The 71,864-nt window shown below is 36.7% G+C and overlaps 5 protein-coding genes, 1 non-coding gene and 3 pseudogenes across 7 annotated transcripts in view; 7 read left to right on the plus strand and 2 right to left on the minus strand.

Annotated features, from left to right (window-relative positions):
- Positions 1-3,086: 3,086 nt before the first annotated feature.
- Positions 3,087-4,995, minus strand: LOC145579532 (putative xyloglucan endotransglucosylase/hydrolase protein 8). Its single transcript, XM_081636772.1, has 4 exons — positions 4,755-4,995; positions 4,480-4,580; positions 4,133-4,335; positions 3,087-3,648 (listed from the first exon to the last, which is right to left on the minus strand). The coding sequence occupies exons 1-4, from the start codon at positions 4,948-4,950 to the stop codon at positions 3,246-3,248; spliced, it is 903 nt and encodes a 300-aa protein (XP_081492898.1). The 5' UTR covers positions 4,951-4,995; the 3' UTR covers positions 3,087-3,245.
- A 4,484-nt stretch (positions 4,996-9,479) lies between these two features.
- Positions 9,480-9,559, plus strand: TRNAL-UAG (transfer RNA leucine (anticodon UAG)). Its single transcript has one exon. It is a non-coding gene; the product is annotated as a tRNA-Leu (tRNA).
- Positions 9,560-10,813: 1,254 nt separating this feature from the next.
- Positions 10,814-14,176, plus strand: LOC145579533 (pentatricopeptide repeat-containing protein At4g21170 pseudogene; annotated as a pseudogene).
- Positions 14,177-20,291: 6,115 nt separating this feature from the next.
- LOC145579534 (putative dolichyl-diphosphooligosaccharide--protein glycosyltransferase subunit 3B pseudogene) lies at positions 20,292-21,518 on the minus strand (annotated as a pseudogene).
- Positions 21,519-24,569: 3,051 nt separating this feature from the next.
- Positions 24,570-30,611, plus strand: LOC145579536 (nuclear transport factor 2B-like). The gene is made up of 2 exons (XM_081636773.1): positions 24,570-24,890; positions 30,364-30,611. Exons 1-2 carry the CDS (start codon positions 24,591-24,593, stop codon positions 30,436-30,438), a joined length of 375 nt encoding a protein of 124 aa, XP_081492899.1. The 5' UTR covers positions 24,570-24,590; the 3' UTR covers positions 30,439-30,611.
- A 976-nt stretch (positions 30,612-31,587) lies between these two features.
- On the plus strand, positions 31,588-32,836 carry LOC145579537 (syntaxin-125-like). Its single transcript, XM_081636774.1, has 2 exons — positions 31,588-32,066; positions 32,349-32,836. The coding sequence occupies exons 1-2, from the start codon at positions 31,588-31,590 to the stop codon at positions 32,782-32,784; spliced, it is 915 nt and encodes a 304-aa protein (XP_081492900.1). The 3' UTR covers positions 32,785-32,836.
- A 17,048-nt stretch (positions 32,837-49,884) lies between these two features.
- Positions 49,885-52,252, plus strand: LOC145578359 (protein FAR-RED IMPAIRED RESPONSE 1-like; annotated as a pseudogene).
- Positions 52,253-65,898: 13,646 nt separating this feature from the next.
- On the plus strand, positions 65,899-69,513 carry LOC145579538 (CRIB domain-containing protein RIC10-like). 2 transcript variants are annotated; one of them, XM_081636775.1, is made up of 5 exons: positions 65,899-66,163; positions 66,579-66,706; positions 66,891-66,988; positions 67,125-67,215; positions 68,883-69,513. In XM_081636775.1, exons 2-5 carry the CDS (start codon positions 66,646-66,648, stop codon positions 69,107-69,109), a joined length of 477 nt encoding a protein of 158 aa, XP_081492901.1. In that variant the 5' UTR covers positions 65,899-66,163; positions 66,579-66,645; the 3' UTR covers positions 69,110-69,513. The 2 variants fall into 2 exon arrangements, with proteins under 2 accessions (XP_081492901.1, XP_081492902.1); XM_081636776.1 differs by having other exon boundaries at positions 68,892-69,513.
- Positions 69,514-71,692: 2,179 nt separating this feature from the next.
- The window catches only part of LOC145577529 (uncharacterized protein PHLOEM PROTEIN 2-LIKE A4-like), a 2,467-nt gene continuing 2,295 nt past the window's right edge, over positions 71,693-71,864 (plus strand). Inside the window, exon 1 of the mRNA XM_081635014.1 lies at positions 71,693-71,864. This exon is cut by the window's right edge and continues 180 nt beyond it. Coding sequence (XP_081491140.1) covers positions 71,811-71,864 — 54 coding nt within the window. The 5' untranslated portion in view covers positions 71,693-71,810.

Raw genomic sequence — 71,864 nt, forward strand, 5'->3', positions numbered from 1 at the left:
CTGTAGGAGCTTATTTTAGTTTGCTTGGAGAGTTGGACTTGTATTAGGACCGATCACTCTAAATGAAATTTTTTGAAGATATCAGAAAATGGTTATGAGTGTCCAAAGATATCATAATGTGGATAATGTAAGGAGGACTGCTACTATCCCCTTTTGGCCGATTTTAATATGTCCTGGTGTACTAACCTGATTGGATTATCAAGCACACGACCTGGACATTTATGCTGTTACGAACTAGTGTATGAGCATCCAATATTATCATACTAGTGGCAGTAATGATGATAGTAGCAACTTACATGAAGCATGCATAGGAGGAATTAGTTCTTTCTCGGGTTTTACTTATTTGTTTCATACTCATGTTTCAGGGACTTCAAGCAATTTGAACCCAATAAGAAACTTGAGCCCAGATTCTGCTTTAATTTCCTTAAGTATTACATGCGGAGTTTACTCCTTTTTTTGCTCCCAATGAGTTTTCCTTTCCCATGGCTTTCTTTGCTGCTGCACAAAGTGTAAGAGATTCACTTATAATCAAGTGGAGCGCTACTTATGACCATTACCAGAAGATGAACATGAAGCAAGCTTATTATTTTGTCCATGGAATTTATCCAAGTTCTCTTACTGGTCTTTTCTGGTTGATCATGAAATATTGAAATAAAAAATCTCATGTTGTCTATGGAAATATAAAAATTAAGTAATTGTTCTCTTTTTGTAGGGCAGAGCATTGTTGAACGCTATTGGGAATTTGGAACTTTCCATGCCTATACAGATGCTTTGAAAAAGCTTGGACACAATTTGGAAGCTATAGCTAGTCAGGTTTGTTTATGCTTTAGATTAGCCATGTTTGAGGTACATGCTCATGCCATTTGTTTGCAGGATATAGATATTTAGTGTCCAGTAATGTTTTGTTAATGGAGGATCATTTTTATGATGGGAAATCAACTGATGATCATCAGCTCATCGTTAAGGTTCACTACCAAGTCCTCCACTTGCCAAATAATGATTGTGTGTGTAAATGTCTTGCTGCTAGAACAATATCATACTCTCTCGTGACTTTACAATGTCACTTGACTTCTATCATAGAGTAGAGTAGATGAAGTTTTAACTTAGTTATTTGGCTATTTATGGAGGTGGAAAAGATTACTATACCTTGTTAATATTTGATAGAACTATCAAACTAGAGCCCGCTATTGTACTTCTCTAATATATTGTTACTTGGATTGTTGTTACATTCTAGACGATGCTCGTGCTGCTGGTGATGCTGGCTAACAGATGATGCTCGTGCCGTTGCATGCGGGACAATATTGTTATTTCTGTCAACTTGACGCCATTGCTTTCCTGATCACTTGACGCCACTGTTGATGTTGTTGCTGCTGCCTTCTATTACTTCTTTGATCATCATATCTCAAAGTCTGTTGCTGCTTACCATGGTGCAGCTGTGCTATAGTTATATTGTGTTAAGCTGCTGAAAGACCCAACGTGTCCAATTGTATTTTTATTTTAATGAAAGTTTATAAATACATTCTTTTATTAATGGAAACATTCAAAGTTTACAATATATCTAAATCTTTGCTTTATGTGATTATTTAAGGTGCAATTTTCATTTTTCTGCTAGTGCAAATAAAAGTTCTTTTCTTTTTTTTGGTTGAACAATAGATTGGCAGCAGGTTCGACAAATAAAAACACAGTGAATACAAATTTAATTAATTGTAAAAAAAACTATTTATTAGCAGGGGTTAATGGAGAAAACCGCTGCAAATCAATCAATTGTTTTGCTGCGAATAACCAACTGCAGCAAATCAATTGATTGATTTGCTGCCCTGGCGTTTGCTGCCGCTCCAAAAACGCAGCAAATTAATCATTTTAACCGTTGCAAATAAATGTTTTTCTACTAGTGTAACCGGTCTCTAATGTTGGGTCTCTTTAACCATTTTTGTAGTAGTGTGCATAGCCAATACATGTTTTCATGGTCAAAATCACAAAACTTGCTTAATCAATACTAAACATCTTGAAAAGTGTTGGTTTTTAGCCTTGTTATAGTTATTGAGTGCGCAATTGTACTGAAGTAAATTTAAGATGTAGAGATTGAGATATAGAAATAAGAAGATAAATATTAAAGGAAAATACAATTCCAATATTTTTAATGTGAAAAAGATATTTAATATATAAAGACAAAAAAAACCAACAAATTACAAGCACTTGAACTAATCCCAATATGAAAGTAGGAGATCGAGTACAAGAAACTTGGGTGAATACTAAGTACAAAGGTAATAATGGAATCGTAGTAAAAAAAAGGTGGATAATATACAAGGAGGGGGTATTACTTCTTGTGTGGGAAGACTTGTGTATAGGTATGGCTTTTTGCGCATCTATTCCTTGATTGAATGCCCATCACCAATTTTTATAGTTAAAGATGGAGCTAGTTTAGAAGAAATTCCTGTAATATTCCAGAACTTCCTTCATAATTTTTGCACCCCTAATGTTTTGAAATTTTCACAAACCATATTTCTAGTTGCTTTTAATGTCAAGATTTCTCTACAATGTTAAACTAGATAATTCTAGCAAAATTATGAGCAAGTACTAACCTTGTTTGATTTTTCCAAAAGTTTCTAAAATATGCACAAAGACTCCACTAAAACAATGGCCAATTAAATTTGGGCCATACCAAACAAGCCTTAAACCAAAGAGATTAAGCTAAATAGTCAACAAATAAATGTCCCTCCTCTTGACTAATCATCATCGTCAACACCTTTGCCATTGCAATGCATAAATCAAAAAAAATTACAAGATGGTCTATCATTTAATTGAATATGGATATAACATGTCCAATGAAGTTGATTTGTCCAATAATTTTCGTATACTAGGAATTATAGACAACTTGTTAAGTTGATCACACTTCTTATGGACACTTCCACTTGATGTAGGGTATAAATAATTAGTTCATTTAAATGAAAATTAGCTATGCCACAAAAGATTAGATATTTTGGCTTTTTGAATATCATAAAAAACATCTACATTACACTCTACTCCAATTATATCAATGTGTTGTCAAAAAAAAAAAAAATATATCAATGTGCAAGCCAAATTCATGAAGTAATTTTGTTATAAATAATAAATAAAGAATAATAAATTACACAATTGATAGCCCAATAAAAAGCTCAAAATTGATACATAAGAAGATTGAAGAATTACTATAAGCCAAGACAATAAATTTGCTAGAAAAAATTTGCTTGTACTTTCATGTAAAATTATTTCCAAGGATTCAAAGAGCACTCTTCCATTGGAGTAGTATATCTCTCAGTATCCTCGCAATAATCATAAGTAACAAGGTTCCTCTTCACCCAAGCATAGTCCTCTTTTTGAGAATCACTTAATTCCCAAGAAGGGGCTTGATCCCACCAATGCTTTGTTGTGGTCGATACACAAGCAGGGTAAGGGTCTTCCCATTGGCACCCATCGACGCTGAAGTCCTTGTAGGCGGACACGAAAGGTGCCTTCTTCCAATCGGTTTTCTCAAGACCACCTCGTGTAGCCCAATCATCCGCGTTCCATATGCTTGAGAACAAGTACATTGGCTTCTCATCGGGGAAGAAGTTGTTGGGTTTGCCATTATTCTTGTATACTCTTATTGGTACTCGATCAACGAAAAATCTGTTCACATTATGAATATATTTTATAGATTGATCATAAATTTATTCATATCCATAAAAAATACGAAGTAATAGATGGTAACGCAAATAGAACAAGCTAAGCATTATTCAAATATTTTCATAGGATTTTATTTGGTTTACACATTCCTTTCCAACGACATTGTTTATCACTACCTATCAAACACACCGCGATTATTTATATTTAAGCATAACACGTGATAAGTACCCGAGATTGAATCTCAAATCGGTGACAATCAATTTAATAGCCTTGTTCATAAGTGACGTACAAGATAGCTAACAACTAAGCTAACCCTTCAACATCAATCTGTTTAAACTAGTTAATACTATTAATAAGACCATTGGAAATAACAATGTGTGATCAAGTATCAAATTGTCGGAGTTTTACATAACCTTGATTATACTTTAACAATTAATTAAAACAAGTAAAAAAATAAAAAAAATAAAAAAAATAAAATAAAACTTACACAATTTGGTGGGAGTTCCAAAGAACTGAATAGGTGTGATAATCTTCAGTAGGATCAAACCATAAAACATGCCTCATTTCTCTTCCTCCTGTTCCATTTTTATACACATTTGTTTGAATTATATATGGTTCTCCTGTTCTATTCCCTAAGAACTCAAAATCTAGCTCATCTCTTGTTGGTGATGCATCAACATCTGTGCACATCTGCAATAAAACACAAATTATTATCTCATTTCGGATTTAGCTGTCGCATTACTAGTTCAAATTACACCATCTACGTGTGTGTAAATAGTGGTTCCTAATAGAGCGGAATAATAAAAGTCTAAAATGGTAATGAAAAGAACTTACATAGTAAGCGGTGACAACACCAGCAGAATCACCACCCACCAATTTAAGCTTCATACTAAACCACCCAAATCTGTACTTCTGTTTTGTTTGAAACCCACATCCTGAAACCAAAAAGTCATGATAACTTGAGTTCAAAGAAAGCTAATGACTGTCTTTCCGTATCTAAAAATTCTTCCCGTTAAAACTGTGATTGTCTAACAGAAAAGTGTCGGAACACGAAAAACTTTTAATGACAGAGTTAGAGTGAGATATAAGTAAGAACAAATTATAATTACCACTTGTTTTGTCTAAGGAGAGATACCAGATCTGCCCATCTTCAGAAGTCTTGAAATTACTCTCAGAAAACATGATGTCAAAGTTATCATCAAATGATCCTTTTGTCAATGAAACAGCTGAAGATGATGAAAGAAGGGTAGCCATTAAAGCTGCAAAGAACAGAGGAATTGCCATTTGAAATACTCTGTTCTCCATTTTTGATGGGATTTTGAGTTTTCTCTCTCTTCCCTTCACTTCAGCTCTGAGGAAGAGCAGAGTAATCAATGCTCTGTTTTTAAATTGACTCTGCTTTGTATAGTGAAGTTAGGGTGTGAAACAGTTTTTTTTTTTTTTTTTTTTTTTTTTTAATAAAATAAAAAAATAACTAATCGGGTTTACTTTTTTTTTTTAACAAAAATATTATAATGATGTTGTCATTTATTTAATTATTTTTTCCCAATTGCACAATTTGTTTTGGGGGTGGGGTAATTATATTACTTATGCCACTAATCAAGCAATTTTAATTCGTTCATGGTAATGGCATGATACTTTAAGCTAAAGGAGTATGTATTACGGTGTACTTTTTGTGTGTGAAAATGTGTGTTTATTGAAAAATTGTCATGTGGAAGAAAAGAAAAGGGTCGGTATGTGCCTTTCGCTTTAAGTTGTTTAATTTTCATATAGAAATTTACGCATTATATAATTAGATTTGATGTATTAATCAGGATGAAAGCCGGTCTTTGATTTCAAGATTAACTAGTCAAAGCAAAATAGAAAGACAACACAAGATAAATTTGAAGTAGCTAACTGTTTTTTTGGGTTTAATAAATGTACAAGAAGTACAAGCTCTACAGCTGATTAAAACAATTTGTGTTTTTTTTTTTTGGCATGTCGCCAAACAATCAATATACATAATTAAGAGATGCTCGTAATTATTACGTAGTATATGAGATTAAATTACATCTGCATTATTTTTTAAAAAAAAACATAATAATTCATCCTATAGAAGTTTAAATCGTCAGAATTCACATGCATATATTCCAAGACTTCCAACCCATTACAGAATAAACGAATTACCACTCAATTTAATAAAAATCTTATTTATAAATTATTGACATTGGTAGAAAATTAAACTCACTGCCCAATAATGAATAATATGCTTGTAATAGCAAGTAGAGACAGAGTATAAGTGACATAGAATATATGGATGGATTATTGAGAATTGAAAACTGAGAAAATCCAGGCTGCCCATGAAAGGCACCATATCTTGTCGTAAAAATACCATATAAAATGGGCCCAATTGTTTGTATCAACACTATGTAACAACGTGATCTAGGAAGTAGACTTTCATTGGCCTAATAATAATAATAAATTATTATTATTATTATTATTATTATTATTATTATTATTATTATTAATTTTATTATTTAAACTAAACTTTCCCACCATCACCTTGCCAACTGGAATGAATGTGTCGGTTTTGATCTGTGATCTTGTTCTATGTTAAAAAATTTGGTTATTGCTACATGGTACAAGTCTAATAGTCTGTTACTCTATCCATTTTATAATTAGTGTAATTGTGTAATTAATAATACTCCTTAATTGAGTTTTGACACTATTTTTTTGACTAATTATCAATGAAATTAAATTATATTTATGAGGAGTTTTTATTTATTTATTTTTTTATTAACTGTGATTTCTTCTTATAATTACTGATAATCGAAAATAATGATAGTCAAAGTTTTGCGTTAAGATTTATAAGTAATTCCAATCGTCGCAATAATAAATGAACGGGGTGAAGCTAATAATGATTGAAGCTTAACCTATAATAGATTTTATATTCTATTACAAAGTTCCTCACATAATATTCCTTTGTGTTTGAAATGTGAAAAGCATGAATCTTCTCATATCCAACAGTAAAACTTCCATTTTGATCTGATGAGATGTATTTGGACCTTTAACATTCTTGTCACACTAGCTTTGATACTATGTTAATAGATCAACAAATTAAATCAACCAAAAAATTTAATTGATTGCTTAAACCTTCAAAAACAACGTAATTTAGTCATAATTTTTCTAATTTTTTTGCATATTTGGAGTTAAATTATATTGTCTAAAACCTATACTATAAGTTTAACATTACATTTCACAAGAACATTTGCCTAACGCCTAATGAAATATAAACTCAGGAGAACACAAAAGTGAAACTCTGATTAGATCATACGATTATATATGTATGTTCTTAATCTCATTTAAGTAGTTAACATAGAAAATATAGAATTTTGATTAATGTTGAGTTCATCCACTTTGAGAAAGGATAAAGTTCTTAATCTTCAAATAAAACAATGTACGGAGTCCTAATTACATGTGTTAAAGAGATTTAATCAAAAATTAAGGAATCCAATTAAGTTTGTAACCCAAAAGATTTTGTCTTCTGGCTGTCTCAAGGAAAAATGCAAGTTACCAATACGAGACAGGTGGAAATAATAACTTTGGATAACAAATGACCAACATGCTCATCGGTTACATGCATATATAATAAGTGTCAGATAATATCTTAACATAAATATCCTAAATATATTATTCTCCTAATAAGATCAATACGGAAAATATATCACACATATATTTTCCGATATTGTCTCTAACACCCTTCCGCAATCGTAACGGCTGTAACACGAACGTTGCGATTGGAAATTCTTCAAATTGTTGAAGTCGAGATGCACACTCTTGTGATGTCGCCTTCAATTTTATTATTATTTTTTTAAAAAAAAAAAAAAGAAAACAAGCTTTTGCAGCCACGGCCCTTTGCTGGTGTCCGTAGTCTTCTGCCACGGCCCTTTGCTGGTGTCCGTGATCTTTTGCCACGGCCCTTTGCTGGTGTCCATGGTTTTTTTTTTGGCACGACCCTTTGCTGGTGTCCGTAGTCTTCTGCTACGGCCCTTTGCTGGTGTCCGTGATCTTCTTCCATGGCCCTTTGCTGGTGTCCGTAGTCTTCTGTCACGACCCTTTGCTGGTGTCCGTAGTCTTCTACACGCTACGACCCTTTGCTGGTGTCCGTGGTTTTCCTACAAAACTTTTTTTTTTTTTTTTAAAAAAATAAAAAAAAAATACGCCAAACGTGGCTTTTCTTCATCTCCATGGAGATGTATTATGGAGAAAACAACTCACATACTCCATTAACCAAAAAAAAAAAAAAATCAAATTAAAGAACAGAAATTTCAAAGACTATTAATATAACGGAAGCAAATTATATGAATCCCACCGGTGGGTTTAACTTTCTAACCCACCGGCAGGGGGGAAATTTTTGTGAACGGTCCCAAGATTTAACTTGCTCTTGATACCATGACAAATTAATTATGAGAGAATAGCTTAGCTTCATTATTATTCATCAATAGGTAGAGTATTTATACAAAACCTACGAACATAAGATAGGAAACAATATTCCTAAAAGATATACTACCATAATCATAACCCTAAAGATATATTCTCTAGATAATATCTTAACATAAATATCCTAAATATATTATTCTCCTAATAAGATCAATACGGAAAATATATCACACATATATTTTCCGATATTGTCTCTAACAATAAGGACCAATAAAGATAGAGCGCTATGAAGTTGCTTTTATTTAATCCAATATATAATTACATGGTTTCTTTAATTGCTTTAATTTGCCAAACATAAGCTATAAGTCTTGCTAGTTCGATTCCATGTGATTAGCAAAGCCTATGCTAAGTTCTAATCATGATTATTGTTCCATTATTGTTTGGCATGTTGCTTATAGTTACATTGTCATTTTTTGTGAGAAACAAAATAATACTTGCTTTAATTGGCTTTCAAAAAAAAAAAAAAAAAAAATAACAATACTCCCTTTAACTGTATGTAAACATCATTTTTAGCTTTTCGTAATCTCAAAAGGCGATTAACCTTTAGTCATAACGTATTGAACAAAGTAAAATTATTGAAATAAAAGTTTATATTATTTCGATTTATACGCTACATACGGAATATTAGTAACAACATAGTGAGTACAATCTTCACCTTCTAGGGTGGTTAGATGTATTCCCCAGCCTCACAAGCTTTTAATTTGCTTAGGCTTAGGCTAGGCAAATTGGCAATACACCTAATATCAAGAACTCCTTAATGAACAATACTCCAATTAATACATACATGCATGATCAATCAAAACTCTAAACAATAAACACCCCATTTATTATCGTTACAGTTTCTATGATAAAGTGATAACACATCATAACTTTATAAACCAAAGGAACAATCTACACACCCATACCAACATACATGATACAAAGTATTACCCTAAATCCGATTGCTAAAGTACAACGAAGTAATTTGCCAAAATATTATTTTATTTAAAGAGAGAGAAGTCAAAGGATTTAAGAAATAACAAGTTCAATCAAATATAATGCAAGTAACATGTGATATGCCTTTCATTGACATTTCAACTCCCATGATCCCATGTGTCGGTGCTGAATGTGTTAATTAGAATAATGAGAATAATATAAGTGATTAAGCTAAGTTTAGTTATGCTTTAATTTGATGATGATAATTATGATCCACTAGTGCACTGTATGAAAGATTAGTGCAGTGCAGTATAGACGTATAGTACTATACTAGTAAATGTGACCAAAATTAAATATTGGTCCACAAGAATATGAAGTTTTGACTTACAGAATACAAATAATTTATATTTATACATTTAGCGAGAAAAAATGAACATTAAGACGGTTTGGCCGAGTGGTCTAAGGCGCCAGATTTAGGCTCTGGTCCGAAAGGGCGTGGGTTCAAATCCCACAGCCGTCATGTTTTTTATTTTTTCAATCATTTTATAAAATTGGCAACCTTGCTCTTTTTTCTTTAGGCACAATTAGCTTTTAAAAAATAAGTAAAAAACAAAGGTTTAACAGATAACTAGGTAAGAACTAACAATTATTTATTTATTTTATTTATTTTTAATTTTTATTTTTAATTTTTTATATATTCTTTCTTTGAATGTATGATGAAAAAAAGGCATGGACTTTTCTCTATACTTTGATTTGGCTCAAATTTTATTTTTAGACATGTTCTTTTCAGCTTAATTTCTATTCAATTCAGCTTTAATCAGTAAATCAGAACAGGCCATGACTTGCCGTATTTTTCCCTAAACAAGACAAAATATGATAGCAGCTTAGCAAGGGACTCAAATTAATCTAAAGTCAGTGTTGACTAAATTAGACAATATTAATATATCAATTGAATGCACATAGTCATATTTTCCCATTAACTTGTAACATGACCTTTCATGACAAATCACCACCATCTATATATATAAAAACCACAAGGGCGGAGATAAGAATCGATCTCAGAATCTCCTAAGATCGTAGGATTGGGAGAGAGCTCTAACCACTTGAGCTATCTATATATATACTATGAAGTATATACAAAGTATTTAAGATTGCAGGGAATAATTAACTCACCTTGGTTATCATTAATCAATTAAGTAAAATTGTTAAAGACTTGATCAGTCATTGTTTTGCATTGATTCTTTTGGGTTGGGAGTGGCTAAGTTCTAGTTTGCGCTTTGATTAAGGATAGCAAGTAGTGTTGGAAAAAAAAAAAAATCACTTTAATTTCTTGATTCATGCTATAAAACTTTTAGTACAACGATTTATTTTGAGAGTTTCTCTTTGTGTTACATAAGAACTATACTATGCAATGTTATTGTAGCGACTAATTACAATACACTCAAAATAAAGGGGCATTATAATATTTCTCCACTGTCTTGATTTATACTTGTATACTACACTGATACTTGTATACTACATTGATACTTGCACTCTTGTAAAAACCACACTAAATACAAAACATACAAAAAAAAAAAAAAAAAAAAAAAAAAAAAAGAAGAAGATTGCAGTTCCACTCTTGAAAGTGTACAAATAAATGATTTTCGCTATTCAAATGAATGAACAATTGAGAATTTTTTGAGTGTAAGATAGACACCGTGACTAAAGGATAAACCTAATTTGTTAATGGAAAATATGACTTTACCTTTATTAAACACAATTTTAGTATCTCTAATCCCAAGCTTCACTCACATGAATGAAGAACACAAATGTCCCTCACTAAAACACTTCATTGTTACCATTACATCAAGACATTCTCTGCAAAATCATCATCAATCTCTTCACCAACTTCATCTACTTGGAGAATCCTAGCCCAAGAACGCCAACTTATCTCACAAATCTCCTCCATTCTTCTTCAAAGAAATAATTGGCAATCTCTTCTCAAAACCCTTTATCTCTCTTCTAAGTTAACCCCACCAATCTTCCTTCAAATCCTTCATAAAACCCAAGAAAACCCCCAAATTTCCCTCAATTTCTTCAATTGGGCAAAAACTAATCTTGTTGGGCTTCAACCAAACCTCAAAATCTATTGCAAAATCTTCCAGATTTTAATCGGGTCGGGTCAAACCCACCCAGTTAAACCCATTCTTGATTCGTTCATTGGGGTGAACCCACCAACCCAAGTTGTGTGTTCTATGATTCAAGCTTGTAAAGGTACAAACTTGCAACCTCTTGCTTTTAGTTCAATTATAGAGTGTTATGCTCAAAAGGGTTTCTATTTTGATGGTTTAAAAGTGTATAGAGAAATTATATCATATGGTTATTTGCCTAAAATTAGTTGTATGAATGTTGTTCTTGATGTTTTAGACCATGCTAGTGAGTATAAATTAGCTTATTGTTTGTATGGTTCAATGATTCGAAATGGGATTGTGTCAAATGCGAGTACTTGGACTGTTATTGCTAGGATTCTTTGTAAGAATGGGAAATTTGAGAATGTTGTTAGGCTATTGGATTCGGGTGTTTGTAATTTGGCTGTTTTCGATTTAGTGATTGATGGTTATAGCAGAATTGGTAACTTTGGAGCTGCAATTGGTCAAGTAGATGAGATGTGTGAAAGGAATCTTGAGCCGGGTTTTTGCACCTATGGCTCTATTCTTGATGGAGCTTGTAAATTTAGGGATACAAATGTTATAGACACGGTTATGTGCGCTTTGAGAGAGAGGGCATTGCTTCCTGAGTATCTGTCGTCGAAGTATGATGATGTTATTAGGAAATTTTGTGAAGTGGAAAACTCATATGCTGCTGAATTTTTGTTCAATAAAGCACGGGATGAGGGAGTTGGATTGGTAAATGCAACATTCGAGTGTATGCTTAGAGCATTTTGCAAAGGAGGGAGAGTAGATGAATTACTAGGGTTGTATCAGATAATTTCAAAGGAGAAAGTTGTGATGCATATGAGTTGTTATGAAGAATTGGTTGAAAGTCTTTGCCAGGGAACTCCATCAGACAAGTTGAACCAATTGTTGATACGTTTAATCGTGAAAGGGTTTAGCCCTTCTGTATCAGGAATTTCCAAGTTTATGATGAAGCTGGGCGGGGAAGACAATTGGAAAGATGCAGAAGCCCTACTGATTATAATGTTACAAGCAGATATATTACCTGATTCTGTTTGTTGTCGCTTATTAGTAAAGCATTACTGCTCCTCTGGTCAGGTTGATTCGGCACTGTTGTTGCATAATAAGCTGGAAAAATCTGAGATATTATGGGATGTCACAACTTATAATATACTTCTTCGTAAACTGCTTACAGAAGAGAGGGTTGACGAAGCCCTCAAAATATTTGAATGCATGAGAAGTAATAATGTGGTGAATAGAGCAAGCTTTTTAGTTATGATTAGTGGATTGTCTCAAGTAAAGGAAATGAGAAAAGCCATGCAAGTTCATGATGACATGTTGAAAATGGGTCTCAAGCCAAGCTTAAAAACTTACAAAAGCTTGATATCTGTTTTTAGATAATGATTTGAACTTGCCACATCTTGGTTGAATTTCGTCTATCTTGCCAAAAATCTATTCCTAACTATGATATGCCATGAGATAATGAGATATTCACATGAATTTTTTTTGTGTAGCGTTGGTACATGAGTCGGACCATTGTCTCTGTGAATTCCATCTTCTGAGTGTCCTGACTGCGATAATTACTTAACAACTAGGAGTTGCTTGAAAGTGTTTAATACAAGTATTTCAATCACTAGTCTCGCAAGCAGAATTCCAAAAGTTTGTATCAATTGATGATGTGATATGCAAAGCTAAGAGTTTGATTGATGATGGAGCCTCTGAATATAAGCTCAATATTATTGAATGCTTAGATCGAGGGGATATACAGCATCCGGGAATCCTTGTGACCGAATTTTTTAACTTTTGGAAGGCAATGTATGACTAAAGTGCTACACATGCTGGCAGTGGGATGAGGTTAATCCTAGCCAGTAAAGAAATGGGGATGGGATAAGTATTTCATGCCACAGCCTGTAATTATGGTCAAGAAACATCAAAGATTGGCAATTATTTTTCAATCAATCATATACCTGAGTGATGAACTTCAGCATAAACAGAATTACTGAACTCTTGGACGCATAATGTGTTTCTTGGCTGGCTTCCTCTGCCTTCTCTGCATTATACTAACATGTCTCAGGTTTAGGCGATAGTCAGAAAGTTGCTAGCATTGTGACCAAAGTGATATCTCAGTCTGAATATGCTTCTCATGTGATTGCTTAATCAACAACCAGCAGAAGTCAAAGAACAAGAGAATGGAGGAGAATGAAGAATTACTTTCCTCTGCATTTCACATTCAAGGTCGCGACAAGGATTTTTTTTTATCTATCCCAGTAGTTCTGCCTTAACCTCTGGTGGATTATTCTCTGTATTATATTCCAAGTTATGAATAAGATGATAAATGCTACAGTGAAGAATGGGATCTTTTATGGCCATTTCATTCAGACGACTTCATGTGATGGTTCTAAAATGAGTGTGCATGTTGGACTTGTTGGAATTCTGAGTGGCAAATACTACTTGTACAACACTACAAATGCTTTGCAGCTGAACCAAATATGGACATTTTCAGGCTAGTATTGAACACAAAGTATTGGGGTTTGGAAGCTTAAGATTTAAGAATTAAGGAGTATGACATTGGTTATGGTCCTTGAAGCAAATGATTTGTCTGTGTGATTTGGTTTCAGATTTATTTCATTAATTCGTGGAAGATGTTAAGCAAGCAATGGGATGTCAAATTTTATTCATGCACCCAAGTGATGCTGACACCGTGTTGTTGAGTCTGCGTGAGCAAATACTTGAATTCAATTTGCACTTTTGCAGTGGCCTTCACTTCAGTCTGTATAGCATTCCTAAAATTAAGATCTGTTGTGGTCTTTTTTTTTTTTTTTTGGCCTTTACCACTTCTATCTGTATAAATGTAATGGATGTTGAGAAGAAACTATGAAGTTTCCTGGAGTTCTCTGCTATATCAATTTGGTTTTCTGAACCAAGAAGTCTATTCTTTACATTCAAAACCTCAAAATAATTAAATGGCTGTGATGATTTTGAAACTACATCGAATTAATCAAATTGTTTAGTTATGGTTTCTTAAATACTTGCAGTTATGTGTTATCTCATAATAATTCAATTCAAACTATTTGGATGGAAGGAAGTTTGTGGTCTTAACAAATTCGAGAATGCAAAAAAAAAATGCTGCAGTGATTTGATTCTATGCAGCTGCCCATGACCAATTATACGTGATTTTTTCACACGTGCAGTCTTTTACAAGGTCATGCCAAGCAATAGTTTCAGCTGCCCCAACATCAACTCATAATGAACGCCATTGCTTGGTTTTACTCATGACTGTTAAGCCTCCGTCCTCTTCGATCTAAGGTTTAAGTTTACCGTTGTTTACGGTAGACAATGACCTGCAAAAACGCTTTTATATGGACTATGGAGCATCATTCTATTCTGGCAAAGAAATATGTCTTTGTAGTTTCGGTTCCTGATAGAGTAGTAAATTTTCAGGACTTGTAGACATGTTTCCAGTGGCGTCCTAATCACAAAGTTTGGTTGTTGATTATTTGCAACTATTTGGTCTTATTTCAAGCAGCAAAGGATGTGCAACCTAATCACCTAAATAACCGGCCTAACCAACAAAATAAATTTTACTGTAAATGGGGCTTTGGCAGTCTGCTGTTATTTTCCCGGATTAGGCACACTTTTGTTTTCCTTAATGTGGCCTGTCCATGATTTGCCTAGTCAAAACTAGGGGTGTCCGTTTGATTTTCGGTTTGGATTTAGTCCAAATTCGATCCAATCCAAATTATTATTCGGTTTTTAATTTTCCAATCCGATCCGATCCAAATTTCTTTCCCAATCCAATCCGAATTAAAATTCGGTAATTTGGATCTGATCCGAAATTCGAATTATAATATATTATTTTTTAGCGCCTAATGCGATTATAAAAATTAAGCTTCCCTACCTTATAAAAATTAGGAGATTGCGCTTATGAATGGGTGCACGGACCTATATACCCTTCAAAATGTTTGTTTACGTTCTTACCCCCCATATGTAATTTCTTACATTTTTGTCCTTCCACGTGTATATATGTTATGAGTTTTGAGCTTTCTCTCTCTTTACATTTATGTACTTTTAAAGTTCACCTCCCATGATCGAAATTAATAAGAGATTCTATTAGATGGATGAATAATTTAAAACATCTTTACTCAATTAATTAAATTAAATGGAAAATGAAATAATAAAATTTAAAATATTTGATATTTAATGGGGACTGTAGTTTAATTGCTTGACAACTCTATCAACTGGACAAGCAAAAGGTTGTTTCTTTGTGAAGGTCAAAACTAACGACTTACACATAATTGTGTTTAAATGACATTGAGACCAATGAAATGAATCTGATGATTGTGTCGAAGTAGATGTACTAGGAAGAAAGGAAACCAAACTGACTACGGTGAAAAGGTAAAAAAAGCAAGAAGGAAATCACGGGAATTATCAAGGGTTTAAAGGCTACAATTGAGGCTGCATAAAGCTTTTTCTACTGCATAACCAAATTCATGTTTTTGGAAGAAAGTTGCCAATGCAAGCTGATATTTTCTCCGATTGCCTGAATGTTAATGTGTTATGCGAGTCGGGTGTAACTGTTTCTCTTTTTTAGTTTCATATATAGTTATTCCCATATGATTTGTGTAGAGTAATTACTAGGTTGGGTGAGAGTATACACTTGCAAATAGTTAATGCTTCGGAAAACTTTTCCTTTATTATATGCATATGCAATGTTAAATTACTTCTGTTAGTATATAATATGTACTTTATGATTAATTATATTTAATTTATTCCTAATTAAGTTTGTAAATGTTTTTGCAATATTGCACTATGGAATGATATTTCATGAGGAAAACAACTGGAAAAGTTGTGCAGGAAAAAACGAAAAGTTTAAACACAACCCAATATACACATTCCATTAATTTATGAAACTATTTTCCCTTAAAACCCAATGTCGTGAAGAGTTTAAACACAACCCAGGTCAATATAAACATCAAAAAGAGCAAGTCACTCCGCGCACGTTGGCTGCCCTAGTTAATATAAATACAAGTCTCTAAAATCATGATTAAAATAATACTTCAACATCAAGTCATTAATTCGAGTGATTTCCATGGATATGGTTCAAAGAATTCAAAATTCCTCAATTACTCTACATTTTATCAAAATTCCCTACACACCGTCCACGTCATCCAACCTCTTAAGATTTGATTTTTTTTTTCCTAGTTAAGAGTAATTAAATTAGCGGTTTTACCTTGCATAAAACCGCTAATTGAATTAGCGGTTTTATGTTATATTAAACCCACACTTTTTGTAAGGTGATTTTTTTTTACTAAGATAAACCGCTAATTGAATTAGCGATTTTAGGTAAAACCGCTAATTCAATTAGCGGTTTTGTTCTACAAAAAAAAAAAGGCAGATGACGTGGACGGTACGTAGGGAAATTTTATAAAAAATAGTGTAATCGTGAAATTTTGATTTCTTTGAACAATCTTCATGGAAATCACTCCATTGATTCCCGTAAAAAAATAAATAAAAATCAAGTCATTAATTAATTAATACAAAGTCTCTCTAATTAATTTTATTGTAGTAGTAAGTATTTGAACTAAACTTAAAAAAAACAAAAAAATCCATATTTATACAAGCTTAATTTTACAATTTGGTTTTCAGTTTGGATTGGATTCAATTAGAGTCAATCCAATCCAATCCGAAAATCCGAATTTTCAAAAAATCTCAATCCGATCCGATTTAAAGTTCGAATCTAATCCGAATTGATAATTCGCTTTGGATTGGATTTCGGTTTTAACCCAAATTATGGACACCCCTAGTCAAAACACAGATTTTATGGCCGGTCGTCTGGCCCTGTGCCCCTGACCATGATCAGCTGGGAAATGTGCCAATTTTCTTTTTCCCTTCTCCTTTCGCCATGTAGTGTCATGTAAATGTTGACAACATGTTAAAACAGAACACAGCTATACATCAAAGCAAGAAGTTACGTTTCTGGTGTCCAAAATGAATGTAATACATTAAAGAGTCGCACGCCTTAATTAGTCAAGAAAGCCTACTTTTCTTTCACACCTTTAAATTTACCACTAACTGAACGTTACACTTACCTAGCATACTAGCATCACTCCACAAAATCTTATATAAAGAAAACCTCCCACACTATACACAGGACTTCCATACTATATTTTATTCCCAAGCAAAACTCTTCACTGCACAAGGTAAAGAAAAATGGCGGTTAGATCAATGTCGCAGTTCTTCCTAGCCATCAGCTTGGCCATTGTGGTGCTTTCACACCCTACTGTAGCAACTGTTTTAGAGTTTGACATTGCCCCTGACAACGGCTTGGCACCTGACTCCAACATCATCTATGTCCCAGAGCCTACCTCTGACCCAGCATTTTGGGTTTGTGCATCCAAAGTAACCTTAGATTGTGCTGTTGAGATAATGGGCAATGATTTCTTTAGTATTCATTTCGAGGCTAGATGTTGTAAGCAGATGATTTGGATGGGGAAGGATTGTAATGATTTGCTCGTGGATGGCGTTCTTGGTGGAATTGACAAAAAGAGGTCTACCCATATGCATAACAGGAGTGACCATCTATGGAACATATATACCATAGCAGCTCATCTAAAATGCATTACTGAAATAATGTCGGTCAGGAATTTGTGATGAAAAGTAGGAATGGCTTATTGTTTTTTAATTAAGTTCTATGAAAAGTAACCGTGTTTGGTTTTTCTCTTATCTACTTATTCTATTATGTTGGTGTCTTAGCAATGGTTTATAATGCAATCCACGGATTATATAGTCAACACAGCATCAGAATTTTAAAGATAAGTACATTACAGAGGCACATCAATGGCAAGTTGGCAACCTGTGCCCTGTTGAGACGGTCTATCAGCTTTGCAATCAGCAAAGCCTGGGAGTGACATAGGGGGATAACAAAATTCCCTCCGATGCTTAAGTTATTATAATAAGCTATAAAAGAAGTGGTAAACTCCTTACACTCTGAAAGGCTTGAAAGAGTGCAAGGCAGACTGCAGTTGAACCTGAAGACTGCTCAAATAACAAAGCAATAATGAACCTGACGACTGCTCAATAACAAAGCCATAAAAGCTGCTTAAGAAAATTAATTGCCTCAAACTACTATTAAAGAGCTGTTCACGCAAAATATTCACAACACCAACCCTAAAAAGTAGTTCATGTTCAAACTGGCAAGAAAACTGTAACTAAACAGAAGACATGTATGATGTATCTTGAAGTAATTCTTTTAATTAGCTCATGAAAACAATTGTGAGTTTCGAACCTATACATATATCAAATAATTCCCATATCATATTAAAAGAGAAAACTTTCTGCAATCTGCCCCTGATAACAGCTGATAACCATGAAAACCTGGTAAAATTTAAACTGCAAACAGAGTTGCAAAGTTGGGTATCAGACAGCTACTGACTGATCCAGCTAGTTCTATCCAGAGAGGGATTATTTATGAAATTATTATGGATAACACCACAAACCAGATGAGGAGCAAGAAAAGTTATACAAGATGCGTAAAAGACTTGAATAATATCGATGCTACAAGTCCTACAACATAAAGCATCTCTTCGCAGATGTAACTCCCTAAGTTGCATCCACTTGCATGGATATGGAAACAGGAGCAGATGCTAAAATTTGAAACACTTGGAAATAGAAAACTGCACAAATGTGGCAATAAAAAACACAAGGTTTACTGAAATCTTAACAGTTAAACTTAATCTTTCTTCATGACTTTGTGCATTCTGAAAATAGTCAAGATTTAGATAAAAGATGTCCCATAGTTGTGTACATCGCATTAACCTCTCAGATAGGCTAGCAAATTCTTTAGGTCCTTTCCTGTTTCAGAATTTAAATTTTTCTTTCATTCTTGGTTAGATAATGAGCTTCTGGAAAGACAGGGGAGGAACATCTATTAACTTGCTTACAAGTTACAATACTAACCTCATATTTGTCTTCCTTTCAAAAGATAGGTATAAATTAAAGCTGGGATTATGGGTATCTAATGAAAGACAAGAACCTACAGGTAAAGATCTGTAATCTAAAAAGAGGACTGCCTGAGTACCCCCAAGAACTATTGAGATGATATGTTTCCGAAGTGTGGAAACATGACCTTTATGAAGATTTTTTGCAGCAAAAGTAATGCCTAACAAACTCTTATTACAGATAACATCCTATCTTCTGCCCATTAATTTACACATAACTAAACCAACAAAGAGCAGTCTTTCAAAACTAGAAACTCCCGATCAATTTCCACAATGTTGGATAAACAAAATGTGCTTCCATGAAAACTACTGGAAAAGAGCTACAGAATGAGGGGTATCAGTGAATTACAATTCGGAGGATCTCATCTCTATCCTACTTTAAGATACATGAAGAAAAAATGCTGACAAAGGGATCTCAAGTTGCCAATTCTAATGGACCCCTTACTTTGTTTGGGTGTGCAATCTTTTGCCAAGGAAACCATAAAAATAATAACAATGATCAAACTATGGTAAATTATTCACCAGGAATTCATTTCTTTCCTGAGGTATATTATCCTATCAAGTGTACTAGTCTGACCATATGAACTGATTCATTACTATAAGAATGAACAAGTCCCAACACCTAGAAGATTTCCTCCATAATCCAATCCACTTCAAGTTCAATGAAGGGAACATGCTTCAAGTTATAGATAAGCAGCTATTGTGCAGATTATATATGCCTAAACTCACTTAATATCAATTATTCCATCAATCAATGGAACCCAACATTGTGTAGTTGTGTGTTGTTTGAACATCGCATGCACACAGACACCCAATCTTAGATACACTAAATTCCTCTCACTCTTTTAGCTAGCACACTGTTAATCATAATTCCATTGATTGATGAAATCACCACACTAGGTAGTTAGTGCATTATCAACCATAACTGGGCACCCATAAACAAGAATAATGCCATACACCAATTCCATCTATGAACCCAATGATTTAAACATAGTAAAGTAAATGTATAGACTAATGATATGGCATCCATAAAACATGAACAAGCTCAAAAAATAGCATAAGCCATAAATCAAACAAAATCAATCAAAAGAGGCACAACTCATGAAACTATAACTAGAAATTTTCATTCCATGTATATGTCCTGAGCAATAACAAAAATTGTCATGGTTACAATCTAAAATAGTGTTCTTAGCAACCAACATTTCCTCAACACTAAAAATCGATTATCATCAACTCGATTACCAGCTCGAAGGCCAGTAAGCATGAATGCCGTACCCAGTCTTCCAATTATCAAGATAAACAACCTTCTTCACAGCCCAGAACGAGACGATCAAAGCCACGGCCATTGCCAACCGTTGAAAGGTGACACTCCTAACCTTAACAAGTCCATGGGTAACAAACCCAAGAAGCAAACCAACAACAGTATACAAAGACCCAACAGCAAAACCCTCAGCACCCAATTGCATCCCAGAACCTTGGTAAAAGAACACCAACTTTGTAGGATCATTTCTATCAGTTATAAACATTGGCATCTTCCTAATAATGTTATGCATAGTCCCAGAAACACTAACAAAGTATACAAATATAGCACTAAACAACCATAGCTTATAATCATGCAACAATGTCTGACCTGCTAGAATCTTCTTCACAGCAAAAGGTGCCCAAATCATCAAAACGATTAAGAAGAAGGTAATCTGCTTACCAGAGAACATGGGTGGGCGTTGAAGTGGGCCAATAGTGAGTTTCGTCTTTGACTCGACGAACTCAGACATTGATTCAGCGAGTCTCGAGAAGTCACCCTGATCCATATGATCCGAGTTCTTGAGATTTTCGACATAGGGCGAAACGAGGCGAATGTGGGGAAGTGAATTAACCCCAAATAAGCTGAAAGATCGTTGAGAATCCTTGAATTCGATGTCACAGAAGAAGAGTTTCTGGGAATCTGGGGAGTCTTTGTTGTTATGGAGGAATGATTTAGAGAGAATGGAGAATTCAGATTTGAGGGTTGGAAGTTGGAGTTCAGATTTGTCGTGGAGTTGGGTTGCGTCGAAGAAGATGAGGAGAGAGAAAGGGCGAGGACGAGGGAGGGAGAGGATGCGGCCGAGGAGGTGGTCGGTGAGGCGGAGGACGCCGTTGGGTGCGCCGGATTGGAGGTGTTGGAGCTCGGAGATGAGGTCGTTGGTGGGTGTTGAGGTGGTGGAGGAGAGAGAGAGGAGGAGGGAGACGAGGAAGATGGTGGTGGTGAGATGGGGTGACGCCATTGTTGGAGGAAGGTGGGAGATTTGTGAGGGATGGATCGCAGAGAAATTGGGAGTGAGGTTAGGGATGGTGGGTGGACTGAGGATGGGGGTTTTACAAGTCAAGATGGTGAGTTGACTCACTGATGACGAGACGAGTTGAGTTGGCACGCACGAAAAGGGTCACCCGGCACACTAGTGGGTCATGAGTTGTGCATTGATATCGTTTTTAAAAGTTGGCATGAGTTTGACCCGCTTAATTTTAACCGGTTTGCCAAATATTATAATTACAGAGTATTACACATTGGCAATTTGGTATGGTAGCTCTAGCTTGAGAGCTTGTTATATACACTCGAATGTACTGTACATGTATGGGTATTTTAATCTCATTTTAATGATTTTTTTTTATTTAATCATCAAATGAAGAGCAAAACTAATTTTGGGTTAGTTGGATGTACGTTGCACCCGGATGTATATAACAAATTCTACTATGGACTTTACACAACACATAGTTTTTAAATAATTGACGTGTCACAACTAGAGCTGTCAATTCGGGTAAATGGGTCGGGTTTGAGTCGGGTTTGTGTGGGTCGGGTCATCTCGGGTCGGGTCAATATGGGTTAATTTCAAGACCTATGTGGGTCGGGTTTGGGTTGGGTCATGCTTGAGTCGGGTCACGTCGGGTCATACATCTTTTCGGGTTCGGGTCGGGTTTAGGTCGGGTTACATTCGGGTCGGGTGAAAAACAAGTCGGGTTAAATTCGGGTTTTTTAGGGTTTAAATGAGTTAGGGTCATGTTCGGGTTCGGTTCAAGTCAATTATTTTCGGGTTATAATTAGGTCGGATCATTATCGGGTTTGAGTCGGGGTCAGTTCAAGTCAATAATTTGCGGGTCATAATCAAGTCGGGTCATTCTCGGGTTCGGGTCGGGTTCGGTTCAAGTCAAAAACTTGCGGGTTATAATCGGGTCATTTCCAAGTCGGGTCATTCTTGGGTTCAAGTCGGGTTTAGTTAATAATTTGCGGGTTACAATCAAGTTGGGTCATTTAAACTTATCTGGTCATTTTCGAGTTCAAATTGGCAAGTCAATAATTTGCAGGTTATAATCACGTCGGGTCATTTCCAAGTCGGTCTCGGGTGTGGTTCAAGTCAAAAATTTGAATTCCCTTAAAAAAAATAATAATAAAAAAAAGATAAGTCAAGTAAGATGAGAAAGACTTGCTATTGTCTGGGTCCCGTGTATTTTTTTTTTATGTTTTTTTTTTTTTTTTTTTTTTTTGCTGCTATCCAGTTCAGTTTTTCTTTGACGAGGATTATGTAAGAGATAAGTCAAGTAAGATGAGAAAGGCCACTTTTGTTTTATAATTGGAATCCATGTTAATAAATTGAAAAAAAGCCTGAAACTCAATAGTCAATACGGAGTACTCTTTTTATCCTAAAAATTCCTAAATCCTAAAATTCGGGTTAGTAATAGGTCGAGTTTAAATTCGGGTCGGGTCAATAACAAGTCGGGTTGAATTTGGGTCGGGTCAATAACAAGTCGGGTTTATTTCGGGTCGGGTTTAAAATCGAGTCGGGTTAGGAACGGGTCGGTTGAACTCGGGTCGGGTTAGTAACAGGTCGGGTTGAATTCGGGTTTTGACGGGTTAAATCGGGTTTGGGTCATTCTCGGGTTCGAGTCGGGTTCGGTTCAGGTCAATAATTTACGGGTCACATTCGGGTCGGGTCCTCTCTAGGTCGGTTCATGGTCGGGTTCGGGTCTCAAATACTCGGGTCAACTCGGGTCTAGGGTTGGTTTCAGGTCGGGTTAGGTCGGGTTCGGATCACCATTTTTTTCGGGTTCAGACGGGTTAGGGTCGGTATTTCGGGTCGGGTCAGCTTTTGACTGCTCTAGTCACAACTCTTTCTTGGTTCATTCCAAACACACCCTTCTTGAGAATGAGACTTTACAAACATAAGTAGTTAGAATTCGTTGGACTCTTCGGCACCGGAAATCATCTATGTCATTTACCGCATCCAATCCCAGAGTTTGAAGTTCGTGTTGTTCATTACTCTACTTAAAGTTCGTACTGATAAGCGAAGCCAAGTAGGAGTAATAGTTTGTGTTGTTCCAGCTAATTTTGCCGATAAAGAAAAAGATAAAACATTATTAATAACACAATACATGGGTTCTAGAACTCTTCGATAGCAAGAGGATGGAACTAATTGTAAACATATAATAGGTTTCAGCAAAGGAAAAGCTAATGCATAATGCAAAAAAGGATGCTCTTTGCCTCTTTGCCTCTTTCCCTTTATGAGATCTGTACCTTTGCGTAGAACCACAGCAGACAATTCTCGTCCAACTTTATAGCACAATTCCATAAATCCCCTCTACTAGAAAGAAAAATCATCTTAGTTATACAATCTACTAATATGTTATAGCTACATTCCATTGGTAAATTGGTACTCCATATTGTAAAAGAATTACCATTATTAATAGACTATTAAAAGAACTTTTTATATTGTATTGATATTAATAAATGATAATATATACTTTCTTCGTGTTTTAATAAGTGTTGCACTTTGACTTTTTTACTATTTATATATTGGGTTTGACTTGATTAATCAACTAATATATGATAAATAAATGTTATTATATAATACATTGTTGGATTCTTTGTAATATATACTAAGCTATCATAATATCAATTTTCTTAAGATTTTACTAACATATAATTAGATAAATTAATTGTCAAAATTGTGTCTTGACATAAGTGTTTGGTCGAAGTATAACACTTGTTAAAATACAGGGAAAATAGTCAATGTTACATTGGTTATTTTGAAAAACTTTCCTCTTTCTAGCAAAGAAAATTATCAGAAGGACTTATATTCTAAAGTGGTGCGACTCGAGGGAGAACCTCATAACCCTCTAATAGTTCAAGGGGGCTACAATATAAAATTGGATGTTCCAAAAACTAACAAGAAGCAGTACGTCCCATACCATCTTGAAGCATCTTTGTATGCCGCATTAGACACATTTTATGCTTTGCTTACTTTATAGAAATATTCTTTCAAAAAAGAGAGAATAAAAAAAATGATAAAGTTATGTTATTCCCTTTATATATTAGTATCCCCTAAGAATATAGTTCAAAGAGAAAGAAATTTTAACCAAGAGAAGAAAAAAAATGGAAGATTACGAAGGGTTAGGAACATCATTTGTAGTTCATTACTACAATTTGTTTGATAATGAACGTCCTTCTCTTAAATCTCTTTATCAACCAACTTCTTTGCTCACTTTTGAAGGACAAAAGTTTCAAGGTGTAGAGGAAATCTCTAACAAGATCAATAGTTTGCCATTCAATCAATGTCGCCATTCGATTAGCACCATTGATACTCAACCTTCTTCGATCAATGGAGGTATAATCGTCTTTGTGAGTGGCAGTTTGCAGTTGGCTGGAGAAGAACATCAGCTACGATTTAGCCAGGTAATAACTCAAGTTTTTGCTTGTTAATGTTAAATGTCGTCCTAAAATATTTAGAGTTAAAATCCCTATAATTCTTAACCCTTATATCAAAGCACTAGTGTGTAGTGTCCACTATATTAAATCATTAGATTGAGAGTTGATAGACTGTTTTTGCTATATACTAGTATATATATTCTTTATATTGGTTTTGGTTATACAAGGATTTTTATGTAAAGATTTTATTATACAACAGTTGTACCACATGTTCTCTTACAACCCCGTAATGTATAGGGGTTGTATATGGAAAATAAAGAAAGAGAAGATCGATATTTTACTAGTTTCTCGTTGGTTGAAAGTGTAATTTGTTAGATTTCGGGAAAACTCCTTGGGTTGGAGTGTGTACCATTGAATAATATATATAGTGTTACAATACTAGTCCTAATCTCGTTAGGAAACCTAGTACGATAAGAATACAAACTATATCACAAAAATATACAAATATATCCTACTCTGCGACAAATATTATAATAATCCTATAATATCTATCACACCCCCGCAGTCGTAGCGGGAGGAGGGCGTACGCTAAGACTGGACCTAAATTCCAGAAATAAATCTCGTGGTAGGCCTTTGGTGAAAATGTCTGCAAACTGATATCTAGTAGGAACATGCAAAACCCGAACTTGCCCTAAAGCAACCTTTTCTCGAACAAAATGAATATCCATCTCCACATGTTTTGTGCGTTGGTGCTGTACCGGGTTGCCAGAAAGGTAGATTGCACTGACATTATCACAATAAACAATAGTAGCCTGCCGTAGAGGACAATGTAACTCAAGTAAAAGATTACGAAGCCAACATGCCTCTGAGACAACATTCGCGACGCCTCGATATTCCGCCTCCGCACTCGACTTAGACAAAGTATGCTGACGCTTAGATGACCAAGACACGAGGTTGTCCCCAAGGAAACAACAATAGCCCGATGTGGAACGTCGGGTATCGGGACAACCTCCCCAGTCAGCGTCAGTGTAAGTAATAAGTCGATGAGAAACAGTCGGATATAAATGTAAGCCGTGATCAATGGTACCCTGAATATAACGCAGAATGCGTTTCAAAGCCTCAAAGTGAGGTTCCCGAGGATCATGCATAAAAAGACACACCTGTTGTACCGCATAGGCAATATCCGGCCTAGTGAAAGTGAGGTATTGGAGAGCACCTGCTAAACTGCGATACAAAGTCGGATCCCGAAATGGTGGTCCTGCATCTGCACTAAGTTTTGACTTAGTGTCAACTGGAGTAGCTGCAGGTCTACATGAGCCCATACCGGCACGCTCTAAAATCTCATGTGCATACTTTTCCTGTGAAAGTAGCAAATAAGAGGGAGTACGGGTTACCGCTATCCCTAAAAAATAACTCAATGGACCCAAATCAGTCATAGGGAACTCAGTTTGCAACTGAGATATGATCCCTGCACGCAACTTGTCAGAAGAGGTAGTTAATACAATATCATCAACATATAGAAGCAAATATGCCATTTCATCACCCTGCCGAAAAATAAACAGAGAGTTGTCACTCTGAGAGATGACAAAACCCAATTTGATGAGAAAATTTGCAAAGCGTTGGTACCAAGCTCTTGGAGCTTGCTTCAAACCATAGAGAGCCCTGCGGAGTCGACAAACATGAGTGGGTGCTTTCTGATCAATAAAACCCGGAGGTTGGTGCATATAAACAGTTTCCTGCAAGTCACCATGTAAAAATGCATTTTTGACATCTAATTGATGTATCGACCACTTTTTAGCCATAGCTAAACTGAGAACAGTGCGAATAGTGGCCGGTTTAACTACCGGACTGAAAGTCTCATCACAATCTACACCAATTTCCTGCGACCTGCCATCACATACAAGACGAGCTTTGTGCCTCTCAAGGTCACCATTAGACTTGTATTTATGCTTAAAGAGCCACATACAGTTAACAACATTCACCCCCGCAGGCCTAGGCACTAATTCCCATGTCCCTGTTTTAATTAAAGCACTATATTCATCATTCATCGCCGCATTCCAATTATGGTCATTTAAAGCTTGTTTATAGGACTTTGGAAGTGGTGATTTATGATGATGGGGACCCGAAGGTTGAACGGTGAGGTTACAATATTTCGGGTTTGGCTTAAAAATTCCCCGTTGACTACGGGTGACTCGGGGAGAGGGAGGTGGTGGCCGAGTGGGTTGTATGGGCAAAATGCCACGCATAGGTGGCGGAGTGTAAGCACCGGTGGGTGTGGTGGCGTTGGCGGCCGAGGTGGGTGTGGGCAGTGGGGTCCGCAGGCTACCCGCGGCTGACGTTGGGCTGCCGCAGCCTGCCTGCGGAGTAGCCTGTTGGACAGATGCTGCTGGGCTGCCAGGGGAGTTGGGCTGCAAGGTAGGTGGGCTGAGTGGGCGGACAGGGGCTGCTGGGCCCACTGCTCCGGTTTGTGGGCTGACAGATGGTGTTGGGCCATTTTGTGGTTGAGGTGTGTTTGGGCTTGGGTTTTGCGTGCTATGGAGAAAAGGGTGCAGCAAGTGAGGTGAGGGAGAGTCATCACCTAAAAAATCATAATCTTTGCTACGATAATGAGCTAAATTTCGAAACGGGAAAGTTGCTTCATCAAAGGTGACATGACGCGATATGATTATTTTATTGGTGGTGAGATCAAGACATCTATACCCTCTATGGTCGATAGGATAACCCAAGAACACACATGGCGTAGATCTAGGAGCTAATTTATGTGGAGCTGTAGCAGATAAATTAGGAAAACAGAGGCACCCAAAGACACGGATATGATCATATGAAGGAGTTTTTCCAAACAAGGCTAAAGCAGGAGTATTGTGTTTAAGGGCTTTTGTTGGCAAAATATTTAAGAGATAAGTGGCCGTTTCAAGAGCATAAAACCAATACGAAGGGGGGAGAGACGCATGAAAAAGAATTGTACGCTTAATATTATTAAGTGTACGAATCATACGCTCGGCTTTGCCATTTTGTGAGGATGTGTGTGGACAAGAGAAGCGGAAAAGCATTCCATGGTCAATACATTTTTGCTTAAAAGGGTCATTATCAAATTCCCGACCATGATCACATTGAAAGCATTTAATCTGACGTTCAAATTGGGTTTCAACATAATTTCGGAAATTAATAAAAGATTGAAAAGCTTGAGATTTGTATTTTAGAGGAATTGTCCACACAAAATGAGTATGATCATCTAATAAGACTAAATAATATTTGTGACCTTGAGAACTACGAATAGGAGATGTCCATAAATCGGCATGTATAATATCAAAAGCACAAACAGTAGTATTATTAGAATTGTCAAAGGGAAGGCGAGTATGTTTTCCTAATTGACATGAATTGCAAAAAGTGGAGTCATGCTCCTTATTACAATTAATATGATTTTTAGACTTAAGATAGCTAAAAACTTGAGCTCCAGGATGTCCTAGACGGCTATGCCAAGTAGATGGGGAGACAACAGTAAGGGAGGTAGCTAGACAGGTTGAAGGAGTGGACTTGGTGATTTTGACTGGATATAAATCTCCCGAGCTATCACATCTCGTTATTATTGTCCCCGTACGAAGATCCTTCACAGAAAAACCAAAAGGATCAAACTCAATAGACACGGAATTATCAGTGGTGAATTTACGAACTGAAATAAGGTTCTTTATGAGTTTAGGTGCTAGGAGGACATCACGTAAAATAAGAGGTGTTTTAGGATGTGGAATAGTGCCATGACCATAACCTGTTACTGGAATACGATGACCATTGCCAACTAAAATATGATTTTTAGTGCTTAAATTAAAAAGGGGCAAGAGATTACCAGCATTATTTGTCATGTGAGATGTGGCACCCGAATCCACGTACCACTGATTGTCGGGATTTGGAAGAGTCATTGTAGAGAAGGAAGATGCCAAGTCCGTAGGAGTCATGGGCTGCCCATATTGGGCCGCGTAGGCCTGCTGAGGTCTGGGCTGTCCAAGAATGGATTGTTGGTGCTGTTGGACAGGGAACGGTGCTGGCGGCCTGGCCCATGTGGCCTGCTGGGCCCATTGCTGGAAGCTTGCCCACAACTGCTGCTGCGTTGGGCTTGAAGAATTGGGTGGGGTGGTCTGGGCTTGGGCCTGTTGGTGCTGCTGGGTCTGGCCACGACCCCTGCCTTTGCCCTTGGGTTTACCACCCCGCCCCTTACTGTTGCTGCCACGCCCACCGCCACCACCACCCCTGCCCTGCTGCTGCGGTGGTTGCTGCTGTTGGGCGGCTGCCGCGGTGGTGGTGGTGGTGGTGTTATTGTGTTGCGCTACAAAAGCTTGCCCGAAATTTTCCTTAGCTGATTTTCTTGACTCCTCTAACAAAATTCTTGATCTTGCTTCATCAAATCCGGGAAGAGGGCGAATTTGAGTGATGGATTGAGCCACTCCATCATAGTCCGAGTCAATTAAACCTGCACAAAGACGAAGAACCAAAGTTCTCTCGGATACGGGTTGTCCAACATTAGCAAGTTGGTCTTTGAGTTCCTTCAATTTCTGACAATAAGAAGACACGTCTGGAAAATTCTCAACAAAAAGATTGTTAAATTGATTTTCAAGGTATATAGCACGAATTTCACCATTATCTTGAAAAATATTAGCGAGCCTATCCCAAGTCTCTTGTGCCGTAGCATTCTTGTACAACACTGTGCTTCGTAAGTCTGCAGAAATTGTATTATAAATCCACTTTTTCACAATTGAGTCAAGGCGGTTCCACTGCGCCGAGGTGAGGTCCGTAGGACGAGGTGATTTTGGATCTATATGGTCGATAACATTGCAGGAATGACAATGAATCTCAAAGAGTTCAACCCAACTACCATAATTCCCTTTGTCACGATCAAGAATTTCCGGGACCTCATTCTTGATATTGCTAATAGAATTAGCAGGGTGGTAGTCATTAGAAGGTGGAGGAGGAGGAGGAGGTGTGGGTTCAGCATCATCCTTGGCCATTGCTAATTATGCCGAAACACTACGTTACTGGAAACCAAAAGAAGGCTAAAGACAAAAGAAAGTTGATGTTGCAGCAAAGTGGGCCAAAAAGGTAGCAATTTAGTGATGAAAAAATACCACGAAGGATTAGAGTTTGCGGAAGAAACAAAGAAAGGATCGGATTTTTTTGGAAAAATTAATTTTGTGGAACCCTAAAAAATCTAGGCTGTGATACCATGTTAGATTTCGGGAAAACTCCTTGGGTTGGAGTGTGTACCATTGAATAATATATATAGTGTTACAATACTAGTCCTAATCTCGTTAGGAAACCTAGTACGATAAGAATACAAACTATATCACAAAAATATACAAATATATCCTACTCTGCGACAAATATTATAATAATCCTATAATATCTATCATAATTGTTACACCATGCTAGCCTAATCGGTTGCACTAGTTTAATTGCAGTTAAGTGTTACTAATACTGTGATTTGTATGTTGATTGATGTATTTTGATGCAGATGTTTCATTTGATTCCAACAACGCAAGGCAGCTACTTTGTGCAAAATGATATATTCCGTCTTAATTATTGTTGATTTGCTCATGGCTTTTGCCACGAATAAATCTTGGTTGTAATTGCAAACAATATGTATGTATGGATCAGAATTAATGTTCTTCATTTGGTATTGGTAATTTAGTTTTTATTTGCTAGTAAGTTATTGTATTTTTATGAACAAACAAGTTGATCAATATGATCAAATCATTGATTCCGGAAGACCAATTTTGGGTTAATGGTATTCCCTCTGTTTAAAAAGTTAGTTTGATATATATATGACACCACCTCTTGGGTCAAACTTTATAATTTTTAGATCATCAAATACGGAGTATATAAAATCCTTATTTTGCATAGATGGAAGAATAAATAATGATTTAAGACGAGTTTTAAAACCGTAAAAAATGAAATAGGACAACACATATTAAGGCATTAAACTCCCTAGTCATTGAGACATCAAATCTTTCAAAAACTCAGTTCAAATGACTTTATTCATCTTCAACTTTTGTCATTGTATACTTGTTATGATAGTTGAATGCTTCATAATGCATGTTTATAAAAATCAAAATTAGCTTTTCAATAAGAGAAGTAGTTATAGATTAAATTGTACTTAAATTTGCAAACTTATTGGTCCAAAGGGAGCATCTCTATATTAGACCAATAATAGAAGCTAAGTTTAAACCATACTACAATTAATTAGAATGTTGATAGAAAATTAGTAAATTAATAGAAGAAAGGTCAACTTACTCAAAATGAAGGCTATGCTCCTACGATTATATCACTTCATAATTTTAATTAAGAAGCCTAATTAAGGAATGTATCATTTTAAACCACCCTTTTTTTTTTCTTTGGGATGAATTTTGTATGGACCAAAACACCTATGAACTACAACCGTCAATAGTTTTTACCTTCGTCGTCCCCCAAAACCCAAAAAGAAGCAAACAAAATAACAAACTTTCTTCCATTTTTTAAGTTTGGTGATTAATTTTTCTTTACACAACTTTTTTTTCTCTTCATATGGTGAAGAGGCTAATTGTACCAAAAATTTTCAATTAAGATTTTGTCTTCACCATATTCAATCACTAGGAATGAAGAAGAAAATAAATATTGTTTGAATTCTAACAAAAGAATTGTAACATATTAGTGTTCGTTAGAATAACATATTAGTATCAACTAGGATATATAAGCAAAAATGAATGACCTATTTTCAAACTCGTTTAAAAAGCACTCGGAATTTGATCAACAAGGTTTCAAATACGATGTGGAATCCGCCACAGGAGGGATGAACCTTGACAAGTTCTTCGACGATGTGGAGAGGGTGAAGGAAGACATGAAGGAGGTAGAGAGGCTTTACAAGAGGCTCCAAGACTCGAACGAAGAAAGTAGGGTTGTCCACAATGCCAAGACCATGAAGGAGCTACGTGCTCGAATGGACTCGGATGTGGCTTTAGTACTTAAAAAGGTGAAGATCGTCAAGGGTAAACTTGAAGCCCTAGACAAATCGAATGCACAAGCTCGTAACGTGCCTGGTTGTGGACCGGGGTCCTCGGCTGATAGGACCCGTACATCAGTGGTAAGCGGCCTAGGGAAGAAGCTTAAGGACATGATGGACAACTTCCAAGCCCTAAGAGGAAAAATGCAATCCGAGTACAAAGAAACTATGGAGAGAAGGTACAAGCAGTAAACTAAAAATTAAACTAACATCTTATAAAATGTACAAACTTGTAATTATTAAATATTCCGTATATTAATAAAAGCATATGGTCAAATTTAGTATATGAATATTAAAAAAACTAAATGTTAGCCTATCATCTTATAAAATGCACGAACTTGTAACTATATTAGTAAAAGCATGTGATCAAATTTAGTATATGAATATTAAATAAAAATGTAAAACTACAATATGAAGGAAACAGAGAAAGTAAAATTTTTAATCTATTTATATTCTTTTAGGTACTTTACTATAACCGGAGAGAAGGCAGATGAGACGATGATTGAGAACCTAATCGAGAGTGGAGAGAGTGAAAACTTCCTCCAAAAGGCGATACAAGATCAAGGAAGAGGGCAGATACTAGACACAATATCGGAGCTCCAAGAAAGGCATGATGCTGTGAAGGAGATTGAGAAGAATTTGATTGAACTTCACCAAGTCTTTCTTGACATGGCTGCTTTAGTTGAGGCTCAGGGACAACAACTTAATAACATCGAAAGCCACGTGGCTCATGCAAGCTCATTCGTGAGGCGTGGGACTGATGAACTTGTGGAGGCAAGAGAGCAACAAAAGAGCTCAAGGAAGTGGTATTGCATTGCCATTGTGGCTGGGATTGTGCTTATTTTTGTCCTTGTTTTTCCTTTGTTTATCAATGTTATTTTGCCTCATTTGGTTTAATAAAGGAAGATGGGAAGTACGGGACAAATTTAAGGAAAGCAAAAAGGCACAAACTATTAGATTTTGTACATCAATTTTTAGGGATGAACATTTTTGGATCGTAACCTTGTTAAGTTGGTAGTGATGAGTTTCAAAATTTTAAGTTTGTTACAAAATTTTGAATGACATTTCATGTATGATATGAACAATTGTACTTTATCTTTCTAGGGTAGTTCAAAACTATAAGATCTTTATAATTGATCTTAAAAGTTATATATTCTTTGTATATCATAACCTCTAGTATATAAGCTATAAATCGATTTCATTTTATATGGGCTATTCTGACATCGAGAAATTAAAAATGTTGTGACAGATAAAAGAATGATAGATGGAAAACAACAAAAGCACACTATGTATTTTAAGGAACATACAATTACAATTTACAAATACTTGTAGCTAATAGCAACACTGTACTCCCATAATGAGTCATTTACAAGGGCAAAACACATTCGATCAAGACCCTAACAGAAAGAAAGAACAACCTCAACAAATACAATTAACAGCAAGACTCGAACGTTTGGGCCAAAAGTATGTACCCAACACATTGCACTTGAAGCCCCTTTCATAACTTAAGCCATGTCAGCAAGATAGGAATGTAATTACTCGTATATACATTATAGAAAATGTTTGGGTCCAATTTAGTCCAATTGGGCCTAGTCATTAAATGATCCAATTAAAAGCCCAAGGTTAAGGTTCAATTCTCCAATTGTGCTAAAGTCAAGATCAGTCCACAAGGCAAGTCAATTGGACCAAGGCCCACTTCTCCCATATATGCCAAGGTATAAAAGCCATCAATATTACATTTTTACAGATATTCACACAAAGCCTCAAGCAATTAATTCTCTTGCATAGCTTTCTCTCTACACATTGTACTGACTTTAGCATCGGAGGGGCCTTCCTCGGCAACACCCCCGAGGCTAGTTTACGTGTGTTTGTTGTGCAGTAAATCCTCGGCCCAACATCACTTGGACCGAGCCCAGTCTTCACCATTTCATTGGACCTTCGGCAAGGTCCCATTGTTTTCACCCGAAACAATTTGGCGCCGTCTGTGGGGATTGTTTTCGGTCTGTCCTACGGCCCTGCATATGTGTTAGCCAGTAGCTTATGTTCCATTCGTATGTTGAATGAGCTACCGCCCTTACCGAACACAGATGCTCTTAAACTTCCACATGTTCCACCACTTTAATGCTCCCGCTTGGGTCACAAGCTTGCGTTACCTAGCTCAACGTTTGTGGGGAAGACTTTCAAAAAAATCTTTAAGCCAATTTCAATCGTTCTACCTCAATCTTAGTTCCAATGGCTAAGAATCGCAAGAACAAAAACGACGGTGCTTCTCCTCCGAGAAAACGCCGAAAATCACTAGGAGGGGGTCCCTTGGAACGCCCCACTCCTAGCCTGTCTCCTCCTCGGGATAGGAGCCCCTCCGCGGGACCCGACTCTCATGAGGAGCCTAGGGAGAGATCCGAATCTCCTATCATCCAGTCCAATCATCCACCGAGCCCGCCTCGGTCAAATGAGGACAACAGGTCCACTCAAAGGACCCAATCTCACGCCCGGAGCCAATCCCGGAGCATTCACACCCACTCTCGCTCTCAGCCGAGGACACCCTTGACAGGGCCCAACTCGGAGGAGTTAGTGAGAGCCTTAGCGGTCCTCATGGAAGCCATGAAGGCCCAGAACATGCCACCTCCACGCGACCGAACCCCTCCGTAAACCAGAAACCAGCGGAGGAACCTCGGCCAGGAGGGGGGGAAACTCTCCTCTTTCAAGGAGCTTGGCGAATGGGAGGAGGATACCTGGAGAACTGAGAGGGAGAGAAACAGGAACTCTCACTTCTTCAGGGAGTCTTCCACTCAGCTCACTACGAGCAGAACCCATAAAAGCAGCAGTTCTGCCTCTCGGCCAGAAACTGCTCGCCGAAACGTTCACGACCGTCTCGGCGATAGGGAACGGAGTGTGCACAGCCGCCTTTCCTACCCTGTAGCCGAGGGCCAGACCTCCCAGCCAGGGGCAAAAACCACTTCTACCTCTCTGAGAGGGCGGAGCGCGGTCCCTTCGGCTGGGAATAAGGGCAAGGCTGTAATGCTACCCTCCAGTTCTCCATTCGAGCAATGGATACTGGAATCTCATGTGCCGACGGTTAAAATCCCGTCGCACATTACTTATGATGGAAATTCGGATCCGAAGGACCATATTGCCTCATATGAGGCTCACATGCATCTCAGCCCCAGGTCCGAAGCGACTTGGTGCAAGTATTTTCCAACCACTCTCAAGGGGGTCGCGCAAGCGTGGATCTCCAAGGGAGTTAAAGAAGGCTCAATTACTGGGTGGGACGATCTGTCCTCCAAGTTCAAGAGCAAGTTTTCCACGGAAAATCGCCGAGAGAAGACTACTGCAGAGCTCATGGGCCTGCAGCAAGGTGAGGCCGAGAGCCTCCGAGACTATCTGACTCGCTTCAGCAACGAGTCATCCAGCATTTCACAGCTGGACCAGGGGCTGGCAGTTTTCGCCCTTCAGCACGGTCTCAAAACTGGGCCGTTCTCCGACTTCATGGTCATGAATTCACCCAAGACCTTGGAGGAGGCATTGAATGCTTCGGATAAATTCATCCGAACTGAAGAGTGGAACAAAACAAAAAACCAACCTCAATCTGGGGGAGGGAAACAAAAACAAGCACCCTCGTCTGAAGGCCAAGGCCAGAAGGCAAAGGGAAAGGCGAAAGCCTCGGAACAATCTTCGGCCAACGAGTCGAAGAAAGAAAAATCTGCTCCTTTCGCGGGCATATATGAATCATACACTCCGCTCTCTCTTCCGCGCGCTAAGATCTACAGTGTGACGAAGGAGGAGCAAAGTTACAGAAAGCCGAGACCACTCCCCGAGTGGTATCAGCGAAAAAATAAGAATCAGTGGTGTGAGTTCCATGAATCACCGGGACACAACACTAAGGAGTGTATCCAGCTGAAGGACCAAATCGAGGATATGGTCCGGAAGGGATACTTGAAAAAATATATCGCGGATCACCGCGAGAAGAAAGAGGCTGAGAAGTCCGAAAAAGACTCTCGGCAAGTAATCGACTTCCCCCGAAAGAACAGCAAAACTGCGGAAGGAAAATTCCATCCAATCCATGTCATCTCGGGAGGAACATGCTCTCGGAGGGAGCACAAGCGTCACCTCAGGGCTCTGACCCACCAGGTGAATCATGCTGATATTCAGCAACCCCAGTCACCGGTGCCGAACATGACGTTCACAGCCGCTGACTGCCGGGGGTGACGTACCCTCACGAGGACCCGTTGGTGATCATCGCCATGGTGGCCAACCACGACGTCAGCAAAGTTCTAATCGACGGTGGTAGCGGAGCAAATATTTTGTTCCGAAAGGCCTATAATCAAATCAAGCTGAAGCCCAAGCACCTTACGCCGGTGTCCTACCCAGTATCCAGATTCAATGGGGCTTCAACTTATCCTGATGGGAAGGTTCTACTTCCTGTCACCATCGGCTGCGATGAAGCAGCTAGAAATGTCATGACTGAATTTCTATTCATCGATGCTCCTTCAGTGTACAACGTGATCTTGGGGAGACCCATAATTCACGAGATCCAAGGGGTTGTCTCAACTTATCATAAGCTGATGATTTACGTTTCAGACGTCGGTTTCTCCGAAAGGATCCAGGGCAGCCAAAAGGAATCCCGAAGGTGCAACTACCTCAAGCCATCCACTAGTCGCCCAGACGATGACGATGAGGATGAGGAGGAGAAAGAAAAAGAAAGAGAGCCGAGCACAAAAAAGCCGAAAGGTCTAAGTGCTTCGGCCCAAGGTTCTGTACCCAATGAAAAAGGGTCAGAAAAGGAAAAGGCGAGCTCTTCATCTGAGCCGAAAGACTCAGAGAGTCAGCCAAAAAAGAAAAAGTCTGGGACGCCTGCTGATATAGACAGTAGGCCAGATTGTGAGGAGTCCAGTCCATCAACAATGGACCTGGACCAGCAGACTGAGACGGTCGAGTTGACCGAAGGAGATGTTGAGAAATGTGTAACAGTCGGGATGGACCTTGATCCGAGCACCCGTTGTGAACTTATTCAACTCCTTCGGGACAACAGAGATGTGTTTGCTTTCTCGGCAGCCGATATGCCTGGGATAAGTCCAGACCTCATCTTCCATAAGCTTAACGTCGACCCAACGTGTCGGCCAGTCAAGCAAAAGAAGCGGAATTACTCCGCAAATAAGAACCGAGACATCGCAGCCGAGGTCAAAAGATTGCTGGACGCAGGCTTCATCGAGCCTTGTCAATATCCAGAATGGCTGGCAAATGTGGTGATGGTTCAGAAGGCCAATGGTACCTGGAGAATGTGCGTTGACTTCACGGGCCTAAATAAGGCTTGTCCGAAGGATTTCTATCCCTTGCCGAGAATCGATTAGCTAGTCGACTCGACGAGTGGCCACGCCTTGCTTAGTTTCATGGACGCATTCTCGGGGTATCATCAGATCTTCATGCACCCCGACGACCGAGCAAAGACGGCATTCGTCACGAACGCCGGGGCGTACAATTACAAAATGATGCCCTTCGGATTGAAAAATGCGGGGGCGACTTATCAAAGGCTGGTGGATCAGGTTTTCGCCGATCAAAAAGGCCGAAACATGGAAGTTTATGTTGACGATTCAATCGTCAAAAGCAAAAAATCTGAAGACCATGTTAAGGACTTGGCTGAAACCTTCGCCACCTTAAGAAAGCATCAAATGAAGCTGTAGGGAATATTTCAAGCATTATGATAACCCCAAACTTGAACCCCACTGTGATCATACACTAAAGTACGGTGGCGTTCCAAAGGGAAAGAAAAAGAGCAAAAAGAGTCGCCAACAAGTTTTAGGAACTTGTAAACCCAAAAGACAATCCAAAGGGACCATCAACTACTCCATAAGGTCTTGAACCAAACAGGGTCCGGGGATGAGGGTACGAGTCCAATCTACAAAAGAAAGGACCCGCCCTATAAAATAGGCCTCTACTTTGTTCTGCTCGTATTCATGTGCGCTTTTCGAATAACATACAAACATTATATTAAACCTACCCTGTTTAATCTATGTTGGTTGAATATTAATGCACAAATAAGACTATTATTGGCGATCACTTGAATTAAAATCACATTAGCCTAAACCAAATTATTAATTATCTTATTAAGCGTGATTTCAAGTACAAATTCCCTTTAAACCTGCATAAAAGGCGTGATCAAGCAATAACAAAATATAATCAAGAAACATAAATAATAATCAATATATAATAATAATCATGATAATAACATGATAAGGTATAATAAAGCTTAAAAATAATAGCAAGATCCTAGGCATGATACTAACAAGATTAATAACAAACCCCTAGCATGTCACTAAACAATAAAGATCAAAGCTTTAAACCTAACATGGTACTAACATGATAACATAATATTAGAAATAATAAGAGGCAACCTAAACATGATACTAGAAAGCATAAAATAACATCCTAACATGATACTAGGAATCATAAAACAATAATAAACATGCTTTCTACATTGAAAGAGAGTAATAAGATTACATACTTTGAAGCCTCGTACCTCTTTCTAATAACAAAATACACAAGTTAGTAAACTTCAATGAAAATAATAAAGAAACAATAAAAGAATTAAAGAATTAAATTGAAATCAAATTAAATAAAGTTTTGACTAGTTTTGGACCAAACCCTCAGAAATTATCAAACCTTGCACGTCTAGGGCGAAGGCAACTTCGAACTTGGCTAAGAGACTCTAAGTCTTGTGAATGCGGAATATTGTTTGTAAAAAGCTAGTTTAGAAAGAGAGAGAAAGAAAGCATATATTGCTTAGAGAGAAAAGAGAGAATTGATGATGAGAATTGATAAAAGATCCTCCCTGAAAACAGGGATTCGGACGCTATTTATAATGAAAATAATCCGGAAAAACATAGAATTTGATAAGTAATAAAACTCTACGCTGTCGCCAGGAATTGACTCTGTCGCGACGCGACAGGGTCTGTCGCGCGGCGACAGAGTCTGTCGCGGGGCGACAGCCTGTATTAGCGCGTTTTTCTTCACGCGGAATCCGATCTTTAATCAACTTGATCTACGGAATCCGTACAGAAGATAAAATATATTTTTAAGATAACAAAACGATATTTTATTCCAAATAAAAAAACTATTAAAAATAATTAATTATTAAATCTAACAATATTAGAATTAAAAAGAACCTTCTAGAAACTTCTAGAAAACTATAAGTAATCCTAATAATTTTAGGAATAATAATTAGCATTGGACCCTCCTCTAGATCATTGGGCCGCATTTAAAATAATTAACTAGGTCCAGTTTAGTATTTTGGCCATAACTTCCTCAATATTCATCGGAATCGATCTTATAATATATAGTTGGAAAGATCTTTTCAAGCCCCATCCAACTACACTATTATTGGACCTTAATTATGAACCAAACTAAACTGGATCGGCTATTTTCAAACAAATAAAGTCATTTTCAAAAATAGAGAGAAGAGAATTTAATTAAAACTAAACCGCAACACTCGACTTTCAAACCTCTTTCACCTAATTCGATAATAACATAACGTGAAAGGCATTCATCACTGGGTTTGGTTTTGGGGAGACACAAATGGGTGTCTACAGAAGCTGAATCCGAAGAAATGTGTCTTCGGCGTGAAGTCAGGGAAATTCCTTGGATTCATGGTCAGCAAGAGGGGGATTGACGCCAATCCCTCCAAAGTCAAAGCAGCTCTCGATCTTCCTGAGCCGAAAACAAAGAGGGACGTTCAGCGGCTCACCGGAAGAATGGCAGCCCTCTTGAGGTTCATTTCCAGAGCTTCGGACAAGGGACTACCTTTCTTCAAAGCCCTAAAACTCCCAAAAATAAAAGAGCTCGTTTGGGAAGAAGAGCAAAAAGAAGCCTTCAAGCAGCTCCGGGAGCATCTGACTCAACTCCCAACTCTGGCTAGCCCAGTGGAGGGGGAAACTTTGTATCTGTACGTAGCTGTTAGCCCAGCTACCATCAGTGCAGTGCTGCTGAGGGAAGAAAATAAAATTCAGCAACCGATCTTCTTCGTCAGTCACACTCTGACGGATGCCGAGACCCGTTACCCTCTACTCGAAAAAGTTGCCTTTGCAGTGGTGATAGCTGCTCGGAAATTGAGGCTCTACTTTGATTGCCATCAGATAGTGGTCTTAACTAATCAGCCGCTGGAAAAGGTTCTCGGCAAAGTTGAAAAATCCGGTAGGCTAGCCAAGTGGGCTTTCGAGCTCACTGAATTCAGCATCAGCTACCAGCCGAGAACAGCCATCAAGGCCCAAGCTCTAGCGGAATTCTTGGCCGAATGCTCGTACCAAGAGACGTTAGACGATGAAAAGAAAATCTGGACCGTGTTTACGGATGGATCCTCCACCGTAAATGGTTCGGGGGCAGGGGTAGTGATAACCTCTCCCGAAGGCAAATCCTTCGAGTATGCACTCAAATTTTCTTTCAAGGCTTCGAACAACGAAGTTGAATATGAGGCAGCAATCGCTGGCCTAGAACTGTGCATCTCTCTGGAAGCCGAGCATGTCTGTCTGAAAACAGACTCTCAGCTAATTGCATATCAGATCGGTGGCAGCTACGAGGCCAGAGAGCCCTCCATGATAACTTATCTTGCCAAGATCAAATCAGTAATTGCAAAGGTGAGAACCTTTGAAGTGCAGCTGATCCCAAGGGGTCAGAATGCTCAAGCCGACGCACTCTCCGAACTTGCCAGTTCAACTCTCACTGAGCTGAACATATCTGTATATGTGGAAGTGCGCAGAGAAAGAAGTGTCGACGAAGCACCTGAAGTGTGCTGCGCTGACCCAGAACCCAGCTGGATTGACCCCATCCTAGCTTTCAAACTTCGGGGAGAAATTCCCGAAGACAGAATTTTGGCCTCCAAACTGAAGAGAACTAGCTCAAGGTTCATCGTCTTCAGGGGAGAGCTTCTGAAAAAGTCCTTCTCAGCCCCATTGCTGAAATGCGTGGGACCAACAGATGCAGATTACATCCTTTGGGAAATTCACCTCGGCATCTGTGGAAACCACATTGGGGGAAGGACCCTAGCCCACAAGGCATTGAGGGCCGGATATTACTGGCCCACCATGATCTCAGACGCTAAAGAGCTGGTACGAAAATGCGAAAAATGTCAAAAATTCGCACCAGTCATCCATCAGCCAGCTAGGGACCTTCAGCCTATCCTTAATCCGCTTCCATTTGGCCAATGGGGGCTGGATATTCTGGGACCCTTTCCAGATGCACCGTACCAAAAAAGATGGTTAATAGTCGGCATCGACTATTTCAGCAAATGGATTGAGGCTGAAGCAGCTTCGAATATCATAGAGCAAACTGTCAGGAAATTTATCTGGCAGAACATTATCACTCGCTTCGGTATTCCGAAGGTCTTTGTCTTCGATCATGGGAGGCAATTTGGTAATTTACCGCTGAGGCGGTACACAGACCAGTTCGGCATCAAACTAGCATATTCAGCAGTATGTCATCCTCAAAGTAATGGCCAAGCCGAAGCTGCAAATAAACAAATCCTCAATGCTTTGAAGAAAAGAGTTGAAGATCAAAAGTCCAAGTGGATAGAGGAACTTCCAGGAACCCTCTGGTCACTTTGGACAACTGAAAAAGAGGCCACGGGCTATTCACCTTTCGAGCTGGTGTATGGTGCCGAAGCCGTTCTTCCAGTGGAAATCGGCTCTGAAAGTTTACGAGTGCACCACTTCTCGGCTGAGAACGAGCAACTTATGAAGGAATCCCTCGATTTCCTCGACGAAGTAAGAGACTCATCCCGAGACAGAATGGTTGCTTATAAGCAGAGAATCAGCAAATTTTGTAACCGGAGGGTCCAAGCAAGGCCTCTCAAAATTGGAGACCTTGTCCTTCGGAATGCTGCTGCAGTTCAAAAAGGCCGAATCCATGGGAAACTCTCAGCTGCATGGGAGGGACCCTCTGAAATTCATGATGAGCTTCAGCCAGGAACATACCGACTTCGTCAGTTAGATGGAACTGAGCTGAAAAATCACTGGAATGCTGATGTACTTAAGAAATATCATGTGTAAACCCTTCGGGGTAGAGCAATCTTTGTAAGTACATTTTGAATTATTAATGAAAGGCTTCAGAGCCACCATTTCTATAATTTTTGCAACTTTTTATTCTTTCAAGTTTTCTTTATTCTATCTACTCTTTAAGGGTTTTTATTCAGCCTCGTCTGAAACCTTCGCCTTCGGGTAACTGGGTTCCAGATTGCTGACAAACTCGTCTTTTTAAAGAACTCTGGTCTTTCAGCTGAAGTTAAACTTCAGTAAGACTTGTTCTCCAAAGACATGAGTCCATGGACAAGTCTGGGATATTTCCTTAGCTGAGCCTTGTATCCCAGAGAGCCATTATCTGAAACATTGCCTTCAATTGGCCTTGTGTTTCAGATATCCATTTTTAAAGATAGATAGAAAACCAAGGATAACAGCAACTATTAGAAATTTTTTATTCAGCTTCGTCTGAAAGTTAAAGACCCAACTCAGTAATCCAAAGACTCGAGTCTTCAGAGATCACTGGGGGGAGGCAAGAGGCACTATCAGTGCAAGTTTATCTTCAGCAGAATTCTTCGAGCTGAAAGCTTTGTACTTAGCAAATTTTTGCGAAATTTCTTAAGTTCAGAAACAGTAAAGCATTCAAAATAAGACAAAGCAATTGAAGAAAAATGCATCAGATAAAGCTCAAATGCTCAGAAAACGAGCTACAAAGTTCAAATGTCTTAAAGACATAATAAAGCATCGGCAGCCGCCCACAAGCGGAAAATTACAGCTGCCGAGGTACATGCAAAAACAGATAAAGCAGTTTGTACATCAAGGCAAGCTGAAGCAAAAAACAAGGCAAAAAATTTCAGAAGCGGCAAGTCTAAAGTTGAGCGCATGATGAACCGCAAGATTCTGAAGACGACTGCCCGAGTTCCTATGCTTCAGCCCGAGGATCAGACTGATCAGAAGCGCTGGGTCCCATAGTGGCCTCAGCTCCAGCAGCAGATGAAGCAGGCTGTGCACCCTGCTGAGCTTCCCTTTCTCGTTGTTCAGCTTCAAGTTCCCTCCTCTCTTCTTCTTCTTCGGCTTCCTCAGCCGCAAGGATTTCAGCTTCGACTGGAGTTGGGAACTGCATATGAGGGTCTGCTGGGTCCTGGATCCATTCAGCACACTTGGACCATTCCAGCTTCGGCTCAGCATGAAGACAGACTCTTCGGCACACTTTGACCCCATTCTTAAAGCCCATATCGTACTCTTCTTGGGTGTAGATACGGACCTTGAGTAGGGCTTCAGCATCTGCCAGCTTCTTCTATACCTCCTCCAAGTCCTTCTTGGATTGGTTCAGCTCATCAGTGAGCTTGGAGGAGGAATCCTTCTGCTCGTTCAGCTCTTGCTGAACTTTTGAAGCTTCAGTCTTCATTTGGGTCAACTCATCATCCTTGACCCTCAGCTGATCCTCAGCCTCTTGAAGCTTGACTCTCTGAGCTTCAGCAGCAGTAGCAGCCTCTGAGAGTTGGACATCCTGAGACTGGAGCTTTTCTTCAGCAGCCATCCTACTGGCTTCCAAAGCTTCTAGCTTTTGTTGCACCTTAGCCTGTGCAGCAGCTCCTTCTCTGATTCTGCTCTCAATAGCAGCCTTGAATTTTGAGATTTCCACTCCCAGATGATCCCGAAGGAAGTTCTCCCCTTCTATCAGTGGGGGAAAAACCTCCTTCTCCATGGCAGCGCAGAAGGTTTGGAGGGCCTCAGCAGCTTTCTTCTCATATTCTTCTCACTCCTTCTGCTTCTCTTCAGCCGCTGCTTGCTTCAGCTGAGCAAGTTTCAGCTCCTCAACGGCTACCTTCCTTGCATGTTCAGAAGCATCAACCCTATCTTGTAGGGAATCTATCAGCTCTACAATGAGAGTCTGATTGTGCACAAACTGAAAACAGAGGCACAAGTCAGTTTAAAAAAAAAAAAACTGAAACTGAACTGAAGAGCTGAATTGAAAAATAAAAGCAAGGGGAGATTTACCTGCATCATCAGCAGTTGATTTGACCTTGCAGGGTCTGGAACTGATTTGCTGGATTCGCCCATCCCAGCAGTGGCCTTCAGCGACCAAATCCTTGCCCTATCTACTTCGGTTAAGCCGGCCAAATTGCCGAAGTAGGCTGCAGCACCTTCTCGGTTCTGACCCCATATGAGATCCCAGATGTGATCTGGAATTGGAATGCGGGGGCCGAGAAACCTATTTCTCCAGAGTGCAGCGTCTGGAATGAAGGGAAGGAAGACTCGGGAATTTCCTGAGCCTTGGATGGCTCAGCGTCTTCTTCTTCAGGAGCCTCTTCCTCATTCTCAGCAGAGTCAATTATTATGACCTCCGCTTCTTCTTCGGGGGTGAGGACGAAAGCCTCAACCTCCCTCGCAATATCAGCTGAGAAACCCTCAGCAACGGGCTTCACAGCACTTTCAGCATTGTGCTCAGCAGCACTCTCCTGAACCTCTTCCTCCTCTGGAACCCCTCCCTTGGGATCGGGAGTTTTCTGATCCACCTCCATCTCAGGAGGTGGTGGAGGGGTCTTCGGCGGAGACTGAGGTGGTGGCTGAGGAACCCTCGGCGATCCACCGCCTTCCTCAGGTTCCTGAATGCTAATGCCGACGGGCCTCGGCCTCGTCTGGAAGTCGTGGGGGCCGATGATGGCCATCCTTCTTCTTTTGCGAAGGGGCTGCTCGTCCATATCTGGTTCTTCGGATTCCTCCTGGACTTGGTCTTCGGGACGAATGGGAGCTTTCCCTTCTCTCTTTCTTTTGCTCTCTTCAGACTGCAAAAGACAGGGGGGCAGGAAGAACGTGAGTAAAAAAAAAAAGAAACTGAAGCCTGAAAAGCTAAGTATAACTCACCGAGGTCTTCAGCAAAGCCTCGTCTTTGGCCTCAGCTGCCCTTGCTGCTGCTTCTTCCTCAGCAGCCCTGGAGGACCCTTCTCCTCCTTCACAAGCTTCAATAGCTCGTGCAACCTCTTCGGCTGTACGAACAACTTCGAGTTCCTCGTCCAATAGCTGGCACCAAGGATCTCTCTTCTTCCACCAAGGTTTCTGCCGCTGATAGAGGGCAGAAGCTTCGATCTGAAAGTGAGTCGAGTCCAGATGAACGTCTCGATCTTTCGATTCAGTGATGGAGGGGGCCCGAGTCAAGATGGTCCTCCCTTGGTCAACGCCGAGACGCTCGTAGTCAATCCTGGCAGTGACCTCGTCCAGCACTGAACATAGAAAATAAGTACAAATCAGTTCAGCAACATCAAAACGCTGAATAAATTACAAATGCGAAAGCAAAGAGATAAAAAGAAAAGGCTTCGGCCCCAGCCGAAATAGCTTACCATCTTTAAACTTTCGGCTGAGGCCGACAGCAGCAAGCATATGCTCCTGAAAGATGTAATGGTTATCAGGGAGCCAGGTTGCTGGAATGGTCTTCAGACGACCTCTCCCCCTTGGGTTATCAGCCTTCCCAAAAATATTGGCCTGATTGAGATTATGATCTCCTTGGCCATCATTTTCTAAGGGACCCAAGCTGAGCATCTCTGGGTCGGGATTAGAGAGGTATCGGGGGGCGCTGAAGAAGAAGGGGTGGTCAGGATCTGTGGGCGCCCTAACCCAGATCCATTGGCCTCTCCACCCCTTATCCGAAGAATCGTTCGGCCACATTGTCAAATGTCGGGGCCGAGACTCAATCCGAAACCACCCAGGACCATGATGTCCATGCCCACTCTGGGTATTCGGCACCAACTTATGGATTTTCTTGAAACAGTGCAAGTTGGGGATATACTTCATAAACTTGCAGACCCACAAGTACGTCATCACCCTTCGGATGCTGACGGGAGTTAGCTGACACAGGGAGATCCTGTAGTGAATCAGCAAATCTCGGACAAATAAGTCCAGAGGGAACCTCAGCCCATACTGAAGCTGTCTTGTGTACACCCCCACATACCCCGGGGGTGGACGATGGATTCTATCCGATGCAACGGGCATTCTGCACCAATACCCATCAGCTTCCATTATGCCGTAGTGCAGCTCTATTTGCTCAGCAAACCGGTACGCATCGGCATGCTCAACCCACCAAGAGTAGGGGCAGTTCTTTACCATGGCTGAGGCAACCTCAGCGTCCTCCCATTCCTGAAATCCAGGAAGATTATCCCAAAGGTCGGCGGGGACTCCTTCGTCCCGCCCAGAAACGCTCGGCTCCTCCGTTCCTTCAGGAGGCGCCGATGAAATTGGGGTCGCCCTAATTCCTTCAGCAGGGTCAGACCCCACTCTTTGTCCGTTCCAGGTCCCAGTCCTGTTCCTGGGATCGGGGAATTGCCTTGCCCTTCTTGGAGCACGGGCCCTACCTCTAACTCCTCTCACCATTGTTGAGTTTCGAAGAAAAAGTCAAAAAAAGGGGAAAGAGTTCGAATTCGAAGAAAATCAAACTAAAATCAAAGGAAATTACCTTAATCTGAAGCGGAATTTGCCGATCTACAAGTTGGTAGTGACGAATTTCAGTTTCTAAGTTCAATATTCGGGGAATTTGCGAAGTTTTGATGCGGATTCTTGGGTTTTCTCAAGAGTTTTGGGTTCATGTTTGTGAAGAAGTGAGGAGAAATCGTGCGCTTCCTTGGTTTTATTTCCGGAAATGGGAATTTCAGGAGTCCGCGCCTTAATTTCTCTTAAATACCTCATTAAGTAACCGTTAAACACACGTCCCTATGATTAACCACCCATTATCCGTCCAACTTCCATAAATTATCCATCCAGCCGCCGTTATTTCATTAATTGCGGTTTAAATTCAAACTTTTTGGATTAATTAAATCATTTACTTCCCTCCTTTTTATGATTAATTAAACCCGACCCGTCATACTTCCAAGTCGGGTCTGGGGGGCAAGTTGTTTGGGTCCAATTTAGTCCAATTGGGCCTAGTCATTAAATGATCCAATTAAAAGCCCAAGGTCAAGGTTCAACTCTCCAATTGTGCTAAAGTCAAGATCAGTCCACAAGGCAAGACAATTGGACCAAGGCCCACTTCTCCCATATATGCCAAGGTATAAAAGCCATCAATATTACATTTTTACAGATATTCACACAAAGCTTCAAGCAATTAATTCTCTTGCATAGCTTTCTCTCTACACATTGTACTGACTTTAGCATCGGAGGGGCCTTCCTCGGCAACACCCCCGAGGCTAGTTTACGTGTGTTTGCTGTGCAGGAAATCCTCGGCCCAACATCACTTGGACCGAGCCCAGTCTTCACCATTTCATTGGACCTTCGGCAAGGTCTCATTGTTTTCACCCGAAACAGAAAATTTTAAAACATGCACCAAATTTGGACCTAAACAAAACCTAAAAAATGATATGTACATTTGTTAGTACTGTTATAGTCGTATTACTTATAGATTATACATTTCCTACATTGAACTTGTAGGAATCCTTGTAAAAATCATGCATGATCGGTGTTATTATGAATTATCGCTTAATCTTTGATCAACATTTTCGATTCAAACTTTTTATGGGTTTGTAATTACAAAATATTATTTTTCTACATTAATATGTACAACGTATCATATGCAGAATCAATAATACGAATTTAAACAATAAAAGGCATACAAGCACAATGTGACTTGAGACTACTTGACCGATTTCAATTCATCAACTTTAAAACTTGTGCAAAAATGCTAATTCACGAGCCAGACTTTTCTAATATGTGAGACATGTTGGTCCTTGGGTTAGGCCCTTGGCCACCCCGATAACTCGACAGGACCTGAGGGTCCCGGGATAGACCTAGATTAGCCATGCCTAGCTAATTCAAATCTTAGACATGGTTGTCCCATAACTATGCCAACCTATGCCAACATGAACAAGGCCAATTATTCTACGCCCTTGGCAAATTTTATGTGACATAGTGGAGTATCATACAGGATGGACTATTATAAATTAACAAACACCATGTATTTAGATTCATGAACGAGGCAATTCCAAATTCACGAAACAAAGCAACCAAATTTTCAATACTAAACAATAAGTCAAAAAGAAATCACAATATATAGTACAGCTCACTTGCTAGCTATTTCCTGATCTAGTCAAACTAACTAGGCAACGTGATTAAGTATTGCATACGTTCAATTAACTTCATAGCTAGATTTAATCTATGATTTATTAGGTCACTAGGCTCTTAGTTGTTGGTAGGATAACATCATCTCCTAAATACTTATTTGATCCACCCAAGTTAGATTATCTTTCGAGGGAGCCAAGAAAGGAATATCATATATATATATATATATATATATATATATATATATATATATATATATATATATATAAGGGAGGGATCCCATGAGAATAGATCTTTATATGAGAAACCTATCATATATGAGAATACATCACAACCATTCAATAAAACAAGATCCAACAGCTGAGATCACTCCAAAAGTAATGGCAAAAATGTAAATTTATGTTCAAATATAAACCCCTCACAAACCTAAAACCCACGCATTCTATACTGCTCAAATTACCAGCTTCTTTCTCCATAAACTTCACTTTCTCTCTCCTCTTGTTCTTAGGTAAGTAATTCAATTCTTATGATTAAGTTCTTATGATTCAGTTCTTTAAATTCTTAAGAGATTTTTGTGCGATTTTTGTTAATTTTTGAAGTGATTTTTTGCTTCGATTTTTGTGCGATTTTTCGATTTTTTTGCTTCAATTTTTTGCTGCGATTTTGTTTGATTATGTTTGCTGCAATTTTAATTCTTATGATTTTGTTTGCTGCGATTTTGTTCGATTTTCGATAATGTTTGCTTTATGTTTGATTATGTTCGATTTTCATCAAGCATTTGTTTGTATTATGTTTGATTATGTGGAGTGCTTTTTTCTTTGATGTGGAATTTATTAAACTTAATTGCTTGGATTGAATTTATTTTTGCAGGTTCATTATATTAGGTTGACAATTATGGATGAACAAGCAAATAATGAAGCAGGTTTTTTTTTTTTTTTTTTTTTTTTTTTTTTTTTTTTTTTTTTTTTATAACTTGGATGTTTTTATGTACAACATGTTCCAAAATCATAGAACATGGTTGAAAATTTTAGAACATGTGTGTATAAAATTAGAACATGTTGGTAGGAAAGCAAGGGAAAGTAATAAATGAGAATGTAGATGAGTGAAATTTGATAAATAATTTGGATCATTTGATAAATAATTTAGAACAAATGAGTAAAATTTTGGAACATGTTTTGATTTTTCTAATGGGATGTCTAAAATCATGTGTTCTAAATATTTGATCATGTGTTCTATAGTTTTAGTCTAATGTTCCAAATTATGCTGTAAATAATTAAGTAAACTTTAGTCTTAAATCTATGCTCTAAATAATGTCTTCTGTTCTGATTTAATCATGTGTTCGAAATACTAAATCATATGTTCTAAAATTTTATTCATTTGTTCTAAAATTTGTTTAACTTGTTAAAATTACTTTTGTGCAGAAATAATTAACAACGACGAACAACTTGATAATGTTTCTAATGCCAATGCAAGTGTGCCAGCTACTCCTACAGTAGTACCTATATTAACTCCCGGAGGAACAAAAGAATGGTTTCCTATGTGCCGCAATGAGTTAAAACCTGCAATAGGAATGAAATTTAATAGTGTTGATGAGGGTGTTGAATTTTATAAATCATATGCACTTGCTGCTGGTTTTAACACTAGGAAGTCTACCAGTAAAAGGCATACAGAGAAAAAATTGGCATTCCAATATGTCTTATGCAACAAACAGGGTTTCAAGGAGAAGAAAAAGCCTATTGCGGAGAGTATTTTAAATGATAAAGAAGGACAAAGCAAGGAAGGCAAGATTTCAATAACAAGAAAAAGATTAGTCACTCGTGTTGGGTGCAGAGCTCTAATGGTTCTAAAACATTGTGAAGATGAAAAGTATATAGTGACACAGTTCCACGAAGGACATACTCATCCCCTCTACACACCAAGTTGTAATCTATTTCAAAAAGAAGGAAGAAAGATGAACATTTTGCACAAAAAAATGATTGTTGATAACTCTAAGGTAACTCTTTCATAAATTTTTACAGTGCGTTCTAAAATTTTACTCATATGTTCTAAAATATTATTCACATGTTCCAAAAGTTTCTTAATATGTTCTAAAACTTTTTTGTGCCTATAATAGGTGAATATTGGCCCTGTAAAAACTTTTCGAATCATGAAGGAAATACTTGGAGGTTATGATAATGTTGGAGCTTCCAAGCAAGATTTTAAAAATTTTCACAGAGATTTAAAAACATTTATTCAAGGTTCCGATGCTCAAATGTTTGTAGACAATTTCACAAAGAAAAAGTTGATGTGGAGTGCTTTTTTTTTGAGTTTGAAGTTGATGATGATTCTTGTCTTTCTAGAGCTCTTTGGGCGGACCCTATTTGTAAAAAAAATTATGCTCTCTTCGGCGATATGATATCATTTGACACCACTTACCAAACTAACAGGTGATTCATATAATTCACGTGTCTTATTTTCTGAATTATGTTTTGAACATTCTAAAAATTGCTTCTACTGTTCTAAATTTTAAGTCTAATGTTCTAAATTATGTTTTATATGCTCATAAGATTTAGCAACTAACTTTTCATTCAAATGTTTGAATAGTGATTCTTATGTTCCAATTACAATTAAGTAAAATATTAATCTTGTGTTCTAAAATTTTAATCATATGTTCTAAATTTTTATTCACATGTTCTAAATTTTTATTCACATGTTCTAAAACGGTAGTGCTATATTTTGTATGTAATGAAATTTGATCTTCATGTTCTAAACAGGTACAACATGGTATTTACTCCTTTTACAGGAGTTAATCATCACAAGAGTTGTATCACTTTTGCGGCTGGTTTCATAGCAAAGGAAGATACTGAATCATTTGAGTGGCTTTTCAAAACATTTCTTAAGGCAATGGGCAATAATGAACCTAATTGTCTGATCACAGATCAAGATCCAGCTATGAAAATTGCTGTTAGTAGAGTGTTTCAAAAATCTGAACATCGATTCTGTATGTGGCATATAATGAAAAAGTTGCCAGATAAAGTAGGGCGAGCGATCACAAAGGAGGAAACAGGATTCCTGAAAAAAATATGTGCCTGTGTTTGGCATCTTGAAATTGAGCCGGCTGAGTTTGAAGAAAGGTGGAATATATAAGGTGATGGTTGAGTTTGAATTGGAAGTTAATGAGTGGTTGTGTTATATGTACGAGATAAGGGATAAGTGGATCCCGGCATATTTCAGAGATGTGTTCCTGGGAGGAATAATGCGTACCACGTCAAGATCAGAAAGTGAAAATAACTTTTTTTGCTCCTTTATCAATCCTCACGTGTCACTTGTTGAGTTTTACATGAGATATGAAGCTGCAATTGATGCCCAGAGACACACTCAAGGTCAAAACGACAATGATTCAAAGCACAAATACCCAGAGTGCAAGACACCACTAGGGATAGAAAAGTATGCCTCAACCATATACACTATTTCTGTTTTTTATGATTTCCAATATGAGGTAGAAATGGCTTGTTTTGCTTGTGGGTGTGAAGAGTTTAAGAGAGAAAATGGATTAGAAATTGCAAAAGTAAGTGAAGGGGGTCGGAGTAGAACATTTGATGTTGTGTTTAATCCGACTAACCAAGAGACAACATGTTCTTGCAAGTTGTTTTATAGGCAAGGCATTCCATGCAGGCACATGGTTTGGGTTTGGAAAGCAAAACGGTTTGAAATTATTCCTGAGCAATATATTCTAAACAGATGGACTACTATGGCAACGAAAAGACCAATATTTGACCTAGGAGGAAATCTGTTGGAACAATGTGCCAATATAATCGACAAGAAAAAGTTGTTGAATGAGTTGTGGTCAGAGATACATAATTGTGTTAGTTTGGCAGAAGGTGTCGATGAAGATATTAAAGACCTTGTGATTAATCTTCGAGGATTGAGGTTGGATTTGGAAGCTAAAAGAAATGCAAGAAGTAATGGTGAAAGGAATGCTACTAACAAAGAAAAAGACATAGAACTATTAATTGGAGCTAGTCTTCCAAGAGAAATATCTATCAAACCTCCAAAAATTTCGAAGAACAAAGGTACAGGAGTTCATTTGTCAAATGTTGAAACGAGATCTGTAGAGACTTCAAATGTTGAAACAAGATCTGTAGAGACTTCAAATAATGTTGAAACAAGATCTGTAGAGACTTCAAATAATGTTGAAACAAGATCTGGAAGTGGGAAAAGACTAAAGGGGGACAAAGAAAAGGCAGTAGAACAAAATCAGAAAAAAAAAGAGGTTATGCAAAGGTTGTGGGGAATTGAGTCACCACGATATTCGAAATTGTCCAAAAAAAGTTAGATGATAGTTAATAATTTTGGAACATTTTTTTGAATTTGTGTATTGAATAACACTTTTTTCTATTATAGAAATGATTACAGTTTGGAACTTGTGAGTTTAATTTAGAACATATGTAATAAAATTTAGAACATATGTACTAAAATTTTATTACATATGACTAAAATTTTAGAATATATGAGTTATAATTAGTAATCATGTGTGATGTATGGTTCTAATGCGATTTCAAAATTTTGATTTAGACCATATGATTAAAATTAATCACTTAAATTCTTAGTTCTTAAATAAATGAGTAATATTTTGACAATAGTATTTAGAGCATATGATTAAAACTTTAGAACATATGACTAAAAATTTAGAACATATGAATAAAAATTTAGAACATATGAATTATAGAGCATATGACTAAATGTTTAGAACATATCACTAAAAATTTAGAACATATGAGTTATAATTAGTATTTTGATCACAAGAAAGACAAGTCAAGCTTATATATTTGAATACAACCTTTTAGATAAATAGGCTTACAATTTAAAGTACTATACAAAATTCTACAACTATTTCTAAAATTAGTAATCATGTGTGGTGTATGGTTCCAATGCGATTTCAAAATTTTGATTTAGACCATATGATTAAAATTAATCACTTAAAATCTTAGTTCTTAAATACATGAGTAATATTTTGACAATAGTATTTAGAGCATATGATTAAAACATTAGAGCATATGACTAAAAACTTTAGAACATATGACTAAAAATTTAGAACATATGAATAAAAATTTAGAACATATGAATAAAAATTTAGAACATATGAATAAAAATTTAGAACATATGAATTATAATTAGTATTTAGAGCATATGACTAAATGTTTAGAACATATCACTAAAAATTTAGAACATATGAGTTATAATTAGTAATTTGATCACAAGAAAGACAAGTCAAGCTTATATATTCGAATACAACCTTTTAGAAAAATAGGCTTACAATTTAAAGTACTATACAAAATTCTACATGCTATTTCTAAAATTATATTACAAACTATTTTCTTTAGCCCATTTCCGTGATCTTGAAGTAATCTCATGATGTAGCTCATTTTCCTTGTGTGATAATATCTTAGCACAAAAATCCACCCTCAATTTCTTCATTTGATTGATCTGCAATATAATAAGATAAAATCATTAGACTTTGGTATCCGCTATCTCACTTTTTACATCATTATAAAATAAAAAAATAAATAAGATTTACACAATTTGGAACATATGTGTAAATTTTAGAACATATGTATAAAAATTTAGAACATATGTATAAAAATTTAGAACATATGAACATGAGTATTACTATAAAACAAACTTACATCATTCAATTTTATTCCGCTATCCCAATTGGTATCTTTCTCACCATGATAGGTTTCCATGTGTTTAAGCAAAAACACGCCACAATCATCATTGTTATCATTTGTCCTCCAACTCATTTTTAACGTCCTAGTTTTGAAACTAGAAACCTCTTGATCGCATTTTGATCTCTTGGTTGACAAGAACATGGCAAAAGCCCTCAACTAAAATTAAACATTAAAATAAGTATTAGAAAATATTAAGAATGTATAAGTACTATTTGGAACATGAAATTTTTTAAAAAATCTGATTTAGAACATATGAGTATAATTTTAGTACATCTGAGCTAAACTTTAGAACACTGAAATAAAAGTTTAGAAAATATAATTCTAAGCACAAGTAAATGAGACAGATAGATATTACCAAATTCTTCGGTTTGTTTTTGTATTTGTGCCAAAAAGAATTTTTATATTCCAAATATCTGTTGTCAATCACGTCGAGAGTCTTGCTGAGAAAATTCACACAAAGCAGGTAATAATGTGATGAAGATGCAACTGGAAAAAATACCTGCATATAATAATAGATCATGAAATCGACATAAGAAAAAAAGAAGAAAGCTTATAAAGAATCTATATTCGAATTCTTTTGGATTTCTTAATGTCTTACCAAGTGAACTCTATCAAAGTTTTGCACTTTACAGTGCTTCATCTCTTTATCCAACCTTTCAAATAAAGTATGATATCTATCTTGAATTTTCACAGTTGGAGAAAAGTGATAATCCGTACACAAAATTTCCTGAAATCATGTAAAAATAAGTTATGAAATCTCAATTTATAACATGAAATCTCAAAAGAAGCCAAGTTCAATATTAAGAATCATACATAAGCTTGCGTTGAAAAAAACAATCTGTTTGTTGATCCTGGGGTTCGTCTTCTGTTTTCAATGTTCAATATGAATGACCAAGCATCAACAATGTTATTAAACACATGATTGTTCGGTGCAAGGCTTGACATCTCATCTCTACGGATTGTAGTTTGACCATCATCATATAAAATCTCACTACAAACATAAAAACAAATAGCATTAAATGTTATAATATAAGATTAAACCTTAGAACATATGAATACTAATTTAGAACATATGAATACTAATTTAGAACATATGAATACTAATTTAGAACATATGATTAATAAATCAGAATACATGACTAATTACTTTAAAATTACTAAGTAAATTTAGAGCTTACTTAGGTAATCCATTGGCAAATGCATACTCTGCCATTTTCTTCTTGTGTCCATCGACCTTTTTGAATATGTTGTCATACTGAACCATAAAAGGTGAACGAATACAGTTTGGAAGGTTTTCAGGACATCTTTTCTCCCTTTTTCCTACATTTCCTTTCCTGTAAATTTATAGGTGAACGAATACATATATTTAATGAGCAGAATATTTCAAAAAAATATACCACAAATTCTAAAATTATAAATGTATATATATAATTAGTGTCCCAAAACAAACAAACTAATAATTAGTGCTCTTAAAAAATAAAATATTAATTCATCAATAATTAATAGTGTCCCTAAACATAACTACATTACCCCTCCATCTTATCATCTTCTTTCTCATCATTTTTCTTATCCTTCTCTTCATTTGCTTGAATATTGTTCTTCTCTCCATGAACATATTGTTGGACTTTAGCACCTGAGCATGCTCCTCCTAAAATTGAAGTGGAAAACCCTTGAGTTTGAGGAGGAGGAGGAGGAATCCCTTGAGTTTGAGGAGGAGGAGGAGGAGGAATCCCTTGAGTTTGAGAAGGAGGAGGAGGAGGAAAAGGAGGATAAGGTCCTTGAGTTTGAGGAGGAGGAAGAGGAGGAGAAGGCCCTTGAAATTGAGGAGGAGGAGGAGGAGGAGGAGGAGGAAGAGAGGAAGAAGGCTCATGAATTTGAGGAGGAGGAAGAAGAGGGGAAAGAAGGCTCATGACTTCGAGGAGGAGAAGGAGTAGGTGTTTGAGAATGTGAAAACAAATCAAAACTCGGAGGAGTCATCTCAAAAGGTGTCTTTTTCTTCCCTGCGAACTTTTCCCATGATCTTTTCATAACATCATCTAACTCCTTCATGAAAGCTGGTTGGTCAAACAAATGCTTGTCTTGACTTAGAATGGAGGGGATGTCCTTTTGATTTTCTTCCTTTCTCATGGAATACTTATTCCAAATATTCTGAATCAATGTGTTCATATCAGATGCTTCTTCTTTAGCAAATATTTCATTCGCCTTATCCAACATGGCATGCATCTCACTTAAATTCTCAGCAAGCTTCTTAGCCAATGTTCCGAATTTTTGAAGGAAATCCTAACAAACAAAAGTTACATAAATTTAGAACAATTGAATAACCATGTTAATATCTGATTTAAGTTTAGAACATCCACTTTAGATATTTAGAACATATGACTAAATATTTAGAACATGTGGGTATATATTTAGAACAAATAATAAAATATTTAGAATCATAGGTGACCATATCAGGTTGGAAGCCAAGCTTGAGAATTTTATCCAACAATTTGGGGTCTCAAAATCAACATCAACAGAATAAAATTGACAGGTAGAAGTTGCATAATTTGAGAAAAAGTGGAGAAATTGAAAACGAGAAAACAAGAAAGATGAATGAAAAGGAGAAGAAAGGTGAAGAAGATTACCAAAAACAGCAAATTTCATCATTTTACCAAACAAAAGTTATATAAATTTAGAACAATTGAATAACCATGTAAAAGATCTTATTTAAGTTTAGAACATCCACTTTATATATTTAGAACATATGACTAAATATTTAGAACATGTGGGTATATATTTAGAACAAATAATAAAATATTTAGAACATAAAACCAACTATTATAAGACTTTAGTTTAAAACATGTTCCAAAAAAAAATGCATACCAGCATTTCATTAGAACCACTAACATCACTTCCACCAAGTTCGGGATCTCCAGCCACTTGTGATACATTGTTATCATACCTATCAACTTCCATTCTATCAAGTACATGTCCCTTTCAAAATCCTCTTTTCATTTCCAATTTCATCCGTTCCTTGATCAAATCTTTCTTCCAAACAGAAAGGAGTGGGAATTGCCTTGGATTGCTTATTTTAGATCTTTGCAAACGATCAAAATAGCATATCTAATACAAATATACAAAAAAAATGCGTTAAACAAGGACAAATTTAGAAAAAAGACAAATTAATATAAAAATGTACAATATATTAAAAAAAAAGAAATTACCATCAAGAAAGGCAATGGACCAGTGAAGAAAGCTGAACCACCTTGCCATTCCGATACAGACGACTTTAAACTCCTATAAACATATTCACACCAATCCAAACATTCGATCTTCTTTGTATCCATGCAACTATACAAGAACCTGTAATTTAACGATGGGTTGGCAGTGGATCTCATACAACAATTGACAACAGAAACTACAAAATGCCAAATGAATTCATCACACACAGGTTTCTTCTTTAACTTTTCAATTCGATTAATAATCACAGAGTTTGATGGACTTCCACAACTTAACCCAAAATAAGATCTCCATTGTCTAATAAAATCAACCCATTCTTCATCCTCCTCTTGCTGCTGCTCTTTAATAATTTCTCCTCCCATCGGCAATCCATAAACCAAATGTATGTCTACAGGTGTAATTTCAATCTCTTGGTTCCTCTCAAGAACTAAAGACACCCTATCACAGTCAAAACTCGACACAAGCTTAGAGCAAAACACAGATTTATGTGCATCTAAATCCAAATCTAAGAAACCTCCAAAGCCAATTTTTCTAATAGCCGCCTTATGAGATTTTGGCAAATCTTTAAGCACGGTGTTCATAAAATTCTTGGGAGTAATTCGTTGACTTAATGCTCTACATTCCATTTGATCTGCATGAACAACTTCAATATCATCATCAGAATCACTCTCATCAACCTTTCTTTTCCTTTTTTTCCCTCTGCCTTCCTTCTTTGTTTCTTTCTTCATTGCTTTGTTTTTCAGAACATCTTTAGCTCTAACTTTAAGTTTCCCCTCAATTTGATCACCTTCTTTATTATCTACATTGGTACTCTTGTTTGCATTTCCAGAAGATGTTGTAGCAAACTGATTAGAGGTTGTAGCAGCATCAACACCAACAAGATTATCACTGCAAGTAATAGACATATAACATATATAAAGGTTAGAACACAAGGGAATAATTAGAACTGAACATATGTGTAATAATTTAGAACATTTGTACAAAAATTTAGAACATATTAGTAAAAAATTTAGACATAAACTTGTAGCAAAAATTAACAATTGAATTATAATGTATACATACTGTAATACTGAACAAAATTCAAGAGGAAAACATAAAAATCCAAGAATGTTCACAGATAAGTTTGGCTGCAATGAAAAACTACAATGTCACTTTTCTTCAAAAAAGAAAGAGGTGTGTGGCTGATCAGTTTGGCTAATTACTATATTTATTAGAAGGATTGATCACTAACGTGTCTAATTAAATTTTAATGATCTGGAAGTTGGAAGGGGAGTAGGGGACTAAGAGAAGTAAAATTACAAACAATCACAGACAACCCGATATATGCATGACTTTAGCCATATACTTAGAAACTGATATATGCATGACTTTAGCCATATAAAAGAAGAAAAAATGATATCAGATTGCCGTGGTCTGCAAGGTTGCAGCTGCTGCTGCCCTGCCAAGGCTGCTGCTGCAGGTGGCCTGGCTAGGCAGCAGCTGCTGCTACCCTGCCAAGGCTGCTGCTGCCAGTGTCCTAGCAAGGCTACAGCAGCTACTGCCGTGGTCTGCAAGGCTGTAGCTGCTGCTGGCCTGCCGAGGCTAATCCTAGCAAGGCTGCAGCTGCTGCTGCCAGCCGAGGCTGTTGCTGGCAAGGCTGCAGCTGCTGCTGCCCTGCCGAGGCTGCTGCAAGCTAGGCAGTAGCTGCTGCTGTCCTCCCGAGTTTTGAGTTTTACTAGTTGCTAAGTTTCTTTTCCAAGTTATGCATGCCTAAAGCTAGTCCCTTACTCTTTAATCATAATAGCCTATATAGAAATCACTGCCTCAAGTTAAATTTCAGGTTAGCATTTTATCGAACAGGTTATAAGCATCCAAAAATAATCTGTAAAAACCTAACAAATTTGACACCAAAACCAATGGAAGTTAACTAATACTGTTTATGCTTTAGAAATTCGAGCAAAACCCTCCCAAATCGAGCAAAACGGAGCCCTAATTTTTGTGTTCAAACATGATAATTTAAAAATTAAACCAAAATCAAATAATTAAACCCTAATAAAATCGCTACTTACTGATTTGATGGACAAATGGCTTGTATTGGAGATTTATCCATACATTGTGAATCGATCGATCTACAAAAAATTTAACGAAAATTAACAAAAAAAAGAGGAGAAAAATGTGAAAAAATATAATCAAAATTCATAAACATAAACTTATTACCTTCTTTCATAAGTAACAATTGGAGATGTTGGTACAATTTGATTCGAATCCATATTCTGATTCACGAAGTAGCATGCATGAACTAGGGTTTAGAGAGTAGATGGAATTTAGAGAGAGAAAACCCTAATTTTAGAGAGAGAAAAAGATCAGTGAAAGTGAAAAAAGAGAAGGGGGTATATCAGCAAACAAAATTACAATTTTGCCATTACTGTAGAACGTTTTGGGCGGTTAGATTCTATTCTAATCTACGGCTAAGATCTATTCTCACATAAGTGAGTTTCTCATATAAGGGAGCTATTCTCATAAGAGCCCTCCTCTATATATATATATATATATATATATATATATATATATATATATATATATATATATATATGAAATTTTGACATTTGCTACCGGTTTAAAGTTTTTTTTTTTTTTTTTTTTTACTTTGTTACACCTAAATCAGAGTTTGTTAAAAATCACTACCTAATTTCTTACCCCGTTACTATTTCTATTAGTGGCGCCCAACCACCGTCCAGCCACCACTCCTTCCCCAGCGACCTTCAGCCACTACCCCTCCCCACCTCAGCAGCAACTCCCTCCCCCATCCCCACCCTCGGCTAGCGCCCCAAACACTCTTAGTCGCGCCGGCCGACCCACCTCAGCCACCATGCTGCGCGAATCAGCCACCAACCATGCCGCAAATGTCAACTCAGCCACCATGCCGCGCAAATTAGCCGCAAATCAAACACCCAATCAGCCGCAAAACTCTTAGTCGCGCTGGCCGACCCACCTCAGCCACCGTGCCGCGCGAATCAGCCGCAAATCAGCCACCAACCATGCCGCAAATGTCACCTCAGCCACCATGCCACGCGAATCAGCCGCAAATCAGCCACCAACCCTCACGCCCATCAATCAGCCACCATGCCGCGCGAAGTAGTTCCCCAACCTCCTAAAATCACCATAAGCGAAACCCTAAAACCCATTTGGGTGGTTTCGGGTCGGTGGTTTAGGGTAGGGGTGTCGGTTTTTGGGTAAGGGAAGGGGAGGGGTTCGATTCCGGTGGGGTCGCCGGTGCAAGCCGCATCTCTGGGCGCCGGCCGCCGGCAGGGGGAGGGTGGCTGACGGGAAGTGCTGGGCTTTTAAGGGTAGCTGATTTTTTTTTTTTTTAATTTTTGAATTTTTTTTTTTTTTGTTTTTTTTTTTGAATAAACTTAACGGAATCCGTTTGTTAGTGATTTTTAACAAACTCTAATTTAGGTGGTAGCAAAATAAAAAAATAAAAAAAAAAAAACTTTAAACTGGTAGTAAATGTGAAGACAAGTGTTTTCCCCGGTAGCAAATGTCAAAATTTCCATATATATATTGGTTGGTTAAAATATACTAATGCATATTTTTGTACAACTTAGGATAAATTTTATCCATTTTGAAATACTACTTCATATAAAAAAGAGAGGTTGTTATATACACCCGGGTGTATGATACACCTAAAGAAATTTGTTTGCTCATTTGATGATAAAATGAGCAATAATCATTAAAATGAGCAAATAATACCCTTAGGTACACCGTACACCCGGAAGTATATAACAACTTCTAAAGAATTGTGGAAGTATATATAAAGGATACTTTATTATTTTCGTTGTATTTGTCTTTTTATTAGTTGTCACACTTTGCTTTTTACCATTACACATCTTACTTAGTATCATATAATATGCTAGCTATTGTATTTGTCTAATTATAATTGTTCATAATAAATTTTAAAAATATTGAAATTTAAATATTTTAGATAATTAAATATTTTAGTGAGCAAAGTTATGCATGACAAACATACAACTCAAAGTGAAATAACTAGATAATGAAATAACATTACCAAAGTATATAGAAAAGCAATACGCGACGTGACATTCCCAATAAGAGTAGGTAAACCGAGAAACTAGCATAAATTGCTTATAAAAAAAATCAATACGGGTATGCTTATATCGGAACGTACCGAATTGTTGCAGATTGTTTATGTGGCAAAATAATTTGTGAAAATGATTAGATAATTAAGGAGGAATCTAATCATACTTTATGGAAGTCAATTAACATTTTATTGGGTATTATGTGATGATGATAATAATAAGGCTGACTAATTAATGAGGGAACTTGGCTGCCGAAGACAATTGTCAAAACATATATGGTTTATCACAAGTCTTTCTTGCCATTTGGAAAATTAATTATAAAAAATATATATATAAATGATGAATTGATACAAATAATTAAAAATGATGACTGGTGTGTCACAGTTTGGGGTTTGAAATTTTCTACTTATATGATCTGTCCAAAGAAATCTCATGCACTACGATAGGATTAAAGTCATATCACTAACATTGGTGAAATATTTGGTAGAAAAATATCATGAATTTTTCAATGAAACTTGAAATATGGTTATCAATACTAGCTGGAAGTTACCAAGTAAGTAAGAGATAGTATTAGAGGTTTATACTTCTTACTATGAATTAATCAATGGGGTGGACCACAATTTCACAAATTTATCAAATCACAATAAGTGTTCACAAATAATGTAAAATAAACCAATCATTTGGGAATGATGTAATGAGTTAATGACTACAGTATATATTTTGGTTCTTGCATGGAAAAAAAAAAAACTTTAAAAGGAAAACTGATACAGTATATATTTGAGAAAGATGCTTGTCTCTTCAAAGACATCTGATAAAACTGGATCGATGTTATAAAAGGTACTCAATAGTCATTTAAAAATTAAGATATATACATATTGGCTCATCAAATGAGATTTAATAAGATGGTAGCGTATTGCATGGCATCATTTTTAGTTCCTTGTATCAGAAAAAGTAATACTCCCTCCGTCCCTTAATATAAAGCCTCTTTCTAGCATTTATTATTCACGTAATAAAGAGAAAGACTTTTAATTTAGGGACGAAGAGAGTATGTACTTTAGGGATTAAAATTGATGGGGTGCAAACATCTATGATCCTTGTCTCTTTGGCCTAAATCATGTACATACCCTAAAAATCATGTCATAATATAGATCAAAGAGTAAGCAACATCTTATCCATTCAAATATACTAGAAGTCTAGAGCCACTAGTACACGATCTAGTTGATCATGATAAAATAGCTTCTCAATCTCAACCACTAACCTGCTAGCTAGAAAATAAAACACTAATAAATATTGCCTATAATTGCTCATTTGTCTAATTAATGTCGCAAATCTGCTGACATAATATATTATGATCTATATTATTCAGCCAACAATTGTTTCACAGAAAGCAACAAAGATTAATAACAGTTATAACACCCTAAAACGTGCACCCTACCATCAATAATCTCTTATACCCAATATCAGAACAACGCAGACATACTAACAGTCTAACATCATCCCTTAATTGAGTTTTTTTTTTTTTTTTTTTTTTTTTTTTTTTTTTTTTTGTTTTTTTTTGAAGGATCCCTTAATTGAGATTATGCCAGCCTATACTATGAATTTTTTTTTTTATGTTTTTATAAAAAATCCTAAACGAAGTATATGCTTCATTGGGTGAGGTTGATAGTCTATAGCCACTTAACTAATTTGTTGATTATCTAGGCATTATTTGCTACTCCTTACTTGCTTGTGGATTGTACATAAAAGTTTTGAGAGGTGTATCGATGAAAACAAGAAATTATGTCTGCTTTATAACGCTAAGGGTTACTCCCCTCATTGTCATGTTGTTTTGATGTAGAACATCCTTTGACTGACATTTGCAAAACACCAACTTTCATATGTAGTTAGTCACACACTGTAATCATCCACTATAGGTGTTATTTTGTTAGTGTTATAAGGGTTACTTGGTGACATGGTCAATATTATAAAATGGTACAATTATTTTATAATAGATGGAGTACCTATGAGTAATTAACACTTCCTAGTAACTTACAACTAAACTAAATGCACAACTTTAAACTAATACTTTGTATTAATGATAATCAAAGGAGAAGCACCAAGAGCATCTGATGACATAATACTTGGTAATACTTCCTAGTAGAAAAATTCTAAATCTCTGACATGACCTTAAAAGGGGAATCAGATTCGAAAATTACAAGCACATTGTGATTTGAGAAAGACCTAATATTTATCCATGTTGATGCCACGAAACATTAAACTATATTTTGTGTGACAGTTATGATTTTGGCGTAATTTCTATGCTCTAATTTAACACCTGTATTTTAATAATCCCATATTTCTCTTTGTTTTAGCTTAATTTCTCTAATTTTTTGTACTAGTTGCCTTTTCTTTTCGGATTGACCCAATTTTTAAAAACAATTTTTTTTTTTTTTAAAAAAAAAAAAATTAAAAATTAAAAATTAAAAATTAAAAAGTTGCATCATAGGAAGCTGGTAGCTTGGATTCTTCAAGATACGCGCATTTGAAATCGTAAGCAAAGCTGGAGTTGTGGAATAAGATGACACATAATGACCATTTCCATGCATACATGCAGTTGTAAATCTTTTTACCTCTTAATTAATTTCGTTTTTATAAATGTCTATGTATTTTGATTTAATCACCTTAAAACGGTTATTTGTGTACCAGGTGAGCACAATTAAAACCAACTTCTGTTATTCATTTAGGTATGCCTAGAAACAAGTGCAAGATATACACTAAGAAATTTAGTTTTGCTGATTTGTTCATGTTCAGGTATAATTAGTTCGGACAAGTTTGGTAAGAGGTAGTGTAAGTGTATCGTACTTGTCACTCTTAATAAGCATGGATGTTTAAAAAAAAGTAAAAAAAAAAAAAAAAAAAAAAAAAAAAAAAAAAAAAAAAAACCTAGGGTTATGTTGTTTTCACCTTAGCTTAACTTATATTGGGAAAATTAAGTTCAAAGAAACTCATCAAGGCTAATTTTTCAAAAAAATAAAAATAAAACTTACCAAGGATAATAATTCCACATTAGCCAAGTTCAATAAGTCAATATGTTCAAATGAGTTAAGTTTGGGGATAATAAGGGGCTACTTTAATCCAATTTACTACACCAATATGGATATCGAGAATGCATACATGAAAGTAAAGGTGTCAAGTTAATTTGACCCGATTAAATCTAACCTAACCTAAAACTTGATTCAAATTTCGCCTTGCAAAATTAATAACTGATCAAACTAGACTTCACTTAGTTTTTCAAATTGATCGGCACCTTTTTCAGTAAAGTTCATATAAGCAAGAATCAAGAAATCAAACACACCTTGAACCGGCAAGAGAAGTGAAAATGTGTAACTACTCAAAGGTGAGAAAATACAAGTAGAGCACTCTGTGCTAGTTAGTTTAAACAATCATAAATATAACCTTGCCAAAAAAAAATATCATAAATACTTCGTATAAATGTAGTATAAGTAAATCCTAGATGTACTGTAAGACCCTGTTCTCTTCACCTTATTTTTACTAAATTGAAATTATTGTTACTGAACTGAAATTATTTTTGCTGAACTGAAATTATTTTTACTGAACTGAAATTAATTTTACTGAACTGAAATTATTTTTGCTGAACTGAAATTATTTTTACTGATTTTATAATATATTTCTTCTTTTAGTTTACTGATTTTTACTGAACTGAAATTATTTTTACTGAACTGAAATTATTTATACTGAATTAAAATTAATTTTACTAAACTGAAATTAATTTTACCGGATATTATTTTTTTAAGGTGAAGAAAACGGGGCCTAAATCAAAAGTGACGAGAGTGACATGTTAAATTAATTAACTGCAAATAAAACATTTAAAATATGGTCCACCTGAGCATTAACTGTCCCGGAAGTAAATGTCTATTGGTAAGGGAGATTAATGAGGTTTACCAACCAATTCATAAGCATTTTAAGGTATGATTATTTTTTTTTTGACAATAAACTAGACATGATTAATCCTCAACGATTATTTAGACTTCTATCTTTACTCTGGATAATATGAAAAGGCCTGTAAATTTTATAAAAGATAATAATATACTACGTATATAGTAGCATATTAAAAATAATAGTTGATATAGGAGTAATTTCTGCCTTTTCTCTTTCTTTAATGTGAGATACTCACAAGTGAATTTAAGATGAGTTTTAAATAAATGTTTTATAATGCATAACATTGAAGAATGTGATTAAATGATACTTCCTTCGTTTTTATTTTGTTACAATATATCCCTTCGACACGCATTTTAAGGAAGATATTAGACTAGGTAAACGGATAAATTAATTTATAAAATTTTACCACCTATAAGAAGAAAGGGATAAGTTACTACGATTTAAATTTCATAGCTAAATTCATTCGTTTACCTAGTTTAATCACCTCTTCGAAAATCGTGATAAAAAGTGTGTTGCAAGTATTAAAAAAAAAAGCGTTCTACTAGTAGTAAACAACATGAACGGTAATTAAATTGACAATTGGATTTTTTTTTTTAGGAAAAATTTGACAATTGGATTAATTCACCCTTTTCTAACCAATTAATTTAAGTTAAAATATTTTCATGTATTACCCAAAAAAAAAAAAAAAAAAAAAAAATCAAAAGGTTGGTATACATGATGTATTATTGAGTTATTTATTATTATTTTTTTTATTTTATTTTTGAAGAAGAGTTATTTATTACTTCGTATTGTGCAAGTATAATATTTTGTGCTCCCAAAAAACATTGCTCCCGTTGGAAAACATCAATGTCAAAAAAAATATTAATAACAACAAATACCAATAGTATATTTTTTCTTCAAAAAAAAAAAAAATACCAATAGTATATTTTAAACAGCTGGAATATTTTATGTTTTGACTGATTTCTTAATTTCCACCTTCAAATTTTCCAATGTCCTGACTGACTTCCATTTTGAGAATCATGCTTCTCCACCTCCCTTTCTAATCCTTCTTCAACCAAACTCTCTCCTTTTTCTCTCCCCCTTAACACCTAGAGAAGAACACCCGAAAAACACACCCTTCACCTCTGTCTGTCTCGGGTCGGGTCATCTTTTGCCAGCTCTATTATTGCACATTAATGCATCGAAGTTTCAAAATTAGAAGAAAAGACAAAGAAAGAAGAAAAGAATTGTAGGAGGAATCTCTTGGTGGTATACTTCTAGCCCTTCCGCCTTTTTCAAAAAGGTAATCCGGGATTTTATCTATTATCTGCAAATCCCGTCTGCATCACTGCCATATGAATAATCTATACACCAAATAAAAAACTAAAGTGTTAGCTACGAAATCGCGTTTTCTTCACTACCCTATGACTTTCTATACACCCAAAAAAACAAAAAAAAAATGAACTATTAATTGTTCTGTTTTTTTAGGTCTACTTTTGATCTTGCTTGAAATGTAATTGTACAGAATAAAAGTAGAATGATACCAAACCCATTTTAGAAGGGAATTATATGAATTAATTGCAGTTCATTTTAGGAAACTTCTATAGAACTAATTTACCTTTTAATTGATATGTTTAAACTATTAGAATTTGCTCTGTTTCTAAAGCATATTATCTTGCTCTGTTTCTAAAGCATATTATCTTGCTCTGTTTTTTCAGGCAAAAAAGGAGCTCTTGTCTTGGTTTGTTTGTTTGTTCTTCGACATATCTTCAAAGTCTTTCAGCAATGACGACCAAGATTAAAGGGATGTGCAAAGGGTCATTCAAATACATCTCAAATATATTTGGTAATTTTATACTCCCTTGTCTAATCACCCTCGGCCTAAAACAAATTGTCACGTTGATGCTGTAATTTAAAATAATAATGTGACAATTAAATTTGGTGGAGGGTTCTTTCTATTTTCATATTGGATAATTTTTAGAAGTTATTTGAGCTAAATAATTTATGTGATCGATTGTTTGATTTTGTAGTGGTCAAAGAACGTGAGATGGAAATCGGGCTTCCAACAGATGTTAAACATGTGGCTCACATTGGCTGGGACGGTCCAGAGGGTACAACTCCTAGTTGGGTACGTGTTATTTTTTATTTTATATGTTTGTGTACTTTAATTGAATACTTATAAATTGGAACAATTTAATACCAAGTACAATATATGAATTGAAATTCAAAACTAAAGTTTGAGGTATAATTATTATACAATGTAGATGAGTGAATTTGGAGGAGGCTCAGATTTGGCAGTCGGATCAATGGGTGGCAGCGTGGGTGGTTCAAGAGAGCAGACGTGGACATCTCAAGGTATACTAATTTCTATGCAATCCTCCAACCACCCCTAGCTTAGATTGCATTGAATTTCTTTTTGTGACAACAATGCTGTCCATGGCCTACCGCGAGGTGGCTTAAGGATAAGGCCGCTATAATCCTAGCTTTAAAATCATCTTTAAAAGATTGACGTATTGACAAATTTTTTAATATTTCATTAGTCATGCCGTTTAGATCCTTTGGCGTTTTTGTTTAGTTGTGGTTGAAGGTGTTGCATGATTTTAAAGAGCATATAGGGCTATGACCTTAGGGTTCATCGAGTGTAGGCTAGTTGATTGCTCTTCCAATCACGGGTTGTATGGGAAATGTCTTTTTATGTCTATTGCGAAAAGATCACGTAGTTTAGGTCCTCGTATCTTGCCTAATAGACCCTTTATGATTTCATTATATTATTTCTCGTTATCTTGTATTTTGTAGCGATGCATGATTGTGACTAGCCATGTTTAATGGTTGTTTCTTGTGCCGTCCGCTAGTGTGGCTTGAGTTTAGGATCAATGAAGCAAGTGCAAAATGAGTCCTTATCTACTTCACCTATAATATTGCTAACATGGCAATTTCTCCCAATAGAACTCCTCCACAATAATGATGTTCAATTCATTGAATTATTAGGACGTGCAATCTTTTATCTAAAAATCTATATAAAATTAAAATATTTCATATATTATATGAACTATTTATGAACTAAGTTCATGAAATTCATGAGGGAGTGATCTACCACTTCACATGCCTTTCTTGATATCAAATATTTTCTTTTGTGATATTGATGAGAGACGTTTTTCTAAGATTCGTTGCCTCTAAACGTAGACATTCGGCTTTGGCTTACATGTCACGAGATCAAATTTAGGGGACCAACTTTCTTTGTCAATGTCAAGGCCAATTTTGACTTTGTGTGTTTTCGCTTGATTAGCTTTTAAGAGAGAAATAAAAATAAAACATCACTTTTTGGCTAAGCTCTCATGTTTCACTTAAATGATAAAATAAGACAAACCTAGGCATACATGATGTATTAATGTATTATTGAGTTATTTATTATTGTACATCTGTACTATATTCTTGGATCGTCATGTAGTGAATAATTTGTGGGTGCTTTAATTATATACTTGAGTCAGAACTCAAAAGTATGATAATAGTATATTTAGTAATTTTTTTTATAAAGATCGCCTATAATTACTAAAATCATCCCTTTATTTGAATAATATTTAGAAGGACGAATATCATTAATGAAATGAAATTATTAGTTTTTAGAGTCCTCGTCGTCTAGTCCCTCACCAGTTCGAAATGAGGTAATAGGAGAGAAATTCGTTCTTTTGATAGCATTTGTAAATATTACGGAGTATCTAGCTTTTTGGAGGAATATACAAAATTTAAAGTGTGTTTCTTGTTAAATAAAAGATTAATGTATGCTAACTTGTTTGGTTTCACCGCGATTTATAAGGACTTTGTACATACAAAGCCAAGATTAAGTTGTGTTACATCTGAAAAACGCGATCTTTTGTCCTTGGGTTAAACTCTAATACCAAAATCAAGCTTTAATTTACTTAATCAACTATGCAAGTTCATTTTATCATTTTATGTTAATATTGACAAGATTGATTATTATGTGGTACCTTGGAAGAAACTGATACGTATTATTTTCTGGTAAGATGTTACAGATTTTGAGCGAAGTTTTGGACGACAAACATCTACTACTAAGTTAAGCAACTTCCCTCCTTCAAACAGTAACTCCAAGAAAGTAAGGCGGAAGAAGACTAAATCATCAAACTCTTCTCCGAAATCAGGCTCAGCAAGATCCTCGCGATCATCCAAGTCTCGGTCTATGCTAGGGGAGAGCGAGGAAGCAGAAAGTAGACGCAACAGTGTGTACGTGTAGATTATGGCCAAGATTAACAAGATCGACTTTCAATGTGCATAGCAAGTTATGGTTTTTTTTTTTTTTTTTTTGAAAAATCTCCCTTTTGTATATTGTGATCAAACTGCACAAAGGATTAGAAATGGGTGGGTTTGTGGCATACTTATGAGAAAGTAGGCAGTAACATTAGTAAAAAGAAAAGAGTGCAACTGGGAGTAAGAAATTGGACAGATAAAAAAGTGTGACAAAATTTAATTAATTAGGAAATTGGTTGGTGAAAAATTCTTTTGTCAGAAATTAATAAATACATGCAAAGTAGTATAGTTGGATGATGTAAGTGAATGACTGAATATCAGATAAAATGGTGGTTGTGAGTGAAATCCTTGTATGGAGGAAACAATATATTCTGCCAAGTTTTGAATTTCCATTTGACAGTCACAAATTTCACATATTAATTACGCGTAGTTGATTTACATACCCTGCTTTCTGGTAGAACTTGTGGTTTTGTAATCGTTTAATTCATTGATACGATATAGCACGAGCATGGTACTCCACTACTCCCTCCTAGGGGGTGTACATAAGATTCCCCGGGCCGAAAACCAGCCCTGAATGGGACCGGAACCAGATCGGCAGTTTCCGGTTCAGGTCCAACCCAAACCGGTCCGGATCTGGACCGTTATTCACCCGGGATGTGCATAAAAGACCTTAGACGACCGAAAATCAGATCAGTTTGGACCGGATTGGCAGATTCAGGCCCAATACCGGTCCGCATAATTGGTCCAGGTCCAATCCGGTCCGGGTTTGGACCGATGTTCACCCCGCTCCTTCCCTCTAAAATTGTCTCTCAATGTCATGTTCATTTCAGTTCACCTTAGGTCATTACATAAATAGTCATGATCAAGGGACCAAACTTAATTAATTAACCAAAGCTTGATAAAAAAACCATACTCTAATAAGACAATCTAATTAGAGGGACGGAGGCCACCAGGGAATCATTATAACATAAATGGTCATGATTGAGGACGCCCTTGGATCGAGTCTCACAGTGGGCAAGGGAGGAAGGTTGCGACATGGTGGATCTTGACACAAGGTCAACTGTGTACATGCTCAACCAAACACATTATTAGTAACACTCGAACGACAATGTGATGTAACATTCACACGTACTTGTTAGAAAAGCATAGCTGGACGTGACACAGTTGTAACGCTAGCATAGTTCTCCTTCACATCTATACATTTTTAGGCAACATCAGTGTATATGGTAACATCAAATCTCGATGTTTGAACGTGAATTAGTAATTCCAAAAGGCAGCTTTATGATTTTCGCATATATTGCGCAAGTATAAGACCAAGCATTTAAAAACTAATCATTCCAATGTACAATCTTTTGATGTGGATGTTGAGATTTGGAGTCAAAATCACGAGAAGCCAGCTGTTTTGGAAGGAAGCTGTTGTCTTACAGCCGCTAACTTATGATTTCTTATTCATTCATAGGAGACTACTAGTGATGCAGACCATTAGACCAAGCGTGCACTTTTCTAGTAACATGTCCAAAGATCCCAGCCCTTAGCTGCCTAGATGGCCTGCTTGCAGGACTAACCCCGAACCCCTCTCATGCATTATTGCTACGCTGTTCTTTTGTACTCGAGTACACGACCATACCCTAGGAAGGTATCAGAGGTTAGCGCAGTACCAACATGTCTCACCTCACAATTGTGCAAACGTGTACTTTGTTTCTGAATAACTGATATAATATTGACGTTTACACTATTAATATACTTTTTCCGTATTTTTATAGTTGTCACACTTTTCTAAAATAAAAATGTCGCAATAATTGCAACACACTATAAAAGGAAAGATTTTATGGTGAAAATTATACTATTACCTCTATTTAAAACTCATAGCCCACTTGATTATACTTCTAACAATCCCTTAACCTCATTTTAAGTGTATTATATTATGTGAGATCCATTTTTCTTAAATACCGTGATAAAGTGTGTGTTGCAATTATAAAGAAACGGAGAAAGTACTAACTTTGATTGTAGTTTTTTTTTTCTTACTAATGTATTAAAAACCGTGATAAAGTGTGTGTTGCAATTATAAAGAAACGGATGAAGGTTAACTGACTCATAATTGTGCGATTAATGTCATACACAAACGCACCTTGGATAATCTTTCATCTTAGCAGAATAAACTTTTGTAACTTGTAAGCTAAGGAAAAACTTATAATTGTGTCATTTCATTAGGTTGATTTTCTAGATACTGTTCTTAAAAAACAAGTTTGAATTCCTTTCTCTTTGTAAGCATAGTATCAAACTGTACATCAAATTACTAGGACCGCGAATTCAATTGTCAATTGATACTGGTTTTTTAGTCCATGTACTTGTTCAACCACGTATCCAAAATCATAACACAAATCTGGAATAACTTTAGTTAGTGAAGAAAGTAAAGAATAGAAGATGCTCATCATCTCAATGGCAACCATATCTTCATTGACGGAACGTACGATTTTGGAATCGATGCCTTCTTATCATCTTCGCTATCTTATATTTTTTTCTCATTGTTTTCCTACCACAATAAATTCAAATGGCCGAAAAACAAACAAACAAACAAGAACCTTATCACCAATATATAAATACGCATATAAACTAGACAGTTAACACCAATTTAATTACATATCATACTTGATTCAAAAATACATATTCAAGTCAAGGTAGTAAAAATGGGAAATGTTATGACTGAATTAGAGAGAAACGCAAAACAGCAGTCAAGTCGA

This window comes from Chenopodium album, chromosome 14 (assembly GCF_948465745.1).
Source record: "Chenopodium album chromosome 14, dcCheAlbu1.1, whole genome shotgun sequence".
Classification (NCBI taxonomy): Eukaryota; Viridiplantae; Streptophyta; class Magnoliopsida; order Caryophyllales; family Amaranthaceae; genus Chenopodium; species Chenopodium album.

What these genes read in the sequence shown, in the direction of transcription:
- LOC145579532 (XM_081636772.1), bottom strand. Translation starts at nt 4,950, where the DNA reads ATGGAGAACAGAGTATTTCAAATGGCAATTCCTCTGTTCTTTGCAGCT. An exon ending in CTCCTTAGACAAAACAAGTG is followed by an intron (nt 4,581 to 4,754) that starts GTAATTATAATT and finishes TTTTGGTTTCAG; the next exon opens with GATGTGGGTTTCAAACAAAA. An exon ending in TGGAACTCCCACCAAATTGT is followed by an intron (nt 3,649 to 4,132) that starts GTAAGTTTTATT and finishes TAATGTGAACAG; the next exon opens with ATTTTTCGTTGATCGAGTAC.
- LOC145579536 (XM_081636773.1), top strand. Translation starts at nt 24,591, where the DNA reads ATGGAAGATTACGAAGGGTTAGGAACATCATTTGTAGTTCATTACTAC. An exon ending in ATCAGCTACGATTTAGCCAG is followed by an intron (nt 24,891 to 30,363) that starts GTAATAACTCAA and finishes ATTTTGATGCAG; the next exon opens with ATGTTTCATTTGATTCCAAC.
- LOC145579537 (XM_081636774.1), top strand. Translation starts at nt 31,588, where the DNA reads ATGAATGACCTATTTTCAAACTCGTTTAAAAAGCACTCGGAATTTGAT. An exon ending in AAAGAAACTATGGAGAGAAG is followed by an intron (nt 32,067 to 32,348) that starts GTACAAGCAGTA and finishes ATATTCTTTTAG; the next exon opens with GTACTTTACTATAACCGGAG.
- LOC145579538 (XM_081636775.1), top strand. Translation starts at nt 66,646, where the DNA reads ATGACGACCAAGATTAAAGGGATGTGCAAAGGGTCATTCAAATACATC. An exon ending in ATACATCTCAAATATATTTG is followed by an intron (nt 66,707 to 66,890) that starts GTAATTTTATAC and finishes TTGATTTTGTAG; the next exon opens with TGGTCAAAGAACGTGAGATG. An exon ending in GCAGACGTGGACATCTCAAG is followed by an intron (nt 67,216 to 68,882) that starts GTATACTAATTT and finishes TTTTCTGGTAAG; the next exon opens with ATGTTACAGATTTTGAGCGA.